The sequence below is a fragment of the Lolium rigidum genome, chromosome 5 (assembly GCF_022539505.1).
Source record: "Lolium rigidum isolate FL_2022 chromosome 5, APGP_CSIRO_Lrig_0.1, whole genome shotgun sequence".
Taxonomy (NCBI): domain Eukaryota; kingdom Viridiplantae; phylum Streptophyta; class Magnoliopsida; order Poales; family Poaceae; genus Lolium; species Lolium rigidum.
This window is the reverse complement of record NC_061512.1, coordinates 225437467-225508034: the sequence shown is the minus strand read 5'-3', so window position 1 is coordinate 225508034 and position 70568 is coordinate 225437467. Positions and strand designations below refer to the sequence as shown.

At 44.3% G+C, this 70568-nt stretch overlaps 6 protein-coding genes across 6 annotated transcripts; 4 read left to right on the top strand and 2 right to left on the bottom strand.

Annotated features, from left to right (window-relative positions):
• The first annotated feature begins 26695 nt into the window (after positions 1-26695).
• LOC124652478 (glutamyl-tRNA(Gln) amidotransferase subunit B, chloroplastic/mitochondrial) lies at positions 26696-31455 on the top strand. The gene is made up of 8 exons (XM_047191493.1): positions 26696-27407; positions 28163-28372; positions 29495-29635; positions 29725-29928; positions 30021-30218; positions 30684-30752; positions 31094-31210; positions 31311-31455. The coding sequence occupies exons 1-8, from the start codon at positions 26784-26786 to the stop codon at positions 31386-31388; spliced, it is 1641 nt and encodes a 546-aa protein (XP_047047449.1). The 5' UTR covers positions 26696-26783; the 3' UTR covers positions 31389-31455.
• A 3033-nt stretch (positions 31456-34488) lies between these two features.
• Positions 34489-37927, top strand: LOC124653883 (probable disease resistance RPP8-like protein 2). The gene is made up of 3 exons (XM_047192943.1): positions 34489-34635; positions 34969-37634; positions 37851-37927. The coding sequence occupies exons 2-3, from the start codon at positions 35011-35013 to the stop codon at positions 37864-37866; spliced, it is 2640 nt and encodes an 879-aa protein (XP_047048899.1). The 5' UTR covers positions 34489-34635; positions 34969-35010; the 3' UTR covers positions 37867-37927.
• A 3769-nt stretch (positions 37928-41696) lies between these two features.
• Positions 41697-46033, bottom strand: LOC124653656. The gene is made up of 12 exons (XM_047192726.1): positions 45853-46033; positions 45682-45743; positions 45103-45171; positions 44884-44965; positions 44377-44447; positions 43777-43878; positions 43599-43688; positions 42764-42838; positions 42643-42675; positions 42470-42550; positions 42242-42301; positions 41697-42168 (listed from the first exon to the last, which is right to left on the bottom strand). The coding sequence occupies exons 1-12, from the start codon at positions 45911-45913 to the stop codon at positions 41989-41991; spliced, it is 966 nt and encodes a 321-aa protein (XP_047048682.1). The 5' UTR covers positions 45914-46033; the 3' UTR covers positions 41697-41988.
• Positions 46034-48569: 2536 nt separating this feature from the next.
• LOC124653170 (putative BPI/LBP family protein At1g04970) lies at positions 48570-52813 on the top strand. The gene is made up of 6 exons (XM_047192236.1): positions 48570-49014; positions 49797-49936; positions 50242-50596; positions 51045-51293; positions 51792-51917; positions 52334-52813. The coding sequence occupies exons 1-6, from the start codon at positions 48616-48618 to the stop codon at positions 52568-52570; spliced, it is 1506 nt and encodes a 501-aa protein (XP_047048192.1). The 5' UTR covers positions 48570-48615; the 3' UTR covers positions 52571-52813.
• A 485-nt stretch (positions 52814-53298) lies between these two features.
• On the top strand, positions 53299-55693 carry LOC124653259 (tRNase Z TRZ2, chloroplastic-like). The gene is made up of 8 exons (XM_047192330.1): positions 53299-53733; positions 54206-54368; positions 54444-54514; positions 54619-54714; positions 54782-54895; positions 55043-55111; positions 55235-55309; positions 55379-55693. Exons 1-8 carry the CDS (start codon positions 53335-53337, stop codon positions 55466-55468), a joined length of 1077 nt encoding a protein of 358 aa, XP_047048286.1. The 5' UTR covers positions 53299-53334; the 3' UTR covers positions 55469-55693.
• Positions 55694-61199: 5506 nt separating this feature from the next.
• LOC124657173 (dehydrin DHN4-like) lies at positions 61200-62556 on the bottom strand. Its single transcript, XM_047195770.1, has 3 exons — positions 62372-62556; positions 61675-62290; positions 61200-61583 (listed from the first exon to the last, which is right to left on the bottom strand). The coding sequence occupies exons 1-3, from the start codon at positions 62554-62556 to the stop codon at positions 61200-61202; spliced, it is 1185 nt and encodes a 394-aa protein (XP_047051726.1).
• Between the last annotated feature and the right edge of the window lie 8012 nt (positions 62557-70568).

The window sequence follows — 70568 nt, the reverse complement described above, 5'->3', positions numbered from 1 at the left end:
CAAAAGAACTTTAAGACTCATACGCCAAACACCCAGAGAGGTAGGCAGAGCCAAAGTAAAAGAACCAAGTATGTATCGGATTGAACCCGAGAAATGAATCCGAAGTATTCACCATGCAAAATCAAAGCAGAACAAAACGAGCAAGTTAAAACATATAATACCGGAATGCATATGTGCTTAAGGAGTTTAGCATGCAAACCTAAAAAGTTACCGGTCTCAGCAGGACCAAAAGGACTTAAAGTATATATTACATTATCCTACCCCGGTATACCGGGGGAAAATTTGATGAGATTGTTTTTCACTAAGACAGGATCAGGGGGTCTGGTAAAGTGGGGTTGAGCTTTTAGGGAAAGCTGGAGCTTCCGGGACCTGCTCTGCGCTGCCAGCAGCCGGTTCCTCGGGGGCCTCAGCCTCGGCTTCGGCCTCGACGTCTCCGGCTTCTTCTTCCTCCTCGTCGTCGGTGGACGAAAGTTCTTCCACGACGCCGTCGGGGACGGGGATGAAGGTGCTGGTGGTGGCATAGCTGGCGAGCTGGTAGGCCCTGGCGCGACGCGTGGCATTTTTAGCCGGATCTGTGTTCGTGGGGGCGTCGCCGCGCATGCTATGCAGTGCATCCAGGTCCAGGCCGTCGTACCAGGAGCAGGCAAAGAGCAAGGCCATGCCACCTCCGGCACGGGCAGCAGAGCGGCGCCATTCGCTTAACCATCGGCCGGCACCTTGGAGGCGTTGAGCAAGCAGGTTGGTGTTGTCCGGAGCAGGCTCGCCGGGCCACAAGCTCTTGAACACCGAAAGCGCAGCTTCCGGCAGCAGGCCAAGAGTACGGTCCACCGCGCGCATATGAGAAATCCTGATGTACAGCGCCACGAGGTGGTCCTTAGTGGTCCACGGGAGGTCAGCATCAACCACCTCCTCGACCCGGCTCTTGGCAACAGAAGTCTCAGCGCGAGACTGAGAATCCGGAAAGAACTCTGAGAAAAAAGAGAAAAAGCAAGTATGAGAACAATCCGGCACACTGCTCAACAGATAGAAACCCAAAATCTTATAAGCAAAGGGAGAAAAACTTACGGAGAGCGCGGGCGTCAGTGTCCTTGACCATGTCCTCGATGCCCTTCAGGTATTCCTGAACGGCCGCGAGGTGCTCCTTCTCCGCCTGCAGCTGGTCCCGCTCCTCCTGCAGCTCTTGCTGCAGCTGCGCCTCAGCCTCAGCGAACCGCTGCCGGGTTTCCTCCACCTGGGCCTGGCCGGCGCTGATGGCCTCCTTCATGGCCCTGGCATGCTTTGACCCAGTCTGGATCAGTTGATCCTTGAGCTTGGCGGTTTCGGTCCGCTAAGCCTCGAGCTCTTGCCGGTGCCGGAGTGCAAGCTCCTCCTGGGCAGCTGGAATCCGGAAAGAACCAATATTGGTACAAAAGGTGGTAAGCAAAGAGCACAGATCAGGGAGCAAGCCTTACCCTTGAGAGCAGTAACCTGCGCTGCGAGGTCGTCGGTGGAGGTTTCCGGCAGGGCAGCTGCACGAAGAAGCTGGTTGTCAGAATTTGAAAGAGTATGGGTACCAGTATAAAAGAAGTCGGGGAGGTACGGGCGAACCGTGGCAGTGGCTGTGCTCCAGATGGAGGGCGGCAAACGCCTCCGCCAGGCCCTGGTGCTCCCACAACAGATCTTCGAAGACCTGCTTCCGGGTGTCCAACACGCTCTGCACAGACAAAAAAGAGTGTGAGCTATGCCGTTTTCTAACAAGTTTCGCGCCAAGTGCTGCGCGCTTAACCCAAAACTCGGGGACTGCCTATACCGGTTTTTTGAAACAAGTTTCGCGCCAAGTGCTGCGCGCTAAACCCGAAACTCGGGGACTGGCTATGCCGGTTTTTTGAAACAAGTTTCGCGCCAAGTGCTGCGCGCTTAACCCGAAACTCGGGGACTAGCTATACCGGTTTTTTGAAGTAAATTTCGAGCCAAGTGCTGCGCGCTTAGCCCGAAACTCGGGGACTGGGAGGATATATCTACAAGTTCTGAGTATGAAAGCTTTCGGTGTAAAGAAAAGATTCAAGTTTCGGAAAGAAATCTTACCAGCACATTGTCGTTGGCGTCGTGCCATGCGTTGTCGAACTCCCTCATAGCGGTCTTGAGCCGGTGCAGGTGCTGCGGGGGCCGCGCGGGTTCGGCTTCGCCTTGCCGTCCTTGCCGACACCAAGAATGGCGTCGCTAAGATCAGCTCGGTTCCACTGCTCCACGAGCGGCTGCAGCGCACCCAGAGAGGCGCCTCCACGGTTCAGCTCCAGCACCCGCCAAGTTGGGACGAGGTTTTATCTCCGGCGGCCACAGCAGCGCGCCCGATATGAAGAACCAAGGGCTGGGCCTGGGAGCCGGAGGCAGGCGCCGTCGCCGCCGTGACTGCGGCAGAGAGCTGCTCAGTGGTCACCGCGGCGCCCTCTGTCGGGCTTCGGTGCTTGGCAGGAGGTGGCTTGTTGGTAGCCGCCAGCGCGGCTAAGGCCTTGGCCGGGGAGGAGCTTGTTATTGTGTCCTTGGAGGGGGAGGCAGTAGTCTTCTTCTTTCTCTTTTCAGGGGCGACCGGAACCAAAGGTTCCGATCGCCCGACATCTTGAGAGCCGGCGCCCATGTTGCTGGCACCGGTGTCCATGTGTTATGGAGGGGAGGTGGTTTCCTCCTCCGCGCGGGAGTGTGTCGGTTTGGGGGCCGCGCACCCCGAACTTGTTTTACCTCCCTGAGGGGAGGATGGAGCTTTGCCGGCACCAGATGGTGCCGGACTTTGTTGAGGAGGAGGGGAAGACCTTCCGGTCTCTTCAGCAGTTTCCGGCCTCATGCCGGGTGCGCTTCTGGTAAGAACCAGAGCGGGCCTGAAAAGAGGGAAGTACAAAAGTTAGCCAGGCAAGATGGCAGATACAGAAGCTTAAACCAAAAAGATAGCGGGGTGAGTCTTACCCAGAGGAGACCGGGATCTTGGGCTGGCGCTTGCGACCGCCAGGCCCGGTGCTGCCCTTCTTGTAGCGCTTGGCGGGGGGGGGGGATTTGCCAGAACCGGCATCAGAAGCCGGAGCCTTGCTGACCTTAGAAGTCTCGCTGGGGCCAGCATCCGAAGCCGGGGCCTTGTCCTTCCGGGTTCTGGGAGCCAGAGCTCTTTCGAACTCCGGACCCACTTCCGCTGCAATGGGAGCAACATGCTCCAGAACCTGGGGGCTGGGTCAGCTTCCTCTGGCCTCAGAAAAGAGAGGATATAAGTCAAAAGAAGCGGAGGAAATACCTCAAGGCAAACAACATCGTCGTCAGAGTCGGAAACTCGGTCCATGTTCGGGGCAGAAGAGTTACCGGGGCGCGGGGTGTGCGTCTGTCCCATTTTGTGCCGGTTCCCAACTACAAAAGGATCTGGATCCTCGTCGTCCCAGAATTGGCGCGAGGGCTCGAAAGATTCCGGAACCTCAGTTGCAATGTGGGGGAAGCATGCTTGTACCTGAGGAGGATTAAGTCAGTTTACAGTTCAAAAGTATACCAGAAATAACATCTCGGATTCCCTAAGCTCTTCATTGAGGAGAAATGAAATGATTGCGGCTGAGAGGCTGGAGGCCCCACTTCCAGTTGGCCGGCAGCTCTGTTCTGCATATCTGCTTGGCCTTGAGGGCCACCTCAGATCTGCTCAGGCCAAAAGTGGTGATCCTCGTCGGATCCCTCCGGCCGCGCATATGGCCTATCTTGTGGGCACGACGCTGAAGGGGCAGCACCCGGCGCGAGATGGGTGTGCACACGATATCATCGGCGGTGATATCGGTGTTCTTGTTGAGGCTCCCCATGAACCGGATAATCCGGTTGGTTTCAACATGGGTGTCCTTCGGGTTGAACTTCCTGTTCGCCCGGGATGGTGCGCCGGGAGCGTACGCCGGAAGGTTGATGAAATCGTGGGAAGTGACATTCCTAACGTAGAAAAAAGTCTGCTGCCACGCGCGGCAAGATTTCAGACCAGACAATTTGTAGAAAGGGCTGCCCTGGCGGGGCGTAAGGATGCACGCCCCGCACTGTACAACGGGCTTGGGGTTCGGAAGGTTTTTACCTTGGACCGAATTGATCTGAAGGTTGTAGAAGCGAGCGAAAGTTTGGATGGTGGGAAGGAGGCATACGAAGGCCTCCATAAAAGTAACATAAGAGGAGAGGTAGAAAATGGCATTGCCAGGAAGGTGGTGAGATTGGAGTTCGTAGAAGTCCAAGAACTCCCGAAAAAAGTTCGAGGCCGGGAGGCCAAAGCCGTGCTCAAAATGAGCGGCAAAGACCACGTATTCACCGGGCCGAGGCGCAGGCTCTAGCTCCTTGCCGAGGATCCGGTACATAACCTCCTCCGAAATCCTCCGGGATCGGTAGAGCCAGTCGATCTCGGCTTGGTTGACGTCGGAGCCCTTCCAGGCCCCGCGGGAGTACACCGTCACGTTGGCGCCGGAAGCTTGGCCACAGCTGCTGGCTTCCTGGTCCTGCCCGGTACCTTCTTCCGTCCGGGCGAGCTGCTCTTCAAGCCCGTAAGATTCCGGGGCGGCGGATCCTTCCTCCCCCAAGGAAATCTCGAGGGAGTTGCTAAGTTGGGTTGCACCGGAAGGCAGCCCTTCGCTCTCTTCGGAAGACATGTTCACTCTAAGTGTGAAGAGGCTACAAACAAGTTTCCCCGAATCTACTCCTTCCCGAAGATCTACGAGGGAGAGAAAATCGAAAAGAAAAGAGGGATAAATACCCCACTACGCCGAAGATTTGAACAGCTAGAGAAAGAGAATGCCAGATCTAAGAATGCCAACCTGAGGGCGGTGGCTGAAGTCCTGCGGGGCGATGGACTCGAGACCTCGCCGGAGTGCGCCGATGAGGTGGTTGATGGCGGAGAACGGAGAGGAAGATTCCTCCGCGGTGACGCTCCCCTGGCTTGAGGAAGGAGAGCGAGAGTGCTCAATCTTGACGAGGAGGAGCAGGCGTTCTCCGCAGGGTGTCACGCGGTGTTTCACCGGAGAAGCTCGAGCGCAGCGGCGGACGGCAGCGCGGAGAGCTCGAAAGCAGTGTGTCGTTGCCTAATCGACGGTACCTCGGAGGAGGGATCCTCACGAGGGGGAGAAGAAGTAGGGGCCATAGGGCGGAGAGCACTCGGGACGGTGGTGCGCGATTTACCCAGCTTCGGAACACCTGCTCGATGACAGGGCCTACTGCTGCTTGTCTGGAATTATCTGGGCGCTTTCGCGTTGTTACAATGAGTTGTTGTCTTGTCTCGTCTCTAGCTCGAGATCTCCCCTCAGGGCTCCCGGGATCCGGCTTATATAGGCGCCCGGATCTAGGGTTTCTACGGAGAGTCCTACCCGGAATACAAGTTGCCTAACTACAGAATAATATCTTGCCGTGTACGTTAAGGATCCACCTATTCCTAACTTGTCGTCATGGATCCGGCCTCCTTCATGGGTCTTCACGGATCTGACTCCTGACATAGACCTCTTCGGATCCGGGTACCTCTGTAGGTCGGTTCGGATCCGGGTACCTCTGCAGGTTGGTTCGGATCCGGGTTCCTCTGTAGGGCGGTTCGGATCCGGCTACCTTCGTAGGGCGGTTCGGATCCGGCTACCTTCGTAGGGCGGTTCGGATCCGGCTACCTTCGTAGGGCGTTTCGGATCCGGCTACCTTCGTAGGGCGGTTCGGATCCGGCTCCTTGTTCCTGGGTTGGACATCTTCCATCTTGATCAACAATAACTGGGCCGCCCGGTGGGCCATATGCCATCACCACCATCTGTGGGCCACCCGGGCTTGCCGGAATCGGACCATGTCGATGGTATACCTATGAAGTATATCCACAACAATAGCCCCCGGAGTTCTCCAAGATTCACCGTTCTTCCATCCAGCTCAGCTTGCGCATGTATCTTCATCCTTTGGTCGGAACGAATAATAGAGAATATTGAAGGACTCCAAACTTCATATCTCCAACCAAGTATTGGTCGGAAACTTCATGATCCAATGGTCGATTCTTCGGAGACACCATCCAACGTAATCTTCGGTATGGATCCGACTAGCCAAATGTAGGTTCGGATCTGACTAGCCAAAATATAGGTGTGGATCCGACTAACCAAAATATAGGTGCGGATCCGACTACCAAAAAATTAGTTGCGGGTCCGGCTACCAAAAATTGAGGTGCGGATCCGGCTACCAAAATATTAGGTGCGGATCCGACTACCAAAAATTAGTTGCGGATCCGGCTACCAAAAATTGAGGTGCGGATCCGGCTACCAAAAAATTAGGTGCGGATCCGACTAGTTAGCCAGATTTTCGCCATCTTTGAAAATTTTCTTGACATAGCCATATGTATGTAGCCCCCGAGCGTTGAGTCGGCTTGCTCCAAGGAGACTCGATGCTCAGAAACTTAGCCCCCAAGCGTCATTTCCGGCTTGTTGCTCCAAAGAGAACTTCATCGATGTAGCCCCCGAACGCCAAGGTGAATTTACTTGAAAATCCGGCTTGGTGCTCTTAGAGTAGCTTTATCTTTATATGTGACTTAGGAATAGTGTAAACCCCAAGCATCTAGGCGGAAAATTCCAGCACTGATACCCGAAAGGAAACACACTTTTCACCTAAGATCAAACCGCAGCCCCCGAGGGTTGGTTCCGGCTAAGCATAGCGGAATCAAGACTCAAGTTGCTTTTCCAGTCGTGCACGCCATGGATCCGCCTAACCTCGGGGGACTGTTGTACGTCCAAGTGTCATGTACCTGATACATAAACATAAAAACATATTTGTATTAAATTGTTTCTTTGATCATGTTCAACGAACAAATGTAAGGCGGAACAAAAACGGCCTTTGAACAAATGTTTTAAAGCTGAAACTATGCAGCAGTTGAACAACATAAAACTGTCAAGGCGGAAAAAACTCGACTATCTTGAACAGTTAATGTAATTTATATGTTTTAAGCAAGTGCTGGTTTATCCATTCTTCTGATTTATATGCTTGACTTTTCGCGAGACGGCGAACTTTAAACACAGAACATCTCGTCGAGGCGATAGCGCTTAATAGCGAAACAATCAAGAACCTCGAAACAGAGGCCGGCTTTAAGTACCGAGATGTCACTACTAAGGAATCCACACATAAACAACGAAAAACGTGTAGGCCGGAAAACTTAAGCTAACGTCCGAAAGCGGAATTTTTGCAGCAGTACTTGGAGCCTCAAGCGGCAAAAACAGTACAAAGTTTTTCACGAGCGCGAGGCAAATCGTGGGAAAGATATGACCAACAGTGAAAGCGGTAAAAGACTCAGGATATGAGTGAACCAATCTTAATCTCATGATCATAAAATTTTAAATATAAATAGGGACTTAGCTGTTTGGAGCGGAGTCAACGTCGGTCATGGCGGTTTTTCTTCGGCGTTCCGTCGAGCCGGTGCGAGATTGATTGTCGCAGTGGTTCTGTAGGTGCGGATCCACCTACCAAAATTTAGGTGTGGATCCGACTTCCAAAAATTTAGGTGCGGATCCACCTACCAAAATTTTGGCATGGATCCGGCTACAAAAATATAGGTGCGGATCCACCTACCAAAATTTTGGTATGGATCCGGCTACAAAAAACATAGGTGCGGATCCGAGTACCAAAAATGTACGCACGGATATGGCAACCAAAAACATAGGTGCGGATCCGACTACCAAAAACGTAGGCGCGGATCCGGCAACCAAAAAGATAGGTACGGATCCGACTACCAAAAACGTAGGCGCGGATCCGGCAACCAAAAACATAGGTGCGGATCCGACTACTAAAAACGTAGGCGCGGATCCAGCAACCAAAAACATAGGTGCGGATCCGACTACCAAAAACGTAGGCGCGGATCCGGCTACCAAAACCAGAATTTGAAATTTCCGGGTCTAAGGCGGATTCTTCCGTGGAAAGCTCCAGCGACTCGGATCGGATCTTTGCAGCTGCGTCCTGCTAGGCGGCGGTCGTAGCTACATTACTTACCAGTGCGTTTCCGTCGAAATCAACGGTCTCGCAGATGAAGATGTGGAACCCGCCCGGTTCCGGCCTCCAGACGCCGCAGGCCCCACGGTGGGCGCCAACTGTCGTTGCCTAATCGACGGTACCTCGAAGGAGGGATCCTCACGAGGGGGAGAAGAAGTAGGGGCCATAGGGCGGAGAGCACTCGGGGCGGTGGTGCGCGATTTACCCAGCTTCGGAACACCTGCTCGATGACAGGGCCTACTACTGCTTGTCTGGAATTATCTGGGCGCTTTCGCGTTGTTACAATGAGTTGTTGTCTTGTCTCGTCTCTAGCTCGAGATCTCCCCTCAGGGCTCCCGGGATCCGGCTTATATAGGCGCCCGGATCTAGGGTTTCTACGGAGAGTCCTACCCGGAATACAAGTTGCCTAACTACGGAATAATATCTTGCCGTGTACGTTAAGGATCCACTTATTCCTAACTTGTCGTCATGGATCCGGCCTCCTTCATGGGTCTTCACGGATCTGACTCCTGACATAGACCTCTTCGGATCCGGGTACCTCTGTAGGTCGGTTCGGATCCGGGTACCTCTGCAGGTTGGTTCGGATCTGGGTTCCTCTGTAGGGCGGTTCGGATCCGGCTACCTTCGTAGGGCGGTTCGGATCCGGCTACCTTCGTAGGGCGGTTCGGATCCGGCTCCTTGTTCCTGGGTTGGACATCTTCCATCTTGATCAACAATAACTGGGCCGCCCGGTGGGCCATATGCCATCACCACCATCTGTGGGCCACCCGGGCTTGCCGAAATCGGACCATGTCGATGGTATACCTATGAAGTATATCCACAACACAGTGGGCGCGCAAGAATTGTAAGATGAAGTGAGAGGGTGGAGAACGACAAGGAACCGTCGCCCCCTTTATAAGAGAAGAGGAGGCCGTTGGCCGAAAACCGTTCGGCCTGCACCGTTTCGACTTGTGGGCCGCCACGTGTCATGGAGATACACGCGCGCCCCGAAGGTTGCCACACGGGAGACCACAGGGATCCAGTGCAGCGCCTTAAGTATGCACGGGAGTCGAAGGATTGGACGTCTGACATTGGCGCGACGGGTACAGTGCGCATGTCTCTGACAGGCACAGACTTCGCGATATTCTCGACTTCGTCGAGGCAAGCATTTAAGACAAAGAAACCGGCAGAAAGAAGCCGGAAGTGTTCCATGGAAGCTGTTTAGCTATGTGGATTCGGCAAGATGCCGGATAGGTTTAAATGGAAACCAGAAGGATTAATCCGGTACTCTGTACAAAGGAACCTGGAATGGACCGTCAGATAGGATCCACCGGACCATACCAGCTTCGGGGACTAATGTCGGGGGATGGCCCCGGTATACCAAGAATGTGGCAAATATGCCATGTTTTATCCTTCTAGTACCGGATTAAAGGTTAATCCGGTTTGTTTCTAAGAGAATGCTAAAGTAAACCGGTATCCCAAGAAGGGGGTATGCCAGAGTGCTGGAGTCCAGAGGGTTTTAGCACTAAGGCAAAGGTTCCGGAACCCACGGTAAGATACCGGGGGTCCGGCAAGCTCTTCACTGTAGCACGTCAACATTCAGTCAAAGATTCCTTCAAGGACTAGAAGACAAAGATGAGCAAAGCACTTCAGCTTTAAACGAAGCCCTGGAGCCAAAGCAGACGATGACGTTAAAGATATCGGCGGATGTCATCAGCCCCTGATTAAAGACGAAGCCAGCGTCATCAGGCCAAAGTAGCTTTATAAAGTAGCTTTAATCATAGAATATGCTTTAGGGTTTCTTGCCTTGTAAGCTACCCTCTCCCCTATATAAGGAGAGGGGGCACACCCCTGCGCGAGACGATTCGACCTAGAAGGAAATTAGGCTGTTTGTCAGCAAACAAGAGAGACTTGTATTGTACATCTTCAACCTCTAGCCAGAGGCCAAGTTAAGGAATACATACCGGTTTCTTTCCAACCCTTTCCTTGTTAACCAAACCCTCCCCCGGATCCTCTAGCGCACATTCGGCCCCAACTTAAGCCATCCCATGGCATCTGTCTGTTCACCACGACGACAAGTAATGGCTACAACAAATCGGTGATGGTTTATAATTTAGCTCGTGAAAAATAATGCAGAAAACCAAACTTTAGCGTATTGGGTAACCGCCCTAGCATACATAGAGGGTGGAAGCTAACCGCCGACAGAGAGAGAGAGGGTGGTTGCCCCGACTAGAGAGAGACGTAGGGGTTATCCTGCCCGTTAGATCATACGATCAACGGTCGGCGGGCACGATCCATGTGCCATGGGCTAGACCAATCAGGGCAATGTTGGGCGTCTGTGAGAATTTGTGAAGGGAGAGGGCAAAACTGAGTAGTATCAAGAAACCAAGGGCAAGTGAGTAGTAAACAGACTAAGGGATTCAAATATGAGATTTAAAAAATGGAAAATGCGTGTTTTGTACAATGAAACCCATCTTGGCCTACCTCAAACTATTTGCAATACAAATATACATGAGTGTGAAAATTATGGCCTCATTCAGACAAAGTATGTTTTGGGGAAAGCTGTTTTGGATAGGGCTTATTGTGGAAAACCATGCACCTTCATAGCTACTAGGTGATTTGATAAGTGGCAATTTGTGGTACAACTTGATTTATCTATGATTGTTATGGTTCCCAACGTGGCAGGTCGCGTAAGAAGACTCCATGAGTAAGTGCCACTCTTTTTTGGAATTTTTTGCACACTAAATGACTCATTTAACTAGTTAATCTCATTTGTTGACTCTCTGTTGACCAGCCACTTGAGGGTAAAGCCGAGTATACTTGCACTAGCCGGTATTAGCACTCAAGGGGAAAAGCTGAGCACACAAAAAATGCTAGTATATGACTCGAGGGTATACCTGAGTATATCTAAATTTCCAGGGTTAGACTCGAGGACGCGTGTTGCGGTGCAGAAGTGGAAGACGTGCAATTGTTGACGCGTGTCGCGGTGCAGACGTGCAATAGTGCACGCGTAGGACGCGGGTCGCATTTAGGACGCGTAAGCCCCTCTCTCCCTCCCTCTGCACACAATACGTCTCATTCTCGCTCACGCGCGAAACCACGCCTCTCACGTCCCATCAACTTCTCCAAATCGAAGGAAAAAAACCCAACCGCCGTACGCGCGCTCCCCTGCCGGCGATGGAGAAGAAGAATGCGCCGGCAGCCATCGCTTCCGAGCCCGTCGCCTCCAAGCCCGTCGCATCCGAGGCCGTCGCCGCCGAGCCCGTCGCCTCCGAGGGCGGTGCATCCAAGCGCGGCGCCTCCGTGAACTGGGCCTCTCTCATGGCCGACGGACCAGCTCACAAGATCGGTGAATGCTTACTGGCGAACGAGGAGTATGTGGACACCTACTATGCTATGAGGCAAGTCTGTAGAAATTGGCGCTCAGGTTTACCTGAGCCCGACGTGCACCTGCACGAATGGATCATGGTAGACCACGCCCTTCCACGCGCCGCTGAGTTCACCTTCCTCCAACTCGGCACATCCCGCTACGTCACCATAGATCTATCAGAAGTTCATGCAAGGTTCAAATTCCTCCATATCTATAGGGTTAATCTATTTTTATTTTCAATCGCAAACATCTTAGTGCTGAATGTTATCTTTATCAATATATTTTAGATACTACTTTGTCAGCTTTTGTCGTGGCGTCATCGTGCTTGCCCAGAAGAACCATCCGCACAAGATACAGCTTCTGAACCCACTCACAAAGACATCGAACACTATGTTTGAGGCGCAGATGCCATCTGTTTTTCTGGATTCAGTCGCTGTAATGAAATCCCTGACTATGGTCTTCGTTTCCGCACAGAAAATGGAAATTCGTGATAGTTTATCATTTTACCCTGAAAAGTAATGCCTAAATAGATCGTGGAAAATAATGCATAACTAGAGGGAATATAGTACGTGGCAAACTCGTTATTGTACATAAATAGAGGGGTGTCACTGTCCACCGATAAGAGAGAGAAAGGGGTGGCCACAAAGAGAGTGAGAGGGGTGGCAACAAAGAGACGAAGAGGGGTATACTGCCCGTTAGATCAGTGGATCAACGGTTGGTGGAGTCAATCCGTGTGAAGACGGCTCAACCAATCATGATAAGTTTGGGCTTCTGTGAGCATTTGTGACAGTACTTGAGGGCAAAACTGAGTAGTACTAAGAAACCAAGGGCACGACACGTAAATAGTAAATAGACTAAGGGATTCAAACAAAAGAATTACAAAATGAAAAATGCGTGTTTTGTACAATATAATTCATATTGTGCTACATAAAATTATTTGCAATTCAAATATACATGAGTGTGACAATTATGGCCTCATTTAGACAAACTATGTTTTGGGGAAGATGTTTTGCAAAGAGTTTTGAGTGGAAAACCATGCATCTTCATAGCTACTAGTGATTTTGAGAAGTGGAAATTTGTGGTAAAATTTGATTTATCTATGTTTGTTAAGGTTTCCTAGGGGCCAGGTTGCGTATGAAGACTCCATGAGTAGGTGCCACTATGTTTTTATTTTTTTGGATTTTTTTGCGCATGAAATGACTCAATTAGCTATGTTAATCTCACTTGTTGACTCTCTGTTGACCAGCTACTTGAGGGTAAAACTGAGTATATTGCACTTGCCAGTCTAAGTACTCGAGGGAAAAGCGAGTACAGATAAAATTTATGTATAAGGCCGGAGGTTATAACTGAGTACACCAAACGTCCCAGGGTTAGACTCGTGTCGCGGTGCACGTTGCAGCCGTGCATAGCAGACGCGTGTTGCGGTACACACCACCTTCGTCTTTATAGAGTCCCTCTTTCTCTCCCTCGACGCTCGCCCACTCTCTCATTTTCACTACAACCACCTCTCCTATCCCATCATCTTCTCCACAACCGAAGAAAAAATCCCGAAGAAAACCGCCGGCGATGGAGAAGAATGAGATTCCCATTGTCGGTGCATCAGCCGCCGCCGCCCCAGTCCAGGCCACCGTCGCTGCTTCCAACGTAGTCGCCGGCGCATCAGCCGCCGGTGCATCGGCCGGCGCACCCGTTCAGGCCTCCATCGCTGCTTCCAACGTAGCCGCCGCCCCCGTCCAGGCCCCCGTCGCTGCTTCCAACGTAGCCGCCGCCATCGTCCAGGCCCCCGTCGCTGCCTCCAACGTAGCCGCCGGCGCATCATCCGCGGGCGCATCGGCCGCCACCCCCCCATCACTTGGGACCCGTACGCACCAGTGTCGTACGTCGCGCCGGAGAACCCCTACGACACCAGCATCGTCGACGACGAGCCGGAGGTAACCCTTTGTTCCCTTGTTCTTTCCCATTTCAATCCTTTTGTGTTAGATCTAGCGTTATTAGGGTTCGGCTGTTCCCATTTAATTCCTTTTGTGTTAGATCTTGCGTTATTAGGGTTCGTCTGTTCCTAGTTCTAGATCTTTGCGTTATTAGTGTTTGTGATTTGCTTTTGTTCAAGATTCGGTTAACTTATGTGAGTAATCAATCCCATCCGGTTAATTTCTGCCGATGATGATGCATATTTGGGCACAAATTGATTCAGGGTTTGGTCAGTGAACAATTGGTGTGTATAAATTTGTTGTGCATGATCTTTGGTTCACTTACTCAAATCCTGGATACAAGTGTGTCCAATGTAACTGAGGCTACCTCTTTTTTTCGTGCCCATATTATCATGCATGTTCACTCTCTGTTCCATCATCGTTGCAATTGACTCCGTGTTTTTTGCATGATCTTTGGTGCTACGTGATAGGTGCAGAGCAGCGATGTTGACAGCGACGACGAGTCCTTCCACGCCAAGACTCGTCACGTCCTCAAGAGGCTGTAGTCCGGCCATTACGATCACCACTTTGCTCGAGGCGTTTACAGCTACCCCTTCTACAAAAGGAAGCTCCGCGTCAACGACTTCAACTGCCTGGTGAACCATGCTGAATCCATTGGCAGAAGCGGCCGTAGAGTTGGAACGATCGTGAACGTGCATGCGTTCATGGCCCAACACAAAGCACTTGGGATTCACCTGCGCAACCTCCAAGCTTAAATTGTGGGGCAAATTATGTAGTATGTGACTGCTCTTTCTGTAGAGCAGCTTAAATTCATGTAAAATGTAGCTTATGTTGGATCTATGGTAGTACTGTTGGACCTTTCGTGAATATATCTATGCTATGTTGGCTGATGTATGCAGCTTATCCTATATTTTCTCTGGATTTGTGCCCTAGATTTCCCACCTGATTGGGTAAAAACGAAAGCATAAAGAAATGAATGGCATTAAAAAATAGAAGGAGAAGCTTCTCTAGATTTGCTACCAATTTGGGAAATCAAGAATGAATGAGATCGAGTGAGAGAGAGAGAGGGAAAATGTGCATTGAAAACTGCTAATCTGGGCGAAAGAGACATAAACCACTCGTGCCCACGTCCCAGACCCACACGGCTCCACACGCTACGGCCCCCGCTTCGCTCGTATGACCACGCGGTCCCTTTCTACCAGCCCCACACGACGCGGCCACACTCGTCAACACGTAATGGTCAACTTAACGGGATTCCTCCCGTCCGAGCTCCTTGTGAGGGTTTCATACAAGGGCTTGGGGAAAACCGAGGAAAAACTAAGGAGGCTGGGGAAAACTGAGTACAACTAAGGACCCGATGGCACGAAAATAGAAAGCCCAATAAGCTTTGTGCATATTACAAGCCTAGAAAATATGAACATTTGAGGTTGTGTCACATAGAATTGATATTGTAAATTATCTCTCTCCTATGTGGCATGTTTGCTCAAAGAAGTTCCAATTTGCTTAAATGGCTTCATTGCTAATATATTAGTGAATCTTATTTGTGAAAGTTTTTCTTGGCATGGTTTTTCACAACGTGTCCCTCAATACACTTTTGGGAAACCATGTTCTTCAAGTCATGCTATTAATTGCTTTGCATGTTGGTATGACTAATTGAAGCTATCAAGAAACTCTCTTTGCATGATGGTTAACTCTTATCTTTTACCATATGCTTTGTTTGTTGTAAATATGATCTTAGTATACTTATAAACTACCACCGAAAAATATTTCCTAATACCTCTTGTCCTTGGATAATTGGCATTCTATTATGAGGTAGATATTTATTGATCATATTTACATTGGCTCTTGTGTTTAAAATGCCTTATTTATTGCCATTAATTTGTTGTGCTTTGACTCTTATGTGTCTTCCTTGCATCTTATGAATCTAATTTGTCTATTTAAACTTTCTGAGCTTTTTAGGAGATATAGCTAGCGTGATGATCCTAGTTTTGCACATTTTGTATTCATATGAAAAATCCTAGACAATGCACTAATCTTGGGGGAGCTCTCCTATATTTGTTAGAATGCTTGACATCTCTTGATCTTTATCAATAATTTGGTTTTGGGAGACAGACCTCTTCTTATTGGTACTTTGTGCCATCATAAAAAGTGTTGAGGTTTGGTTTATTGGTGGGAACATTGATCTATTGGGAGTTGGTTATCTCATTCCTTTGTTTTTGAGTTTAATTAGCTTCTTACAATGAGATAAGTCTTTGGAGTCAATCTTGTGTTGATTTGATTCTTTGATATAATTTGGACAACCATTGTTTCTTGATTTACTTGGTGTTTTGTCCAAATTGTATCTTCCTTTGGTTTTTGAAAGTATTGTGCACGCATATTTAATATATGTATATCTTATGGCATGTGCTACTTTCTTTGATCCAATATATAGGGTAAACTCCATCAAATCCTAATTTGGCTAAGATGTGCATGAAAGTCAATTTCATATCTATACGCACATAGTTTTGTGGAGTTTGTCCCATATGTTGTAGTGTATCTAACTACTTTGGACCCAATTAGTTTGGAAACCATTTTGTACTTAATTTTGTTTTAGGTATAAGGAGATACATTGGATGCTTGTCTCACACTTAGAAAGGTGTGGTGACTCAATGGTAATTTTAGGCAAGCAAGGATGGTCAACGAGCTCATATCTACTACATCCACACCAATGCTATCTCGGTAACAAGTATCTTCTCATGCATTTTTTTACATTCAACCTTGCGGTTGCATCTTGGCATGAAACTCTTTATTTGCAAATGTTGTGCCTCTTGGAAAGGTCTTTGTTGCAAATGTGAGTAAATTGAGATGATTGCATATCTTGGGAAGTATATAAAATCATGCTCATGATTCATCCATCCCAACTATGCCTATGTAGCAATTTTATTGCATATCAATTCCTCAAGCCTCTCACATGTGCAATATCGATGAAATTGCAAATTGAGTTATTTCTTTTGGTATCCTCTTTTGTGATACTTGTTGCCTTTCTCAAAGCATCCCAAGCGTCTTCTATCCCTTGTTGATATTTGTGATGTATTTTATGTGTTTATGGTTGAAGTTCATGAATGTACAATATGATAAAATTGAGCCTTTGGCCATGATATTAAGCAAAAAAAATTATTGGTATATTGCATAACTTCGTCTTGGATATCATGCTATATTTCTTGTGTATCTATTTTTTGTGTGCATTTTCTTTGTGGATAAACATCTTAGTTATTTTGCCCATTTAGAGAAACTTATACACATAAGAGATGATACATATCCATTTGATATCTTATTTCTTTGTTGTGTGTTGATTGGTCATGCTAAGCAATATAATTTATTGAAGACTATGATGATGCTATTTTCTCATCCTTGTAATAGTCCTATATAATATGCTTTGGCATGCCTTTCACATATCCTCTTGGTTGAGCCTTTTATTATGGTGCCTCATACTTGTTGCTCAACCATTTCTTTGTTGCAAGTGTTAAGCTTAATTTTTTATCTATGATCTATTGCAAATGTTTGTGTTTTAAATGGTATTTGAGGGAGTGAGGATTCCATGCTATGCATATTGTATTCAAATGCAACATTTTAATTTACGCATGTAACTTGGGGAGCTTCCTCATTTCATTTAAAGCACAATTTTGTGGTAATTTAATTCACTTGGTATCTTTTGTTTTGAATGATATTATGGGAGTGATGATTCCATGTTTGTGCACTTTATGTAGGGATTCGTTGCATAGAAAACAAAATTTTCCTACCGCGAGAACGCAATCCAAGCCAAGATGCAATCTAGAAGACGGGAGCAACGAGGGGATGATCAAGACTCACCCTTGAAGATTTCCAAAGCCTATAAGAGTAGGCTCTTATTGCTGCGGTAGACGATCACTTGCCGCTTGCAAAAGCGCGTAGAAGATCTTGATCACGGTGCCACGATCGGGCAGCACCTCCGTACTCGGTCACACGTTCGATGTTGATGACGACGTCCTTCTCCCCGTTCCAGCGGGCAGCGGAAGTAGTAGATCCTCCTTGGAATCCCGACAGCACGACGGCGTGGTGGCGGTGTCGATGGAGAACTCCGGCAGGGCTTCGCCTAAGCTTATGCGGGAGAGAGAGGTAGGAGGGAACCGCTAGGGTTTGGGAGAGGGGGCGCCGACTAGGGCAGCCTTGAGGGGTGCGGCCATGGTGGTGTTGTTGTGGCCGTCCAGCCCCTCTCCTCCCCTCTTTATATAGGTGGAAGCCCCAAGGTTTAGGTCAAAGTGTCCGAATAAGACCCCAACAAAAACCTTCCATGTGACCAAACCTAGGGGGAGTGGGACTCCCCCCTTTCCTTGGTGGGGTGGCCGACCACCATGGTGGGGAGTCCACTTGGGACTCCTCCTCCCTTAGGCTGGCCGGCCAAGGTGGGTGGAGTCCCTCTGGGACTCCACCTTCCATCCTTATTTCTTCCGGACTCTTCTAGAACCTTCTAGAACCTTCCGGAGAAAATACCGGATCATTTTCAAACCTAGAAAATGACTTCCTATATATGAATCTTATTCTCCGGACCATTCGGAACTCCTCGTGATGTCCTCGGATCCTATCCGAGACTCCGAACAAAACTTCGAACTCCATTCCATATTCCATATCTACTTAAACGACATCAAACCTTAAGTGTGTCACCCTACGGTTCGTGAACTATGTAGACATGGTTGAGACTTCTCTCCGACCAATAACCAATAGCGGGATCTGGAGATCCATAATGGCTCCCACGTATTCAACGATGACTTAGTGATCGAATGAACCATTCACATACGATACCAATTCCCTTTGTCACGCGATATTTTACTTGTCCGAGGTTTGATCATCGGTATCACTCTATACCTTGTTCAACCTCGTCTCCCGACAAGTACTCTTTACTCGTACCGTGGTATGTGGTCTCTTATGAACTTATTCATATGCTTGCAAGACATTAGACGACATTCCACCGAGAGGGCCCGAGTATATCTATCCGTCATCGGGATGGACAAATCCCACTGTTGATCCATATGCCTCAACTCATACTTTCCGGATACTTAATCCCACCTTTATAACCACCAATTTACGCGATGGCGTTTGATGTAATCAAAGTACCTTTCCGGTATAAGTGATTTACATGATCTCATGGTCGAAAGGACTAGGTAACTATGTATCGAAAGCTTATAGCAAATAACTTAATGACGTGATCTTATGCTACGCTTAATTGGGTGTGTCCATTACATCATTCATATAATGACATAACCTTGTTATTAATAACATCCAATGTTCATGATCACGAAACCATGATCATCTATTAATCAACAAGCTAGTTATACAAGAGGCTTACTAGGGACTCCTTGTTGTTCACATAACACACATGTATCAATGTTTCGGTTAATACAATTATAGCATGGTATGTAAACATTATCATAAACACAAAGATATATTATAATAACCATTTTATTATTGCCTCTTGGGCATATCTCCAACAGTCTCCCACTTGCACTAGAGTCAATAATCTAGTTTACATATGTAAAGATATAACACCTTGGCCTTCCGGTGCTTTATCATGTTTTGCTCACGGGAGAAGTTTTTGTCAACGGATCTGACATGCTCAGAAACGTATGTATTTTGCAATTCATTTGCGTCTCAACGCATCACTCATTTTCTAAATGAGTCGGCATTAAATATGTTTGGTTTTCTGGTGGAACCTTAATTCCGCGGTTTGAAATATGTCACTAATATTGTCATACACAATATAGTTTCAAAGTTCTGACACTATCGGAACTACATTAAGTTCTCAAAGAACCTCTTGACTTAACATCCTCAGTCATTGTCAAAACAATGACATATTCTGCCTTCGTTTGTAGAATCCGTCACAACATTTAGAACTCTTCTAAATCTAGCACTGTGCTACCTTTTAAACAACACTTAGCCTAATTGAGATTTGAATTTCATTTTTATATGTGACCAAACAAATATCTGTGCAACACCTTACAGCGATTTGTTTGTCATTACTCCATATAAAAATATATATGTATCCTTGGTTCTTCTAAAGCACACAGGGATATTCTTACTGTTTGTCCAATGGTCATCACATGAATCATTCTGGTATATGCTCCTAACTTTTTATAACACAGGACATCTGATTGTGTACATATTATTCGTGATCTATAATCACTCATGTGTTTTTACTCATTGAGTGTCAGATACACTCAAGTCTTGTTAAACCTTCACATGACAAGAACATTTTCTTAATATTTCTATATTGAACTACTTCAATATTCATTCTATGTACTTTGACTTAAACTTATTATGTGTCTCAATCTATCTTCATAGATCTTGACACTAAATATGTTTCAGTCCATATCCTTTCATTGAAGTTCATTCTCAATGAAATCTTTTATAATCAAGTATATAATTACATCATTTATAACCAACTATATGTATCTACATAAAGTATTATAAATATGTCTCAGACGCTCCCACTTAATTTCTTGCAAATGCAAGCATCTTCATTGTTTCGATGAAATCAAAAATTCTTTGACTATTTCATCCGAGTGAAGATTCCAACTCCGCGATACTCACTTCATCCAATTGAAGTTCGTATACCTATCTAGTATTCCACGGACTAGCAAAACAATTGATTGTATCTTGTATACACCTTTAATACATACTTCTGTTAAGTAATGTATTTTGCCATCCTACTATCATATCTCATGAAAAAATATGTAGCGATTACTAGAATAATCCACATAGACTATAAGCATTGCTACGGAAGATCTAATCTTATCGTAGTCAACTCTTTGAACTTTGTCGTAAACAATTTTTCGACAAGTCGAGCTTATTCAAGGATATTCCATCCAAGTCCATCAATTTATAGATCCGTTTACTTTCAAAAAGTATTCATCTATCTTGGATTTCATGACGTATAGCCATTTTAACGGAGTCAGGACCCATCATAACTTCTTTGTATGTAGTTGGTTTATCATTGTTCAAAAACAATCCTTTGTTCACAAATCATTTATTTGATCACAAAGTAAACCATACCCACAAGGTTCAATAAGTACTTCGATCTCCATGACTATAACATTTTGTAGACATGGGAGCCATGATCGTCGTGGCCGTTTCCGGAACCAATTCCGATGCTGCGCTACTCTGATCATTATGCTCAGGTTCATAAACCTTATCAAGTTTTATTGTCCTCCCACTCAAATACTTCGCTAAAAACAATTTCTTGGAAATAATTAAGAAACATCGACAAACACTTTTGTCTTTGTCTCCATAGTGGAAAGAATTCCCAATCAATTCTTTGGGATAACCAACAAAGACATTCATCCGATTTTGGTTGTAAACTCTTAGACCAAAATTTAAAGAAAGGACTATTAGGGTTCATACCCATGCCATAACTCGTATGGTGTCATTTCAACGGATCATGATGATGCTCTATTCAGTGTAAAAGCGGTAGTCACTAAAGCATAATCCACAAAAATATAATAGCATCAATATTTTATCTCATCATTGACCCAACAAGGTTTGGATACATTTCTCGGATACTCCATCATCACTATGATACTCCAAGAAACGTGAGTTGTAGAACAATTTCATAACTCTCTTAGATGTTCGCTAAAACTCGTAATTCAAATATTTCCACTATGATCCAATCATAAATATTTGACTTTTCTATTACGATGATTTCCACCTCATGCTGAAATTTATTTGAATCCATTCAAATGTTTCAAACTTCTTCCTTATCGAATATATCCACATATATACTCAATTCATTGTTGGAAGTTTTCATGAAGTAGAAGAATCTCCCGCACAACCTATACCCAGTGAACCACATACATCATCATGTATTTTTCACTAAGTTAGTTGCCCGTTCAACTCTTGGCCTATGAACGGTATTTCAGTCATTCTCTTTAGAAAAGATTTGCAAGCGCCAAACGATTCAAAAATCGAATGACTCCAAAAAAAACCATTTGCATGGAGTTCCTTCATGCGTTCCTTTCTAATATGACCTAAATTGCGGTTCCACAAATAAGTGGAATTCAAATCATTTGCCTTATAGCATTTTAGCGTCAGTATTATGTATGTGTGTTTTACCATTAAGATTTATAATAACTTATCCATCGTACATGGAGTAATGTCATAATTTGAACAACTCATTGTTTTCATTTGACCAGAGCAAAATAACAATTATTAAGTTCTTTATTATAAATTCTAAGGGCTAGATAGGATGCCAATGACGAACATAATAACACTTTATTTTTGTTCCGTAAGTGCATTCCTATCATATTCCTTGTCGATCACTTAGGCCATTGTATTCTTGTATTGCGTTGTTTTGTATGACATTTCATACCAACCAATATGGTACTAATACCCAAGAATTTCATTGTGTGAGCAAACAAGGAATACAACCATAACATGTATATCATGTATATACACCTGAGCTAGACTTTCTAGTCTTCTCTTTTCTTTCTGCCAAAATATCTTTTGTAGTTTTTCTTTTAGCTTTCCTCATTATTCAGAAAATACTTCACCTTCAATAACTTCTAGGTTTGTTGGTCAAATACCAATAACCTTGAGGTTCTTACTTTGAAGTTGATCATCATATGACAAGTGTTTCAGATTTCACTATTAGTAACTTTGTAATATGATGAACAATTTCACTCATAATTTTGTCCATCATATCATGACGACTTTTCCGAGACCATGTCTGTACATGCTAGGCTCGTAAAGTTTAACCTCAGTATTCGCATGTGCAAATCTGGCTTGCACCCGTCGTATGCACACGTAGAATCTATAACACCCGATCATCACATGATGCTACGAAACGACGAGTCTTAGCAACGGTGCATACTAAGGACGATCACTTCATGGATATGCGAATATCGTTAGTGCCCCAATAGTTGGAGGATTGGGACGCCTTGCGTCTTCAACCTTCCTACATTCCCATAAAACTTATGAGTTTATGTAGTCTCACCAAATTATATTCTATCATCTTGCAATAAGGTCTTATATATCACATATATCTCATACCTTGATTATTTCTGAAAACAAATTTTCAGCTCCTTACTTTTCAAACAGATTTGAACTTCAAGTTTCACGGAGACAAGATAACTTTAGGTACTAATTGAAACCATAGCTCTTTGAATCAACAATGTGAGGTTTTCTAAAAGTTTGCAATAGGACTTAATCATTTCTTGATTCTTTAACAATACGGTACCAGTCCGTAAAATTTCTTGTCAGATTTTAACATTATTTCTATCTCAATTATAAGACTAGCGCTTGGTAGAAAACGGATGCCAATACTACAAATTAATTCAAAATACTACTCAGACTATGTTTATGATAATTAGTTCATGTTTTAATCTAATTACTAATGAACTCCCACTTAATACAACATCCCTCATAGTTGTTAAGTGGTACACGATCCACATCCACTACACCAAAACCGATCATCACGTGAGATGATGTAGCTTCAATGGTGAACATCAACATGTTGATCATATCATCCATATGACTCGTGTTCAACCTTTCGGTTTCCGTTGTCCCGAGGCCATGTCCGTACATGCTAGGCTCGTCAAGCAAACCCAAGTATTCCGTGTGTGCAACATGGCTTACACCCGTTGTATGTGAACGTTGAGTCTATCACATCCGATCATCACGAGATGCTTCGAAACGACGAACTCGTGCAATGGTGCATACGAGGGAGAACACTTTATTATCTTGATATTAATGTGAGGGATCATCTTATAATGCTACCGTCACGTTCTAAGCAAAATAAGATGCATAAAGGATTAACATCACATGCAATTCATATGTGATATGATATGGCCATTTAGTCTTTGCGCCTTCGATCTTCATCTCCAAAGCACGGACATGATCTCCATCATCAACGGGCATGATCTCCATCATCGTCGGCGTAGCGTCAAGGTCCATGGCGCCGTCTTCATGATTGTTCACCTCATGTAGCAACTATTACAACTACTTTGAAATACTACTCAACATGAAATTTAAAGACAATCATAAGGCTCCTGCCGTTGCCACAATACAATAATGATCATCTCATACATATTCATCATCACATCATGGCCATATCACATCACCAAACCCCTGCAAAAACAAGTTAGACGCCTCTAATTTGGTTTGCATATTTTACGTGGTTTAGGGTTTTCGAGTAAGATCTAATCTACCTACGAACATGAACCACAACGGTGATACTAGTGTTGTCAATAGAAAGAGTAAATTGAATCTTCACTATGGTGGGAGAGACAGACACCCGCAAAGCCACTTATGCAATACAAGTTGCATGTCGAACGTGGAGCAAGTCTCATGAACGCGGTCATGTAAAGTTAGCCCGAGCCGCTTCATCCCACCATGCCACAAAGATGCAAAGTACTCGAACTAAAGACAACAAAGCATCAACGCCCACAAAACAATTGTGTTCTACTCGTGCAACCATCTATGCATAGACACGGCTCTGATACCACTGTAGGGATTCGTTGCATAGAAAACAAAAAATTTCCTACCGCGAGAACACAATCCAAGCCAAGATGCAATCTAGAAGACGGGAGCAACGAGGGGATGATCAAGACTCACCCTTGAAGATTTCCAAAGCCTATAAGAGTAGGCTCTTATTGCTGCGGTAGACGATCACTTGCCGCTTGCAAAAGCGCGTAGAAGATCTTGATCACGGTGCCACGATCGGGCAGCACCTCCGTACTCGGTCACACGTTCGGTGTTGATGACGATGTCCTTCTCCCCGTTCCAGCGGGCAGCGGAAGTAGTAGATCCTCCTTGGAATCCCGACAGCACGACGGCGTGGTGGCGGTGTCGATGGAGAACTCCGGCAGGGCTTCGCCTAAGCTTATGCGGGAGAGAGAGGTAGGAGGGAACCGCTAGGGTTTGGGAGAGGGGGCGCCGGCTAGGGCAGCCTTGAGGGGTGCGGCCATGGTGGTGTTGTTGTGGCCGGCCAGCCCCTCTCCTCCCCTCTTTATATAGGTGGAAGCCCCAAGGTTTAGGTCAAAGTGTCCGAATAAGACCCCAACAAAAACCTTCCATGTGACCAAACCTAGGGGAGTGGGACTCCCCTTTCCTTGGTGGGGTGGCCGGCCACCATGGTGGGGAGTCCACTTGGGACTCCTCCTCCCTTAGGCTGGCCGGCCAAGGTGAGTGGAGTCCCTCTGGGACTCCACCTTCCATCCTTATTTCTTCCGGACTCTTCTAGAACCTTCTAGAACCTTCCAGAGAAAATACCGGATCATTTTCAAACATAGAAAATGACTTCCTATATATGAATCTTATTCTCCGGACCATTCCGGAACTCCTCGTGATGTCCTGGATCCTATCCGAGACTCCGAACAAAACTTCGAACTCCATTCCATATTCCATATCTACTTAAACGACATCAAACCTTAAGTGTGTCACCCTACGGTTCGTGAACTATGTAGACATGGTTGAGACTTCTCTCCGACCAATAACCAATAGCGGGATCCGGAGATCCATAATGGCTCCCACATATTCAACGATGACTTAGTGATCGAATGAACCATTCACATACGATACCAATTCCCTTTGTCACGCGATATTTTACTTGTCCGAGGTTTGATCATCGGTATCACTCTATACCTTGTTCAACCTCGTCTCCCGACAAGTACTCTTTACTCGTACCGTGGTATGTGGTCTCTTATGAACTTATTCATATGCTTGCAAGACATTAGACGACATTCCACCGAGAGGGCCCGAGTATATCTATCCGTCATCGGGATGGACAAATCCCACCGTTGATCCATATGCCTCAACTCATACTTTCCGGATACTTAATCCCACCTTTATAACCACCCATTTACGCGAGTGGCGTTTGATGTAATCAAAGTACCTTTCCGGTATAAGTGATTTACATGATCTCATGGTCGAAAGGACTAGGTAACTATGTATCGAAAGCTTATAGCAAATAACTTAATGACGTGATCTTTATGCTACGCTTAATTGGGTGTGTCCATTACATCATTCATATAATGACATAACCTTGTTATTAATAACATCCAATGTTCATGATCACGAAACCATGATCATCTATTAATCAACAAGCTAGTTATACAAGAGGCTTACTAGGGACTCCTTGTTGTTCACATAACACACATGTATCAATGTTTCGGTTAATACAATTATAGCATGGTATGTAAACATTATCATAAACATAAAGATATATTATAATAACCATTTTATTATTGCCCGGAAATTCTGGTCTGGCAGAAACAGCAAAACGAGAAAGACTATAATTTGAGCATCCAGATTCCGATTTTGATGACACAATTTCTCGTTTTGCTGTTTCTGCCCCGAGCCCTTGTATTCACACGCCCAGGAGCGTTTTTTTTTGCGCGTCGAGTCACCTCGTTTATAGGATCTACTCGTTGGTTTTCTAACCAAAACCCGCAAATTAGCGGTTATTTTAAATTTTCGCACACGCTCTTATAATTCGAATTTGCGGCACAAACGTACAGGCTTTTTGAAGTGTAAACAGACCACAAATGCCATTGGAAATTTGGAACCATATACCACCACGCGGGCACCAGACCGATCCGATCCGACCCGACCCAACCCGAGCCCATCCACGGATCCACCCAACCCAACCCAACCCGTCTGAGCTGAGCTGAGCTGGTTCCTTCTCCCAATCCACCCGTCCCACTCCCCAACCTCGCCGGCCGCATCCCAACCCCGCCCGCCGCGCGCCGCTCTCCTCCCGTTCGTCCCGACTCTGGAGGCGGCGAGCTCCGTCCGCCCCGCATCCTCGACGAACCTCCGGAGATTTCGCTTCGATCCCAATTCGAACCCAACTCGCGGGAGGTAATTTCGAGTCCCCCCTCCCCTTGGCGCACACATCCACACCCGGTTCATGGTTTTGATCCTTGGACGATTTCGTTAATAGGGTTTGGGGTTCTGGAATGGGGATCCTTCTACTTGGTTAGGGTTAGGTGTTCCATTTATTTCCTTATCATGTTCTACCACTATTTTGCAGGACATTTGAGAGAGGGTTTGGCGCACACATCCACGGCTCCCGTCCCCACCACTCCTGCTTTCCCTCCCCCCGCTGCCCTTCTCTCCTCTAGTAACATTGCATTTTCTCCCAACTTCGTAATTGCTCGTTGGCTACGGGCCTACTCGTTTGTTAGCTTCATAGTTTTTCTTCCAATCAAGTATGGTAGAAACTACTTCACTGTAGGATTGATTATTCTGATTGCCGTGTCATCTGGAGAACAAACATGACTTGATCCATCTTTGGTGTGGTTTGGTTCTGTAAGCAACAAAAAAGATATCACTGGACTGATTTATCATTTCTGTAGCCACCTGAACTAATCAAAGTATGCTGGCTATACTGTAACCGTACTACTTTTTTTTTAATGCTATTACAGGTTTGTTTTGTCACCCTGAAAATCCAGGCTATTCAAGATTTAAGTTCTCTTCCTCTTGCAGGTTGTGCCTCACCTAGTAGACTGTGAATCGCAGTAGGCACACTGGCCACAATGGCTCTAACGCTTCTCAGAGGGATCAGTACACAAGCCTTATTTAGAGCGAATGCAGGCCTCTTCTGTACCACTCGACTTTCTCCACTAGCCCGCTTCACAACTAGGGTGGAGAGCGTGCAGACTACTAACCCCAAGACAGCGCCCAAATCAATTCAACAGGCCGCCAAGGAGGCGGCGGAGCAGAAGATGCAAGGTTTCGAAGCGGTTATCGGCATCGAGACCCATGTCCAGCTATCGACCATCACAAAGGCATTTTGCTCCTGCCCGTACGACTATGGCTCCCAGCCCAACAGCACTGTTTGCCCCACCTGTATGGGCCACCCGGGGACATTGCCGGTTCTGAATGCAAAGGTTGTTGAATGCGCAGTCAAGCTAGCCCTCGCTCTCAACTGCGAGATCTCCATGACATCCAAGTTTGATCGGAAGCAATACTTCTACCCAGACCTGCCCAAGGGCTACCAGATTTCGCAGTTTGACATCCCCATTGCCGACAAGGGTTACATTGATTTGGATCTTCCAGTGGAGTTTGGTGGTGGTCACAGGCGTTTTGGGGTCACGAGGGTTCATATGGAAGAAGATGCTGGCAAACTGCTTCACTCTGAATCCGGGAATTACTCTCAGGTTTGCCTTGCTGTTCCTAGCTAAGTACATGTTTTCTGTATTCTCGTGCTATTCTGCTATAATATGCTAATATGGCTCTGGAATCATGGAAAGTGACATTCACCACAGTGCATCATCATATTTTCTAGACCAGTACATTCATAAATGCTATAGATGGTGAGTCATTGAATTTACTTTAGAGACAAATTCTTCTAAACATGTTGCCTAGAACTTAAAACATAAGTAGTACAGGGGATTAGGTTTCTTATACATTTGATGATAGATGGGGCATATAATGAGGCTGTGTGCATCTATTGATGCAGAGGCTGGGGATACCTCCTTTCTTTTCTTAAACAATGGGGACTTGTACTTACTTATATATATGCGGCCCCTGGTCTAGAAGCTTTCTGTTCAACTGAAATTCAGAATCTGACAAGGGCAGCTTTACTGCATTTAATGCAAGATCAATATTTTTATGTATTCGCCTTTCATCAAACCTAAGATGCCTTCTCAAATCTGATACAAGAAGACAGGTTATGACAATCTACAAGAAGGTGTCAATACATTTGTGGTTATGTAAAAGCAAACCACGTACTTGTGTACACTTACATCTCCAATCTTGACAGAAAATCACAGGTAGACATGAGAATTAAACCGAGCTAATTCATCATCATGCAATTATGTACTGGATCATCTCACGATTATGTACTGGATCATCACACTAGTAGGTACAAATTTAAAGTTATTAATCAGTGGCTGCTATTCTGGTTGGCTAGGTTGACCTGAATAGAGCCGGTGTTCCTTTGCTAGAGATTGTCTCAGAGCCAGATATGAGGACAGGGATAGAGGCTGCTGAGTATGGTGCTGAGGTGCAAAGGCTTGTTAGATACCTGGGAGTGGGCAACGGTAACATGCAGGAAGGTTCCCTCCGCTGTGATGTGAATGTATCTGTCCGGCCTATTGGACAATCAGAATTTGGTACCAAGGTAATTATCAAGACTTTACTTTCCCAGCTGTTTTTTGTTTGAGGAACTCCCAGCTGATTCTATATTAATATGTTCGACGTCGACAACATTTGCATCGAGGTGTTATTATATGATAATTCATCAATACACAAACTTATGTCAGAGGCACACATTAGTCCATTAAAGCCTAAATTCGTTTTACAAATTTATAAGTTTACATAATAAATTCCCTTTATCCATAGGAACATGATACATTGTCTTTGATATTTTCAGTATTGCATACAAACATGACATCACATGCTATAATAGGGAGCATACATAAGGAAGTTATTTGGTTAGCCATTTTTAGTGAATGGCAGAAATATCTCAAACTTATAAGGCCTCTTCAGTTAAAGGATTTCATATAATTTTTTCTCAAACTGACATTGGAGGATTCTCTTGGAAATTCTTTATGCGGAGCTTATTTGGATTGTAGGATTAGAAAGCATAGAAATTGTTCCTACGAGCTTGCATGCACTTCCAAAGGAAAATTTTCAAGCTCATGGAAATTTCTTTTGTTTCAGTAATCGCGATGGCAAAACCTAATCCTTCTAAAAAATCCCTGCGTTTCTCCTGTGGCACAACTAAACAACATGGATTGCTCATTCCTGTGTTTTAAATTCCTGTTGGATTCAACATGCATGACATCCAACTCCCATGTTTTCTGTATTCCTGCATTTTAAAAAACCTACGAACTAACGATGCCCCAGAGGTTTGCTTCTTTGTATGGAGGTTCGAAATAAAAATCATTCATTTATGCTTGTGATAATTTTTTATGTTTTCCGTTATATCTTTGCTTCTTTCTGTGCCCTGTATGTGTTACATTTCTCGCTATTTTGGCGGTCTTCTTCTATTGCAATAGAAAACATGTTCAGACGCGTGCTTGAGGAGAAAAAAGTTGTCTTAAAAAAGTTCCCATCATGAATTTCAAAAAAATTATGCTGTTAAGACGATTGGGACTGAACCATGAAATCTTAGCAACAATGGGCATTACAACGGCACCATTATATTAAGCAGATAAATTCTCTGAGTTTTGTCTACTCACTGCTACAGTAAGATGGAAATGTGGTGTCACATGCTTCTTTCAATTCTAATTTATGACAGGTTGAAATAAAGAATATGAACTCATTTAATGAAATAAGTAGGGCGATAGATTATGAGATATCCCGACAGATTCATCTTCACAAAGAAAGCCAAGCTGATCAAATTGTACAAGAAACCCGTCTGTGGGATGAATCTTCTCAGGTTTGCCCCATCTTGTTGTCTAATTTGTGTTTTCACCTATTGGCCTTTTTCTACCAGCTGTAAATTCATTTCACTCTCCGCATCCTCAGAAAACTTTTACAATGCGAAAAAAGGAGGGACTTGCCGACTACAGATATTTTCCTGAGCCTGATCTTGCTGAAGTTGTTCTCACTAGTGAGTACATTGATGAAATTCGTAATTCATTGCCGGAGCTTCCAGAGGCAAAGCGTAGGCGTTATGAGAACATGGGTCTCAGCATGCAAGATGTTATTTTCCTGGCTAATGATGATAATGTAATCATCTTTGACATTGCTTTCAATACACTTCATGGATGTGCTGTTATCCAAGTATATTTTGAAGTGTGACCTGTGTATGATCGTCCCAGGTTGCTCATTTCTTTGATTCTACACTTGAGCATGGCGCTGATGCAAAGCTGGCTGCCAATTGGATCATGGGTGACATGACGGCTTATCTGAAGGATGAAAAACTCTCTATCCATGAAAGTAAATTAACACCTCTGGAGCTTTCTGAAATGATTGCATCCATTAAGAATGGAACTATCAGCGGGAAGATTGCAAAGGAGGTAACATTTAACTATTTTTTTGGTGTATTTTACGCCTTTTGGACCTGTAATTTAGTTAAAGCCTGTTGTGTACGCACAACACTTCTTGGCTATATGCAGTATCTTCCATTTGATGGTGCTGTGCTGCTGCTGCACTGGTTATGATGGCCAAACCTTGAGTTTGACAAAACATAATTGTACTATTTTGGTCTGAAGATTTGCATGGTTTTCAGTTCAAAAAATGATTTTAATAATCGGTTAGCGATGGTAAAAGCAAGTGTTTGAGGAAAGGAAACAATTTCTCTCTTTCCACTGCTGCCTACTAGTGAAATATTTTCAGATTGCATGCACAAGAATGAACTTCAGTTATTCTGAAATAATTTGCCTTCCTGATGTGTTATTTCATGAACTTACAATCTTTAAAGTATTGCCACTAGTCGTATTGTTATAATCTTATAATACCATTTTTCGGTTCTGCCCTTGCAGATTCTGGTTGAGCTCATTGCCAAAGGTGGAACTGTTAAGTCTGTGATAGAGGAAAAAGATTTGATTCAGGTAATATGGTCATACTGAAACCGTTTTGAACCAAAATCGTTTGATGTCTCAAAAAAATAGGATCACTGCACCTCTGCCACCAGTGTCACCTGCGCTTTGGTATTTTCCTTTCATTGAGGAACAACCAAACAGCTATTGTAGTGTCAATGCTGAAAGCAAAGCAAAATAAAATGATGTGCTCTTTCTGATTTATATTGTTATGAGATAGTTAATAGTTGTTTCATGGTCTACTGATGTGATCGGCAGTGTGCTCATCATCTACTGTAGATGACGAGATTGCAGTGCATGTAGTTTTTTGCTTGGGTTATCTCAGTGGAAAATTGTATTGCTGAAAATGGCAGATAGCAGATCCAGGAGCGATTGGTGCCATGGTAGATAAAGTACTCGCGGACAATCCGAAGCAACTCGAGCAGTATCGGGCTGGGAAAACCAAGTTGCAGGGATATTTTGCTGGCCAGGTTTGCCGATTCTTGAACGTGGAGCTATGTTCCCCTCGCTAATTGTTTGTTTGCCCCCTGCAGTCATGAGAGCTGATCATATTCTTAAAATTGTTTCCAGGTGATGAAAGCATCTAAGGGTAAGGCGAGTCCTGTTCTACTGAACAAAATCCTGGGGGAGAAATTGAAGGGCAATTAATTGCCGATGGAGGCTTCGGCACACTGGAATTATCTATGAGTGTGGACCATCAAATGAAAGTGAAAGCCCACAGGCTCATCTACAGGCAACTTATAGCTAGCATGTACAATAGCAAGCTATAAAAATGTAGTACTTTTACAATACATGGTCCACTTTTTAGTCTCACATAGTGCTAGAAGGACGTGATAGAGCTGGCTAGTACTACCTCCGTCCCAAGGACTAAGGCGCACGCGTATTCCAAGACGAACTTTAACCATAAAAATTAAGCAACGAAATCTTGGTTATATTACATGTAATTAGTATCGTTGGATTCATATTGAAAAATACTTTCTAATGATATTAATTTCATATAAACAATCTTTATATATTTGAAATAATTATTAGTCAAACGAAAATCGCGTAAAACGAAGACGCCTTATTCCTTGAATCGGAGGTAGTATTAGATAAGAGTCCACTTCTCTTCTCTCTCCTAACCTCTCTCCTCCAACTAAGCAAATTTATAATATTTTATCTCTTATAGTCAGCTGACTGTACTTATTGTACTTGCTCTAAGCGGCCATTTTACGGCCACCAGAGATGCTTCGATGCTTTTTTTTTAAATGGTAATATATTAAGCAAGCAAGCCGTCTTATTAAAAACTTTCCAGTCCCTTTCGGTACCCTGGTAAGAAAAAGAGATGCTCCGATGCCTAACCCAGTGGCGCAGAGGAGTATTTTTTTTTACCCCGTGGTGTTGTGTGTCAGATGGCGTGGTCGTCTGCTCCCGTTCGATCGGGATTGGAGCTTCTTGAGACGGGTCTCGGTTTAAACCGGGCAGCCGATCGATGCCTCCAAATTTTCGCGATGCACGCCGCATTGACTTCCTGCCTCCTCCGATGATCTGGCGTGCACGCAGCAGCCATAGCTCAGCGTGCAGCAGGGGATCCGTGCAGGCACAGGCACAGCTCGGTCGGGAGTCGTGACGCCGTTCTGCTGCATTTTTTCGGAGGCAGTGTTTCCGTACGAAAAACAATAATCTCGTGTAACAACGGCTCCAGCTACTACAGTCGATCGTCGGAATGTGTTGCGCATTTTCTTGCCGGATAACGGCGCCCTGGACCAGGTTATCTGGATCCAGCCGTCCCTTTTTTTTTTCTCTCAAACAAGGGAGTAAATCGATCTCGTACGTACGTGACGCGATCGATCCTGGCTGGCCTCTGGACCACCGGTAAGGTGTTGACGTGGGATTTCAAATACATGATTTTTTTGTGAGAAATTCACCAGAAATTCGATCTATTAATAATCATCAACAGTAGTACAAATTACTTAAAAAGTAAAAAAAATTACAAATTGGTACTCGAACCACCTAACGACGACTACGGACACTAGCACGAGCTGAAGGCGCGCCGCTGTCCTCGCCCTCCATCGTCGAAGTCAAAAAACATTTGTTTATGAAATACATACAAAAAAATATGTTTACCAAATTTTGTTTAGTGAATATTTTGCACTAGTAGCATGAACATTTGTTTAGTGTATACACACAAATCTTACAAGCCGTAGAAACCAAAATTAGGTGTCACATGAAACTATATTTTATCTATTTAAGTTAGCACCAGAATCTTTTATTTTGTTTAGTGTATACAGAAAAAAAAAAACTACTACCACAACAGGATAGGCCAATGGGCGAGCCCATTAAGATTTGTGTGCTGCTAAAGTAAATGAAGAAGCTGGGCAATACTCTTTCTGTCAAAAATATGTTGCATATAATTTTTAATCAAAGTCAAAGAAGGTTGGCTATAATAAAGACATGCACATTAATTATTGCATATCTAATGCATACATTATGAAAATATATTTCATGGTGGTTCTCAACTTCTCATAATATAAGTTCGATATTTTAGGTGTTTATACTTTTTCATATGTATTTGGTCAAGCTTTTAGAATATTGACTATGACTACAATTATATGCAACATAAGTTAGAACAGAGAGAATATATTCCTTATTTTCCTATAATACGTCATCAGGACATATCATATTCATAAAAAAGATAAAAGCCAGGACAGCCAAGAAGGCCAATACAAATTACAATGCCAAAAATGGCCACAAAGACACGCAGACGCACACCATGCCACACGGCTTACAACTTAAACTCACAAACAACCACATGACGAAACTCATTTTTATAGACACAAGACCGAGTCACGAAGATGTCGGATAGTTAAATAGCTTGACTCTGATTCTAGGATGGCACATATCAACATACTGCCTGCTCAAAAGCGGCTAGAAGAGTTGGGAGTGGACAACGGGACGCGATAAATGTAGCCTCTCACTTCTAAGGAAAACTTGAAATGGATGCCGAGCTACACGTAGCCTTTTATTTGAAAACTTTCAGAACTCATATTTCAATATTTGAAGAACATTGAAACAAAATTCTAGAGATATCCAATGATGTATACTACAATGGTGTAAAATCTCAATACAAACTACTTCATATTTTAGGCTACACAAAAAGATAAATTCTGACAAATTTTATAGTGAATAGTGCACATTTCAAGACTATAAAATTTGTCAGATTTTGTCAATTTCGTGTAGCCTAGAATATACATCTGTTTACTTTGAGATTTTACACCATTGTAGTATAAAAATAAAGAGCTACATGTAGCTCGGTCTCCAAATTTTTTTGTTTCAATTTTTAAAAAAACTTTAAATATGAATTCTGAAAGTTTAAAAATAAAGAGCTACATGTAGCTCGGTCTCCAAAACGCGACACTCCTCACTTCTAGACTCTTTCAAACCTTAGACGAGGGATCGATGTGGGGTTCACCTAAAAGTCCAAACTAAAGAGAAAAGTGGACAATCAACAAATAGTTCACTTGTGTTGATCCTGGCCAGGAACGGAGAGTCTTCTCTGAAGACCGGCGTCACTACAAGTAAATAAAAGCCCCGCCAGCAATCCACCAAAAAGAAAAGGAAAAAAGTACTCTACACCTTCCATACAAATCGTTTGCTGAGTATAATACCTTCCGTGATAGGTGACTGGATGGACAAACTGATGCAATGATGCAGCGCACTAAGTCGGGAACCCGTCAGGACAGCCACCCGGAGTCAACGTCCACGCTGCTGTCCAGAGTATTGAAACAACATCTCTCTGCCAGGGACATGGCCTGAGACGACTTCGGATGGTTATCCAACACGCCCGCTGCTCTAGGCAACCAGATCCACAATCCAGGATGGCAGAATCCATTGTCTCACTTGGCGGATAGCAGAGGTACGATTCCTAGTTCAGACTCTCTTGAGAGGTTGCATCTTGTCTTCTGGCTCTGGAACTCTAATAAACAGGAAAAAGAATTTATGGTCACCTTCTAATTTTTGCCTCATTTAATTGAAAATCACACCGTAGGGGAAAAAGTTTCATGGTCAAAAAAAAGGAAAAAGAATTTAGCTATCCACTGTCTCTTTCCAGAACACATTGATAGTACGGAACAGAGTCAGATCATTACGGGAATAAATGATAGATCACTTTTTATTTGACAAGTACGTGTTTCAACTTTCAGTACATGAATCAGGCGTTCATACCTCGTTTATGATCATCTGTATGTAGGTTGCATAATTCCCTGCTTCCAGAACGCGAAATTTGAGAGAGATGGCCGAGCAAGCAGTTGCCACAGTGTTGCACAGGGTAGGAGCCACTGTGATTCAGGAGGCTGCTTCTCTGAGCGAGGTTCCTGGCAAGGTGGAGGCCCTCAAGTCCGAGCTCAAGCGCATGCAGTGCTTCCTCAGAGATACCGATACGAGGATGGAGAGAGGCGAAATGGTGAACCACCTGGTGTCCGAGGTCAGGGATGTAGCTTACAGGGTTGAGATCATAATTGACATGGCGAATATCTTGGCGAGGGAGAGCAACAGAAAACGGTCCTTCATGGGTGCCATATCAAAGGGTGCTCAGTACCCCTTCCACTGGATGCATCTGTACATTATAGGAAAAAGGATTGATAAAGTTATGGCAAGAGTGCGTACAATCTTCCAAGATTTCACAAAATATAGCATTGTTAGTACTAGCCTGAATGAGACGAGGTATAGTATGGATGAGAACGAAAGTTTGCGCGCTAGGAGGCTGACACTTCCTGACTTCGAGGATGAGGTCGATGTCATTGGCTTTGATAGTCAAATTGACCAAATCAAGGATCAACTGCTTGACTTGGAGAATAAGGATCTCACCGTCATCTCACTTGTTGGTCCAGGAGGAGCAGGAAAATCAACCATTGCCAAGAAGGTCTACAATCTCGTCTCAAAAAAACATTTCAACTCGTCTGTATGGATATGTATCTCACAGCAATTTACAGCCTATGGTGCACTAAAGGATATCGCTAAAGGGGCCATGGGTACTCAAGATTTCGAAGAAATAGGAGAAATGAAAGAGATAGAAATTATAAAGAAGATATCCAGTTTTCTAAAGGATAAAAGATACCTTGTAGTTTTAGATGACGTATGGAGAAAAGAAGATTGGGATATTATCCAAGCCACCTTTCCAAATGTAAAAAATGGAAGCAGAATAGTTATAACAACTCGCAATTCAGCAATTTCCAATCATCCCAATACAAGAAAAATAATCCATGAGGTAAAGCTCCTCAACAACGAGGAAAGTATCGAGTTGTTCAACAGGAAGGCATTCCCTTACTATGCTGCCGATGGAAGAAATGATCTGGATAGCTTCAGAGAACTAGGCAAGACACTTGCGTTCAAGTGTAATGGATTGCCTCTTGCAATTGTAGTGATAGGAGGCTTCCTTTCAAAGAACCTCAAAATTACCGAGTGGAAAAGAATGGTTACTAGCATAAATTGGGATGCAATGAAGAATGAAGGTGACATCAGAGCCATACTGGACCTAAGTTACTATGATCTGTCAAGTAATCTGAAGGCATGCTTTTTGTACATCACATCATTCCCGGAAGACTATGCAGTCCCGGTTGGCCTACTTACAAAGTTATGGATTTCAGAGGGTTTTATACCAAATGTTCGTGGATGCTCCCTTGAAGAAACAGCAATCAGTTATGTGGAAGAACTGGCACAGCGCTGTATGATCCTAATTGAAAAGAGGAGCTCCAAGTGCATCAAGACCATAAAAGTGCATGATGTGTTGCGTGACTGGGGAATTGGGCGAGCTCGAAGAGAAGGGTTCTTTAAAGACTGCAGTTCCAGCAATGAAGTGGATACCTCATATTCTGATGAAATGAGAGCTTACAGAGTGGTTCTCCATGACTCTGTTTGCGTAAGAGTTGGTGTTGTAATACCAAATCTGCACACCTTGCTGATCCACAATGCAGCTCGATTAGAATGGAAAGTCTTCCCTTCTAAGGGATTACATTACTTGAGGGTGCTCTACTTTGATGGCATGAGAGCAAGATGGCATCTTCCTAGAGAGATCGGCCATATGGTACATCTGAGGTATCTTGGCTTGAAAGGTGGCACATATGTACTTCCTGCTTCTGTTAGTAATCTCGCAAACCTGCATACTTTTGATGCGAGAGATGCCACAATGGAAGCACTTCCTATTTCTCTCTTGAGCATTTTGACATTGAAGTATGTCCATATCTACAAAGTTGAGTCATGGTCCATGCAGAACATCACCATGCAAAGCAACCTGAAATGTCTTTTCATATTCCTGTCGTCCAACATGCCAAAGCAATGGGAAGCAGTGATTGGTAGAATGGAAGGAAATCCGTCCCAGTGTTTTGGGAAGCACTACCAGATTATCAAACAGTTGGAAATGGTTGGGGCATGTGAGGACAGGTTTGGTGTGCCCAACGACCTACAACTTCCTGATCTGTTTCTCCTCCCGCGCAACCTGAGACGGCTAAAAATTAGCTGTCCTAATTTGCTGAATGATGAAGACCCCATGCCAACACTTGGGAGCTGGCTAACGTTCCTGAATGTGTTAGAAATAGGGGTCAAGTCCTATACTGGTGCAACCATGACCTGCCCTTCTGGTGGATTTCCAGATCTCTACAATTTGGTACTCCACGATCTAGATATCGAGGAGTGGATATTGGAGGATGGTGCAATGCCGAAGCTCAGAATACTAACTCTCTGCAAGTGCACCAAGCTGAAGGCACTTCCACAAGGATTGCAGCAACTGAAGGAACTTAAGAAGGTGAAAGTGATAGCGATGCCCGAGTTGGATCAAGTACAATGCTACCTACTCCATAGGGCAGGACGCGAGGTCATCATCAGGTCAAGTGAGGAGGATTTTGAGCATGTACAGATCCCGTAAGTACACATTGTGCTATCTTTCCATTGTCAGCTGGTAGAACATTGTCATGGAATCCACTCATATTGCAGTTTTCACCTGACAATGAAAACCCTCAAAAGTAACATAACATCTATAGTTCACTGGAAGACAGACTATTCAGTTTCAACATTTAACATGCTATCTTGAACACTTATGAGTTATGAATAAACTACTCTGATATGTCCCTCCTGCAGAAAGGATGACAGGTAACAAGCTGGCATGCATGAAAAATAGGGGGCTGGAGTAATTTAACTTTGCTCCTATCTTAGACGCTGCGAAGAATAAATATCCTTCCAGAAGGTGCAGAGGTTTCTCCCATGAGCTACTGGCCTGATACCGGCAAATTGTGAACTGTGCTTAAGAATTTGTTTCACTACTATTTGTTACATACTTATATAAGCGTGAACACAATATTTCATATGTAAATTTTACTAAATGTGTATACCGGGGAACTCTGATGTACATGGCACATGGTTTGTAATTTGAAAAAGAAAGTGAAGAGCCAGGTGAGATAAGCCCCTCGGCATATTTGATGAAGAAGATGGGACATCCAGAATTGTGGCCACGGTTGCATCAAACCATGGTGGGGTGGCACGCACAACGGGCATGCTAGCCACCAGAACTTTAGTCGGTTCACACAATTTGTAATCTGAGCTTGTGCTGACTAGCTATGTTGAACTACAGGAACAATTGAGTCAAAGTTTATGAACTGTCTCATGTTTGTTGACCTTCATAAAATGCACTAGAGTAGATGATCCTATTCGCAAATGCTCTAGAGTTGATGACTATCTCCATGATTTCCCCATACAGGAACTTTTTACAGAATGAAATAACTTGGCTCGCTATTCAATGGAAATGGAACTCCGCCCTTGCTTGCTTTCCCCACCGAAGACCAGCTCACCATAGAAGGGCGTGTGCTGGGGGCTCCCTTGGAGCTAAGCTGTTCTCATATTTCTCTCTCATTCTTTAATCTCACAAAAATCCGCAAAATAGATTACTCCATACTAGGAAAATGGATTTTCCAGAAGAAAAAAAAAAAACGAAAATGACACATGATCACATATGCAATGCAGTATGACAATGGTATCAGGTACATAGTGCCTCTTCTCCTCAACACACCGCTATGGCTCTATTTCACCCCAAATCCATCTCTTTTCTTTTATTGAGAACTCCCCTAAATCTATCTCTGAGAACTAGGGTTTACATTGCGCCAAATCAAAACCTAGGATTCAGAATGAGGAACAAAAAGAAGGCGGAAAATGGAATCGAGAAGCTCACCGCGCTGCCGGTGCCGGGAGGGGTCGCTGACCGATGTGGATTCACTGACCGCCGGGGGACCGTCGCCGGGCGCACGGGCAGAGAGCGGCTCATTCCTAGAGGCAAAGGGGTATGTGCAGCACTCCAGGGTAGAGTGCTCGAGCAGAGATTACCAGCTGCCAGGTGCATTCAGAATCCACAATGGTTCGCCCGTCCTTTCCCGACGCCACCTCCATGGCAACGGGTCGCGACTCGCGAGAACTTCTTTCTTCAGAGTTTCAGAGGGCTATGGAGTTTGGACCTATGGTTCAGAGGAAGTTCACCAAGATGATATCCGCTGAACATCTATCACTGGCACGATCTAAATTCGACTCACACGACACACGGCAGAAGAAACAACCCAGTTAGGGCATCTCCAGCCGCGCGACGCAAAAGGTCACTGAGTGTCCGCCGTGACCGGAAATGCGTCTAGGACCTGTTCCAGCGGGGCGACGCAAAGTGACCGGGCCGTCCGCGGAGACGCAAACCTGGCCCAAATATGCGTCAGGTTTGCGTCTCCGCGGACGCTCGACGGTCGCTTGGAGCATCCTCCATTTCTTACCCGGTCCTGCACGTCAGGAAATCGACCGCTTTGATTTGCTTCTTGTTCCCCTTCTTTCCTGCCCTAGTGCGACGCCACCACCCCCACCCCTAGCGCCGTCGTCCGGCCGTAGCGCCGCAGTAGTCGACGTCGGCTCCGTTCTTGCCGCGCGGGAGAGCAGGAGCGTGCTCCGCCGCGTACCTGCCGGCTGTTTTCGGGCGAAACACTCCCGGTTGCGCCGCCCTTCCGCGCCGCCCACGACCTGTTCGGTCAATTGCGTCGGTAGGTTTCTTACTCGTGTTTTCTGCGCTATCGTGCGCGGCCATTGATCCGCAGTTTGTACCCACGCAGATGGACATGTGGCAGATGTTGGACAAGTTTCGCACGAAGGTCGTCGACTCCTCTTCCGACGAGGAGTCCGATCAGTCGACGCAGACTTTGGCAACAACTGCGGCCTCCATGATCCACGAGTTCACCTCTAACCCGGGGCCGCAGCACCGGGGCTCTGTGAAGGGCCGCTCCAAAAACCTGCCGCGCAACAGAGTGGAAGGGCAGGCCCGCCTCCACAAGGACTACTTCCACCTCACCGATCCGATCTTCCCGGAAAAAAATTTCCGGTGCCGATACAGGATGTCAAGGGACCTGTTCTTGGTCATTCTACGGGGCGTCAGAAACTACGACCCCTACTTCCAATGCAGGCGCGATGCAATAGGTGCGTTAGGCTTCACCTCCTACCAAAAATGCTCCGCGGCTATTCACATGCTCTCATATGGAATGGCTGCGGATATATTCGATGAGTATCTTTGAATGGGTGAGAGCACCTGTCTTGAGGCCATGTACAGGTTTTGCCGAGCCGTGATTGCCGTGTTCGGAGAGTATTACTGTAGGGAGCCAACTGTTGAGGATACAAGGCGCCTCATGTCTATCAACGAGTCTAGAGGCTTCCCAGGAATAATTGGCAGCATAGATTGCATGCACTGGCAGTGGAAAAACTGTCCATTTGGATGGCAGGGTGCGTACAGCGGGCATGAGGAGGAAAAAACTGTCATTCTTGAAGCTGTCATATCTCAAGATTTATGGATTTGGCATTCATTCTTTGGCATGGCCGGTTCCAACAATGACATCAATATGTTGCACCGATCACCGGTTTTCAACCGGCTCATGCAAGGAAAAGCTCCCCGGGTGAGCTATGAGATCAATGGAAATGCATATGACAAGCCATATTATCTTGCTGATGGCATCTACCCTGACTGGGCCACATTGGTGAAGACTGTCCGTAATCCAAACTCCGAGAAGACGAGGAGGTTTGCCAAGATGCAAGAGGCTTGTAGGAAAGATGTGGAGCGCGGATTTGGTGTGCTCCAAGCTCGGTGGGCAATTGTCCGTCACCCGGCAAGAACATGGTCGCTGAAGACCATGCATGAGGTGATGACATGCTGCGTAATCATGCACAACATGATCGTTGAGAACGAGCGTCCTGATGGCCGCAATAAGAACCAATGAGATTTCCAAGGTGAGCTGGTTGCGCCACTTCCTGGAGCTTCATCTTGGCAGGACTATCTACATAGGAATGTAGAAGTCACTGACGAGAACGTCTCCAAACAGCTGCAAACGAATCTGATTGAGCATCAGTGGACATTGGCTGGCCATGAAGATCATGCCTAGAGAAATACTACTCCCTCCGTTCCTTTTTAATTGACTCGGATTTAGTACAAATTTGTACTAAATCCGAGTCAATTAAAAAGGAACGGAGGGAGTATCTTATTTTCATGTCAACTTTTAAATGTAATAACTATGACTTTGTTGATTTCCTTATTTTGTTGTTTGAAAACTTCATAAATTGATGCAAACGCGAAAATGCGTCGGCCCGCTGGAGCCACCCCTAGGTACAAACGGACGCGTGGACAAAAACGGTTTGTCGAGCGTCCGCCGCGCGACGCAAACGGACATTTTGGACGTCCGAAATGCGTCGCGCCGCTGGAGATGCCCTTAAGCTATGAACAGTATCAACTCTGAAGCAAACAAACGGTACATGATGCTCATGTTTTAGTCGATTTTTTGACATGGATTTGTACAGTTTGGTACATGCACGATATGTTAATGTTGTATCTCGAAAATTCAATATTTTTTAGTGGTAAACTAGATACTTCGTTAACGGCTGCACACCTATTATTACTCTATGTTGTGCCAGTATCAAGAAAAATGAAAGAATGCTGCCTGCAGGCTCTCCACCCAATACAACAGGAAAGCAAAACGTATTACATTTATTGTTTTCTCCCTCACTTTCTTTACAAGTGAACAATATCAAATCAAAACATGTAACTGAATCAAAATACAAATAAAAAAGATACAAGTTGCTTTCGACAGATAAAAACCCCACACCTGTCTATCCTGGAAAATCATCGCTCCGGATGCAGGTTTATTCTTCTATATTTTCTATCAAACAAAGCAATCAAGAATGCAATGTACAGAGCAAGCGATGAGGCAAGCGTTGATCACAATGCGAGGCCTTCCTTCCGAAACAAGACCCTGTTTGATCTGTGCACCGCAGCGCTCTTAAGGGGCACGTCAAACGTTTTCATGGGTTTCTTGGCATCGTTCTGTGCAATGGTGTTAGGCTTGGAGTCGATTGCCTTCACTTCCTTGGTGCTGCTCTCCAGAAATAGCTCAAGACCCTATAATATGCATTGCTCAAAAATTGAGATCACCTGGGTAGGAGGGCAAGTATCTGAGGAAAGGGTCATTTACCTTCACCGACTTCTTTTCAGTTTGAGCCACGTCTAAGAGCTTGAGTTTTTCATCAGCTTCCTGTGGAATGAAGAACAGATATGGATCATCAGAAAGATAGCTAAACCATCTCGATAACATCGATAATCATGACACGATAGTCAAATCTACATGATGAGATCTCTTAACAAATACGCCTTAAAAAGGACACTGCACACAATCATAACCATGTACAAATGATCAGCTTACCTGGAAAAACTTGGTGTTTAATCCCTCTTTGATACCTCCTGCCATTCGGCAAAGGTACCATATACCAGCATTAGCCGCATCCTGTCATTAAACATAAGTGGTTAGAACAAACAGAATTTCAGGAAGTTCCATAAGTCATTGACACTCATGAAGTCATGAGTACGTTTAGTCACCTGTTTATTGTCAAGCAACTCGATCTTCTCTTCCTGACAATGGTAAATAAACAATGTCAGAACAATAATATGGTCTTGGACAAAGGCTTATGCACAATGGTTCCAGGACACTCAAACTCACCAATCCGGCTACCATCTGTTGAATTGCTTCAACGTCAAAGCCAATTTGAGATAGGTCGGTTTTAACATCAATGACCTGTGAACATTGAACAGAACTACATGAATTTATTGAACTGAGAAGAAAACTGAATTTTCATAGCATAATAGCATCACAAGTGTACAACATTGAGTACATACGAAGAAAATTACCAAAACAGCCATTGTAATGTTGGGAAGAACAAAAAAAACTGAGTATGTGTTTGGCGCTCTTACAGAAGAAAGTGAAGAACAAAAAAGTCCTAAACTATATCTGCTCCATGCATGCAAGTCAAACACTAGCAATAGCTTACCAAAAAGCTATATATAAAAACGATCGGTCTACAAAGACTATTAATTACAAAGAGGGTCACCTTGCTTATGCTTGTGCTAGTGTTGTTCGTACTTTTTGCTCCGTGATTATATCCTACTGGTATATGGAGAAAAAAGTACTTGGGATGCCCTACATTCTTTTTACAGAGTTGTGCTTACTAAATTGTGTAGTGCACAGTTCCTGGTTTTGAGCCCCTCTTGATCATGAACATTCCCAGCAAAGAATGATCACAAGTAAGCAACAACTACTTCTATGTTCTTATGTGATGACACGTGTTCTAAACAAAAATCCTGACACGTTTTTCCAGATGAACTACTGTATGACTGAATCGCCCACTCGTAGAAAACAATTTAGTTTTGCTGATGTAAATTAGTGAATCATTATGGAATCCCATGTGTAGAAAACAAAATTATTGAGTCCCATGTGTGAATCATACAATATGTCATCATGTCACTGCTAAGGACTAACATCATCCAAAGCAACAAACCTCAGTCCGGATATGTTTGGACATCTCCACTTGCTCATCCATTTTGCCATCCAAATTCTCGAGGCGCTTAGTTAGATGTCTTTTTGTTGCCTGAAATTAATCGAATCCCACAGTCTCTAGTCAGTAGATATTAAAGGGAAGATAATACTGAACTGAAACAATATTGTCTAAAACATACTGCTAGTGCTGATGAAACTTGCTCCAATTGCTTTGACATGCTGTCAACAGCACTGGCCATATTGCGTTTAGTGACAAACATGACATCTGAGAGGGACCATCCCTGTATAAGGATATTAACATATAAGAAACTAAAAGCATGATAGATTAAATTTACACACATACTTTATGTATGTCTCTGCATAGCAAGTTTCATACAGTATTAAAAAACAACTCGGAGCCATCATTAACATAAAAATTATCTGAGGATTTGACATAAACCCTAGTGGCCATGGGAAACAATGCACCAGTCAATTTAAAACTCTTGACAGTATGGAGATGCACCAGTTATCTGTGTAGTTGGATCCACGTAGAAAAAGCATGCTTCCCAAGAGATTTCAGATATATGCAAGAAACAACGCAGAAAAGAAAATAACAACAACAAATGAAAAAGAAAGTCCTATTTTCTCTTCAGTTAGACAGTTACTGATGTATATAAATGTTGTAAGAGGAACACTTGTGGAGAAGAAAACCAGGTAAAATATCATGACCCTTGGTGAAAAGAATCGCAAATAGAGAATTTGTGACTTAAAACACATTTTTGTGCGTATATCTATCTTACCTTACACCACATATAGCAATAACCTAATGCTCCAACTGCAGCAGCTGGCAGTATGTAGGATGATAAACTGCCTGAAGAGAAATGAACATGCCGGTAAAGAAATGATACAAGAAGTAAATGCAATAAAATGCATGGGGATAGAAAGCTCTTGTTGTAGGCTCATAGACGTTGTATCAAAACAATAGCAGCAGTATTGTTTCATAAACCAGTCTACTTGTTCTAAATTGTAAGCTTTGAAGAACGTCAAACTCATTAATCATTCATTATCAGATTGTGGATGCACATACTTCATGAGTTCTACAGAAAACATCAATACAGCCTCCTTTAAGTTATAGATATAAGAGTACAGTCTTAAGTAACTGTCTGTCTGAATTTTTCAACCGTTCTTGGATAATACAAGTAAATCTGTAATGGAATTTTTATTTGGAGTATGATCAAGTTGTTTTGCATAGCTTGCCAAGACAGCAAAAGATAAAACACAGAGGGGATGGTCAGACAGGTACGTACCTCCAGAGTCAGATTTGCCACTCAAAATGGTAATGGGCTTTGATAGAGTCAAATCTCTGACTTCTTGGGCTAAATTTCGAATCTAGCAACAAATACCGGCACACGGAATACACAAACAAAACAAAACAAAAAGTACAAGTTAGTTACTGAAAGTGAAGGACGCTGGTGCAATTTTATGTAACGGCTGATGCTAAGATCTAAGTATAAAAAGCTGCATACCTGCGCTTGGATAAGGGCCATGTCAAGGGCACCCGGACCTTCTCCTTGATTCACGCCCTTCATTAGCTCCTGAGAATAGAGAAAAAAAAACGAAATGTTCCTCCTAAGACTTTGAAGGCCAACATAACTTACTACAGGATGAAGAATTAAAGATCTAAACCATTTCCACATGTGTGGCAGACACTACGAAATGGCTGGGCAATAGTAAGTTGGGTGATTTGGAGAGCCCATTGGTGCATTCACTTGTTACGCGGGAAATGAGATCATCAAAACCTTTGCACCATATATTTCATACATACATGAGTGTCACAGAGCGGAAACAATTGTGAAATTCGGTATCGAAATATACTTTCTCCCTGTGTTCGTCCTGCGTCTTCTAATTTTATAGTTGTAAAATCCAAGTACGCAACGTACTTAAGAGGGTACAGATCATTAATCATGCGCCAAACAGAAAGGGCAGAGGTATCCTATTGACCTATTTGCAAACTCATCAGATAAGCATGTTGGATTTTATTCCCTGATATGATGGATAAAGCGAGAAAATTAACAAGGCATCATCAGCTGAAAATGTCCACGGACCTGGAGCTCCGCCAACACATCGGACAAGCGACCATTCCGCAGCACGATCGATCCCGTCAGGCCTGCGGCGACGCCAAACCACCATTTCAGGATCGAAATCAGCAGCCGAATCGAATTCCGACGCAAAAATCGCTAGATTAGGGCGGGGAGGGGAGGGGAGGGGGTTAGGACCTGCGCCGACGAGGATGAGGACCTTGGAGGCGGCGACCCCCGTGTGCGTCGCCATCGCCATGCCCGACGGGCTCTCGCGTTGGCTTCTGGAAGGTTCTAGAATGGATCAGTGGGTGGGGGAGGAGGCGGGTAGGGTAAAAGCGTGGAGGAGGGGAAAGCGTGCGGGATGGGCGGGTTGGACAGCTGGTGCTGGAGTTGAACAATTGGACCCGGCTCGGCTCGGCTCGGCTCGGCTCGGTTTGGAGGCCACATCCGCTCGTCGGCTCATGGGTCTAGTCAGCGAGAACGAGCAAACTTTTTTTTGAGGGAGCTTGCCACACGCTACTTCTTACTGGAAGACTTGTTCATTAGGTGAGACAATAGAATCAGCTCATAAAATTTGCAAAAAAGATTGAAACTTGTATACATCGTACCTATGGGCTGGCTGTATCTACAACTTCAAAAAAAAAAAAAATCAGCTCAAAAGTCCATTTACTGATAGAGAAACAAAAAAGTAAAACTCTAGTGTCAATAGTGTTAGCTTTAGGGGTGAACGGGGTTTCACACTATTCGATTTATATTTTTTTGTTCTCTAACTTTAGGTCGAATTTGAATCTACGGTTTTTAGAGGTTGCATATGCTATGTAGCACAGATGTTTGCTGTCAATTTCTTTTTAGAATATTTAAACATATTTTGTCTATTTAAAAAAATTAATCCCAGATTCTATACAAAGTTAGATCCTACATAAGTTGCCCCTCTACTTCTTATCTTTGCGGTGCAAGGTGGGATCGTGTTTTTACTTAAATAAAAAAAAAATACCAGATTTTAAAAATGAAGGGAAAATCCCTCAAAAAATGAGCGGAAAATAAGGTGAGATGTATATAGAACATGCTTCGCTGAACAAAGAACAAGCCAGAAGGCCAAATCTGAAACATCGTCGGCCACTCCAGTGAACAAAGTCACCGAAGAACTCCTACACGGAACAAAGACAGATCTAAGACTCTAGATCGCACAATCACCGATACTTCACACACTTGTCACGCCACGAGACTGGGCCTACGAGAATGATAGTCACCGCAAGCCTATGGACCGAAATGCATATACACACGCAAGGCCTAAAGGAACGATAAACCCGCACAATGAAAATTCAGTTGTGTTGGGGGGGTCGACCCCGAGAGATAGAGAGAGGTTAGCAATATGGTCGAGGCAATGATGTCACCAACAATGGTTATTAATGGGTGAAGGAAGGCACATTATAGTAGTACCATCCGTTGGCAAAATAGACATCTGGTTGGACTGGGTAGGAGCATAGTGTATGTCAAAGACGAATGAAACTAGTTGAATTGATTTTCCAACTCTTGATGGAAATTCTAGAGTCGGCCCTAAATAATTTCTAACAATTAGAGTCTATATCGGTTTTATTTTAGCAATAACACTTATGATAACTAATAAGTTTTTTTTGCGAATAGGACATTGGCATTAAAAGAAACAGCGAACAGTACAAAGCATTCCAAGAAAAACGAAAATTACAACAAGATCCTTGAGATGCCCTTCATCTTCAACCTCCAGACCGTGTCGACGGCGCGTCGCCGCTGCCGCTCCTCCCGGAGTCGGCTTGACGTTGTTGGTTACGAACGGGAAGTCTTCGAACGAGTCAAGAAGACCACATCCGTTCCAAAGACGAAGAAGAATGAACTGCCGCTGAAGCTTCTTGACGATCCTAAAATCCCCACAGTTAGACGAAACCTCGAAGATAACACCACTCCCACAAGCCTCTCGATGTTGCCGCCGAGATGGAGTTGAAGCCGCGGAGACCTTATTGCACGAGGCGGCGTCACCACCACTTGAGTGTCGCCCCTACAAACTTTGACACTACAAAGGAGAACGGAGCCCACAAAATAGTGGGTGGAGCCCTCCCGCCGACGAGGGTCGCGATGCACTGCACCTGCATGGCCGAAGGCCACAGAGGCGAGGCATCGGCGGCGGCGGCAGAAAGTGAGGAAGACCTAGATCGCATATGTCGCGAGAGCCTCACGTACCAGTTAGTTGAGAGACGGGGAAAAAGAGGTTTACCTTATTTTAGCTAAGAGAGGACTTCTTAGTAATAATACGATAAAACAAGACATTTTGACCATTAGGTACGAGTTGCCTTCTTTTACTCACATTTTTCCTCATTTGATTTTAACAACTTCATATAATTTAGAAACATGCAAACAACAATTACTAGCTCAGAGTATTTTTTTTTCGAGAACCAACCTCTGATTGGGTAGTTAGGAGGACAGTGGCACCTCCAGCCTACCAGAGTTCAAACCCGGGTTTGAACTTTGGTGTCTCATTAAATGCGGAATATTCTTTAGTGGGAGGCGATGTTCTGTCGACAGCGAGACACCTATGGTGACTTCGTCAATCTCAAGATTCGTCGGATGAAAGTTTTTTGAACGCACTCTCGGGTGCTCATAGGAGTAAGGTGTGCGTGCGTGGTGTTTATAGATGTGAGTGTATATGTGAGGCGTCTAAATCTGTACTGTGTTTCCAAAAAAAAATGTTTTCTCATCTTGTTAAGATAAAGTGAATTTATGAGGTACGGAACGGAGTACTACAGTAGTTGTTTCGTATGTTCTCCCATCTAGCCACGTTTCCGCCACGTCAGCACTTGCAGTCTATGAGCAGTCGGTCGGTCAAAGCCATCGCGAGCTCGCAAGCTTCCCCTCCACCGCGCATGTCTTCTTCCCCCTGACGCCACCACCACCACCACGACGGCGAACACTAGCCCCCTCGCCGCCATGGGAGCCCGTCCCCTCCTCATCCTCCTCCTCGTCGCCCTCCTATTCTCCACTCCCTCCCCCGCCGCCGCCTCGCCGCACATCTCCGCCGTCATCTCGCAGTCGGGCCTCGACTTCGGCAAGGACCTGCTCGTGCCGCGAGCCACGGAGACCCTCGCGCAGCTGAGCGTCCCCGACATCGCGCAGTCCGTGTACATCCCGCTCATCGGCACCGTCCACATGGTCGCCTCCCACATCGTGCTACAAGGCCTGGCCGTCGCCGACTCCACCGTCGCCGCCGGGGACACCGGGGTCGTCGTGGCCGCCTCCTTCTCCAGCGTCAACCTCACCATGGAGTGGAGCTACTCGTACGACTCCTGGTTCGTCACCATCTCTGACAGTGGGAACGCTTCGATTCAGGTACATCTCATCTCACGGGCTTCAGTCACTAGATTGGTTGTGCTGTTCCTGAGAGGTTAATGATTGAAGTGTTAATGATAAGAAGTAAAATTAATTGCATTCTCATCAAGAAAAAGGTGAAATTAGTTAACTAAGGAATTCATACTCGTCAAATAATTAACTCGGAACTTAATCATACTTATCAACATGTTCTGCACGAGACATATATACATAGGTTATAAAGAAGTTTCATCTCTTCAGTGCATGGGTACCTATGTACAAAATTATTTGACAGAATACTGATATTTTAGCTACCTATTGGTAGCAGCATGGTTGTTTTACTTAACCGTAGAAATTAGATGTTGCTAAACACCTTGAAAGAAGAAAACAAGCAAACAGCATTTCGGTAACTTAGATTTGCCACATGTGCCGTAAGTGAAGCATGGTCAGAAATCCTCTTTCACATTGCGATGTGATGATAAGCTGGTTGTTCATTTCGACAAGGGGAGGAGTATCATAATTATTTTTCTTAAAATATTTACATTGAAAGCATGCACAAGCAGCCAGTTAAATGGATTCATGTTACACGCCTTTTTTGCAAACGGTTACAGATTCATTGGAAATTCTCGATTTTTTTTTCTTAGAAGTGTTCTTTCCATGTTGTTAAATCTTCGCTTTATCCAGTATGGTGCTTGCATATGTGATAGCTACACATATGTTACATGTTCACTTTTAGTAGTACACACCCTTGACTTTTATATGGAAAAAGGTACAAGGAATATTCATGAATCCTTTTCACTAAGGTTGAAGGAATGGATGTTGGGGTTTCCATGGGGATGAAGAGTGAAAATGGATCGCTCAAGCTGTTCGTCACGGAGTGTGGCTGCTATATGAAAGACTTGGACATAACTCTGAATGGTGGATCATCTTGGTTCTATCAAGTGTACGTGGTTCACAGTTCTCCATATGTAAATACTTAATCAATTCCTCTGAATAGCACAGCAAAATGGTTTTTCCTATATTAGCTATAAATTAATTTTACATTTCAGAAGTTATGTGAAATATATAAACTTAACTTTTTTCATGACAGGGTATCATAGTTTATGGAGAGATTTCTGTGTTTGTATATTACGATATGTTTCTGAACTCTGAAGTGCACTAGGCGGCTTCTGTTAAACGAAATTTACTATTTTAGTAATCAATGCCATTTAACCCGCATAAATTGATTTTCCTTCTTATTGTTTGTAGCTTCATAGATGGTTTTAGCAATCATATCCGATCATCAGTGGAAAATGCAATTACGAACAAAATAACAGAGGGTGCGTCGAAGCTTGACTTGTTCCTGGAAAGTATTCCAAAGGAGATTTATGTTGATAAAGTCGCTACTGTGAATGTGACATTTGTTAATGATCCGCTCTTCAAAAGTTCCTCCGTTCAGTTTGATATAGATGGGCTATTTATTCCATCTGATAAAACTGCTCTTTCAAAACCCATGCATTTTGGTGATACCAAATATGCACAGCCTCTTGGCAGCTCTTCAAACATGCTATGGATTTCATTGGATGAAGAAGTTTTCAACTCTGTGTCAGCTCTTTACTTCAAGGTATAATACTCTCCAGTCCACAGATAATTTTGGTTAATATTTGAAAACTTCTACCATTTTTTTACCAGATTGTCAAATCATATGTACAGATTGTCTTGAAATATACTTTCATCCTATAACAGTTGTATTAGATTTTATATTGTTGTGGAAATTAATGTTCAAAGTTATGTTTTGGAGACCATGTCAATGTCCAAAAGTCATCTCTTTGAAGACTAGCGGGAGTATCATTCATTAGGTTTAATCCAGAGGGCAACATTTGTTATCATGGTAAAAACAAATCTTTCTTTCAAAAGAAGAATATGTTTATTCAGTATGTCACTGTCAGTGCAAAATTGCTAACTCAAACCTAGATGTTTTGATTTTTTAGACAATGTTTTCGATGTTCCAACTGTACTATACTAAGCATTAAGTAGTGTATTCTGATTGAAATGATACTTCGATCATGCAGGCTGGTTCACTACAACACATAGTGGACAAGGTTCCTGATCAGTTTCTTTTGAACACTGCTAGCTGGAGGCTTTTGATTCCTAAGTTGTACCGTAAATATCCAAACGAAGATATGCTATTGAATATTTCTGCTGTATCACCTCCCTCCGTGAGGATTAATGTGGGTGGAGTTGATGCCACAGTCGACTTAGATGTCATAGTTAACGTTTTGGATTCTGGTGACATAGTTCCAGTTGCATGCATATCACTGGTGAGTTTTTTATCTTCACTGATTTTGTGTGCTTCAGCGAAAGATGTTCAGTTCATAGAACATAATCTTTTGAACTGAAATGACAACACATATGCATCATCTGATAGTATAAAATGGGCGTTTTTCTTTGTGTTGCTTCAGGCTTTCAATATTTAAACTCCTACGTAATGAGAGCTTCAAGAAACGGAAACTAAAACTAAAATATAATATGTGATACTCCTTTAATCTATTGAACTCCACCCAATGAGAGCTTCAAGAAACCCAAACTCCTTTTTTTTAGAACTCCTACCCAATGAGAGCTTCAAGAACTCCTTTTTAGACCTTTTCTTTGTGTTGCTTCAGGCTCAATATTTAACTCCTACCCAATGAGAGCTTCAAGAAACCAAAATTAAACTATGCTATTTGATATTTCAACATTTCATACAACAATTTACAAGTGATGTCTCAGTATCATCTTGTTTAATCTATTATCGTCGTCCTTACTACATGCTTCTGCAGTCAGTTGCTGTTTCTGGAGGTGCAAGTGTTTCCGGGAATAATCTTGTTGGGAAAGTTGAATTGGATTATTTCTCATTCGACTTGAAGTGGAGCGACATTGGCAAACTCCATACTAGTATAGTGCAGGTAATTTGGCCTCTATTATATGTGCTTTTCTTGTCTTTCAGCTGTTCTAGTTTTTTGTCTCCTCATGGTAGGGCCTTAAACCTGCATGCAAATGCACCCTTTAGTAAAATTCAGCACGGGAAATTCATAACCCAGATGATAGGAATGAGATGAGCTGGGAATTTGCCACCTCATGTTTAGGAAGATATCTGGTCTTCTACTGAAGAAGAACATATGGTGCTAACTAATCAAAGAATAGCCATTTTATAATTGAAAATGCCTTCTTCACCAAGGTATTAAACCTGATGTCAGAAGAAACACCGATGGTTACTAATGTAGCTGCACATATGTTTGATTATACGTAATATTACCTATTATCAACATCTTTTGTTTCCTTCTGAATGTCTGATCTGATGCTAATCCTGTTACACTGTCAGAGAGTGATGCAGATCGTCCTGAAAAAATTGTTTGTACCCTATGTGAACTCGTATCTCGGACAAGGTTTCCCACTGCCTATCATCAAGGGCTTCCTCATCAAAGATGCATATATCCTCATTTCCGAGTCAAGAATTATTGTTAGCTCTGATGTTGCCTTTGTCGAACCAATGAAGACATTTAGAGTAAAGCAGTTTGTAAGATCACTCAGCGAAGGTGTGCCAGTCACCACTATGTAGCACTGTTATTTCGTTGTATTGTATACCGTATCAGTTGTAACCTGTAAATAGCCATCCCTCGAAAGGAAGTCTGCAAGTAACCGCAGTTGTAACTTGTAAATATATACTTCCACGAATCTTAACATATGATGACAGCTGGTCTTATTTGCTCTACCACCAGGTTTATATTGGAGAATTGGCAGATTTGCGATTTTATGATGTACCTGCTGTTCTTCCAGATGAACATGAATTATACTTTGTAAACGTGGCTGTTGCTACGTTCTGAATTTTACTTCGTTTTTGTTATCATAATGGCATCAGTCAGCAGTTTGCTGTGGTTTGCTCAGTCAATGTTATTTTCCATGCATCGGTTCTTGGCTCGATGCAGTTTTAAGGTTCTTTGACTTGCTAATAGTTATCCAATGCAATACCTTTTGATATTTAGACTCTTTGATTCGACTTTAGGTCCAACCTCTGCTAGTGTTCTGTTGTTGGAATTTCAGTGTTCAAATACTGTACATATTTTGAAAATCATGAGGAAATGTTAGATTTTGTTTTCAAAAAGTCTCAGGTTCCCCATCTTACTTCTTTCTCTCTCGTATTTTTGCATGAATCACCTTCTAAAATCAGTAGCTACTGCCTACGCCGTGGGATCGATAATATCGCAATAATGCAGGGGCTCCGGCTCGAAAAACGTCTTCGTTATCCTCGACCGAGCACAGCAAAAACCCAGAACCCCCAACGCCGTCGCCACCGTTCGTCTCCACCTGCATCCAGACGCCGAAATGGCGGCCACCGCCTCCATCTTCTCCCTCCCCCCGCTCCGCCTCGGCCACCGCCGCCTCCTCTCCCCAGCCTCCGGCCCGGACTCCCGATTCCAGACGCTCGCCGCGAAGAAGGCGGCCGCCTCCACCGACGCCGGCGGGGCCGGCGGAGGGAGCGGGCTGCTGTCGGTGCTGGACCGGAAGCTGACGGACGAGGAGGAGTACCGCCGCGCGCGCGCCCAGGTGCAGCGCAAGGGCGTGGAGGCGGAGGGGTACGGCGTGGAGGGGATCTCGGTGGGCGGGCACGAGACCTGCGTCACGGTGCCGTCCCTCAACGTCGCCTTCGACATCGGCCGCGGCCCGCTCTTCGCCGTGCGCCACGACAACCTCTTCATCACCCACGCCCACCTCGACCACATCGTGAGCTCCGGGACCCTTCTCTGATTTGCCTCGTCTCTGTTCTGCGCCTGGTTAATTGGTTTGGTTGTGCGTCTCTAGATAAGCTTGGATGCGTCATTGTGAGGTGGAGCCCTTAAATTGTGTGTAGAAACAGCATTGTAACGAAAATGTTTGTCTAAAAAGATGTACCGTGCGGTGCATTTAAGTAGCAATGTGAAATGATTAGATAGCTCATGTAATCTTTCTGCTATCACACTTGCATTTAGGAGGGTTAGCAGTATCTTCTAGATTATGACATCTTATTGCTCTGCTGGTAAGGTGCAATGTTCTGTCCTTTGATATTCAGTGTCCCATATGCTCTAGTGCCAGTGTTATGGTGCAGGTTACAGTTGCCGCTATAACGTGATAACATCATATATTGTGTATCCACGTTCACATCCACTTGCACTATAAAAAGGTCACTAACAAATCAGTCAAATTTGCAATTGTTCAGGGTGGTCTTCCAATGTATATAGCAACCCGTGGCCTCTACAATTTGAAGCCTCCAACTGTATTTGTACCTCCGTGCATAAAGGATGATGTTGAGGAGATGCTTCAGATCCATCGTAGAATGAGTCGAATTGACCTGGAAGTTGAATTAGTTGCTCTTGATCTGGGTATGGAGATTATGCCACCATTGTCTTTTCGCTTTTCTCCTTGGTCACTTCTTATAGTGCAACGATTTCTTTCAGGGGAGACATATGAAATACGCAATGACCTTGTTGCCAGACCATTTCAGACTCACCATACTGTACCCAGCCAGGTACTGCTCCTTAAACCAGTTAAATAATAGACTTACTCATGGTGCAGTTACTGAACCTAAGTTAATGCTTATTATCCCTTCTTTTCGTTCTGAATATCGCGAAGGGTTATGTCATATATTCTGTTCGAAGAAAGTTGAAGAAACAATATGCTCACTTGAAGGGAAGTCAAATAGTGAAATTAAAGGAATCAGGCTCTGAGGTAAGATTTTGTTGTACTCTCTACGAGAAGTGCTTCTTATGTTGTAATTCACTGTATGTTTTATTAGGTCACAGATACCATACTGTACCCAGAAGTGGCCTTTACCGGAGATACAACATCCGATTTTATTCTTGATCCACGGAATGCCGATGCCCTGAGAGCAAAGGTTCTTATAACTGAGGTATTGACTTCAGTATTCCTGTTTATAGAATTTTTGTTTCCCTGGAAACATCTTTGCAGTGTCACTTCCCTTTTACTGCCAAAGGCAATCTTAACTTCCTCCACTACTTCCATCATTTGGTACTAACACCTTTTGATAATTTGGCAGGCGACCTTCCTAGATGACCAAGTCGATGTTGATCATGCTCGAGAGCATGGCCACATGCATCTGTCTGAGGTAACCCATACTGACACTCCCTTGCCACACTAATGATCTTTAGGACAATTCTACTGAGTAGAGGAGAAAGTTGTGTATACTGTACTATCAGTCAGTAATTTCCCTCCATTTTGTGGTGCATAGATAATGGAGCATTCCCAATGGTTCAGAAACGAGACAATCATACTCACCCATTTCTCAAATCGGTATAGTCTTGAGGTACGTAGCCAATGAACTATCAAACCGTTTCCAAAACCAAGTTATCTGACCAAAACTATCATTCTGTAGGATATTCGACAAGCAGTTAACAGGCTACAACCAAAGTTACTTTCGAAGATTGTTGCTCTGACAGAAGGCTTTAAATCTGAATATAGTTAATTGCATAGAAGTAGAACACTGAAGACCTGGTGTTTCTCGTCCTGATTCACTGAATGTATGTTCACATTAGGAACTACTACCATTTTGTTGTAGAACATATCTTAAAGATATAGTTGTTTTATGAAGTCATATATGTCTGTCTCTTATCTTTTTCCCTTAGTCTTAGAAAATAAACCTTGTACAGCTTAATGACTATTTTGAAGAGAGTACTTATGTACTTGCATATGTGGTAGTATTATTTTGTATAGTACATAACCTTTCGCTGGATATTCTCCAGTACAGAACAGCAAGGTGAAAAAATACAGTACTTTTAAAACGGGAAGGAAGGAAACACACAAGTACATATACTCCTGCATAAGTCTTAAAGTGACAATTTTATATTCCTTGGTAAACCATCTATACAGGCACATACTTCTATAACTGTAAGCCTTAAAGTGAATTTCGTATTCCTTGGTAAACCATCTATACTGGCACATACTTCTATTACTGTAGTACCATAAGTATCTTCTCTGAAGAAATAGCCTGAGCAATGAGCTTGTTCTTTGTGAACCCCTTTTCTTGCAACCTGTTAGTTTCGATATTGCATTTGATAGCATGCCTATCAGTATCTGGTTATAGCACAACGAGTTCTCCTTGAACCAATGCCTTCTTCACTTACACACTCTGGGGATTCATCATCAGTGGAGGAGTAACCATCAGGATCTTTGCGTGCTGGAATGATGAATATATCAGACTCGTCAGGAGACCTGAAGCTGACCCTTCTGGCGTTTTGGCTCCTCATGGACATTCTATCGATGGAGAAACCATCGCGGACATCAGGGGAGTTGTTCGCATAAGCTTCAAATCTGAATATAGCTAATCGTATAGAAGTAGAGCACTGAATGCCTGGTGTTTCTCGTCCTGATTCACTAAATGTATGTTCACATTAGGAACTACTGTTTTGTTGTAGAAGATACCTTAAAGATATGACTGTTTTATGAGGTCATATATGTTTGCCTCTCATCTTTTGCTCGTAGTCTTAGAAAATAAACCTTGTACAGCTTAATGACTATTTTGATAAGAGACGTACTTCTGTACTTGCATACATAGTAGTATATTCTGTACAGTACATAACCTTTCCTTGGATATTCTCCACTACAGAACAGCATGGTGGAAAAATACAATTGAAAGCTGGTGGGCAGGAAACATAAAAGTACATAGATTCCTGCGGGAAATATATTAAGCCTTGAAGTGGCAAGTTTTATATTCCTTGGGAAACCATCTATCCAGGCACATACTTCTGTTGATGCAGTACCATAAGTACCTTCTCTGAAGAAATAGCCTGAGCAATGAGCTTGTTCTTCGTGAGCCCCTTCTCTTCCAGCCTGCTAGTTTGGACATTACACGAGATAGCAAGCCTATCAGTATCTGGTTATAACACAACGAGTTCCCCTTGAACCAATAACTTCTTCACTTCCACACTCTGGGGATTCATCATCAGTGGAGGAGTAACCATCAGGATCTTTGCGTGCTGGAATGATGAATATGTCGGACTCTTCTGGAGATCTGAAGCTGACTCTTCTGGCGTTTTGGCTTCTCATGGACATTCTATCGATGGAGAAGCCATCCCGGACATCAGGGGTGTTGTTCTCATAAGAGCAATCCAGGTTAAGCGGGCGGACCTTTGGCGATTGCCTCCTAGAAGATGGTGCCCCAGTTTCGTCCGCCTCGAAGCTCTGCGGAGAGCTCAGAATGTCTTGAAGAGTGTCTTGCCTGACTTCTTCCTTCTTGACTGTTTTGGTCTCATAACATGGTTTCTTCCCTTCAAGGCATCTGATCTTTATTCTGCTGAAAATTGCTTTGACAGAGCAAGAGCTGCAGCTCTGTGAGCCCATTTCAGCCACTCTTGGTGATCAAATGAAACAGCATATGGTTTGTGTTCGCTAAAATGAAATACAATATGGCCTGAGCAGGTCATGTTAGTACCATATACACATGTATTTATAGATATGACATGTGAATCTGCTTTGTATTATTGGACTCGACTAGTTCAAACCTTGGTCATGCCAAAGTAGGACAAATCATGGTGATAGGATCAAAGAATGTTCAGAAAGGGACATAGAACACTTAGTCTAGATAAGTTCAGGCAATGCTATATACATTTTGAAAACAACTTTAGAGACCGTCTATGTGCTATTATTGTTGTCATCGAATCCATTGAAGGATGTAAATCACAATAACCATTTTGAATTTAATATAGACACTAGCGGAGTATATTAAGACCTATTTGGAATCCTGCCAAGAGAAGTGTGGATGGTAGTGTGTAATAACTAGGCAATTTTGTCATCGCCTGTGTTTGTTGCATTGCGACTTCTCGAGCTCTAAGTGGACACACAGGATATCCACTGCTGCCACTGTATACGACGTATACATATACAAAGTCCAAATTATAGGTTTCTTCACTGTCCTATCCTAACACCGTTGTTTTTTACTCCTCTTGATGTTCTTTGCCTTTTGATGTTATAAAATGCGGGGGGTAGGGAAGCCTCCTAAGTGGCTAAACCTGTAGTTAATTCTTCTTATTCAACTGTAGCAACTCTAAAATCATTGTTTTTTGCTCCCTGCATCTTGGAATTATAATTTTGATTCGGAGGAGGGAAATGCGTGGAAATTACTGAAGCTTAATAGTATCCTGGGCATGTATTATGATGCAATAATTTTCACGCATATGCACCATACTTTGAACTTACTATTTTGTATCACAAAGTGAACTTCTCAGGGTACTGAAGATCATCTTGTTAAGATTTGGATGCCCACAAGGTGTGTTAACTAGGAGCAACTCTGGAAACAAATGTTACTAAATTCATATTTTTCACCCTTATTGCAGTGAATGCATATGTAAGTTCCACGTTTTATCCACTTGCAAAATCCCTAAATTCCTGTCAAAATTCCACAGTTTATCCACTTGTAGAATCCCTAAAGTTCAAATACCAGTCTTCATGATTCCCATGATCATACTTTGGATGGAAAATCTGGTGCCATGCTGACATCCGTTCGTTCGCTGAACCCATCGATGCCGAGGGAAAAACTATAGTGCAATGCATTATGAAAATCAGCTACGCATGAGAAATGAAAAACAAAAAGGCCAGGAAATTAATAGGTGTTAGGACAAAAAAGAAGTTTCCACCACGTTGTGTAAACATAAGTATCCAGGACGAACCCGTTGACTTGCAGCATCGGCGTTGACCGGCTGTTTAACCGTGAAGGTGACGTGCACGGCTCCCTTGAGCTGTTGTGTGATGGACGGTGGGCGTGCACATGGGCGCCGTGGCGACTGCTGAAGAAGTCGCAGAGTAGGTCCTCGAGGACAGCCTGGGTAGAGATTTGGGTCATCATTACTCATTAGGAATTTAGGATACCCCCTATCCTATTTAGTTTAATATAAAATAAATGAAATTTAAAGTCACACCATTTTTTGTGAAAAAACTAGTTCACCTGTTTTATTAAAATGATGCACTAGCCACTGCAACAAAAGTCCTAGCATATCTAAGATGTCACAACACTCTTATATATATTACACATAACACTTGCTTTCTAACAACGTCGCCTCGCTTCCCTCCCTCCATTAAGCTAACCCTAGATCTCGCATAACTCCCCTCTCTATGAAACCAAAATCTCGCACTACTACATTGTCCACTATGAACCATAGACTCCATCCCCATATCTTTCGCTTTATATCAAAAGTTGTTGGTTGACCTAGATCTCGCATCACTACACTATCCACTATAAACCATAGAGCACATCCCCATCTCTCCCAAGCTATGCTTTATATCAAAATTATTGGTTGACCTTGGTCGATATGCTCATAGCGCACCGGCCCCCGAGTCTTCCACCGGCATGCCAGTTCTGGAAGTATCTTCTTCGTTCTTATACAATGAATTATCTCTTCGTGTTATCTTCTAAAATTATGGGATGCATGCTTCTTGAATTATGACATGATAAAAAACAAACTTGAAAATAGGAATGTGAATGAGTCAGTTAAAGCGAGTTGGATTAACTTAGCTCAGCTTATATTCAAATTTAAGTGAGTATATAGCGAGCCAAGTTAACAGCCAAGCTTTGAAAATTTGTTAATATTTAGCTTATAGTGATCTTGAATCGATCCCGAGCTAACTTTAAGTTTATTTTAGCAGACTAGCCAGTTTCAAGCTCATCACAACAATGAAAATCTAAAGAACTTTCTTCATCAAAACAACGAGAAATCCTACATTTTAAGATTTTTTTAAATCCGATTACACTATAGGAAAATCACATTATCAGAATATTATTTCAATTAAAACATCAATAATATAAATTTATCATAGAAGGAAGAAAAAACCATCCACATAATATACAATAAAAAATTATTCTACTAATTATTTTGATATGTAACATATATTACACAATCATATTATTTAGAGTCACCGAGTGAGCTAAGTGTTAGATCAAGATCAACTCATCGAGCTCTATGTAGAGCTACTCACCTTCCAATCATATCCATAAACATCTAACATAACAAGGGCCCAAAATGCCTTGTTGAGGATGACCTCTTGTGTGAATTTGAGAAATTTCATTCCATTTATAGAGAATTCTTGTGTGAAATTTGAGATTTTTATTTATAGAGAAGTGCCGATAAAGTCTCGAACTTCTTTTACAAATAGGACATTTCAAATAATGGAGGAACATATTTTATATCCTTTCTGCTATGAGGTGATCACTTACTTAAAAAAGGAGACATTTTTTGGATATGGTGTTTTGGCTCATATATCCAAATAACCTATTATAAAAACATTTTAAATATTTTTAAAAATTTAAAAATAAAAAAATCTGGGGTACATCCAGATATACTATGTTCACACATCATATTTGTGAGTAAAAATTGTGGATTGTGAAAAAGAAGAAAGAAAATCCCGTGAGAAGTTATGTAGGAGCACCTAACATTGTCTTTCTTGCATAAGTCACAGAAATGTCAATTTTTGCGATATTTTCGCGATATTTTGTTTGCTCTATGTCCGGATGTACACCTCAATATTTTTGATTTGTAATAAGTGCACTCTCGATAAAGTAATAAAGGGCCATATGTTATTTTGATGCAGAGGCTGGGACGACCTTTTATCTAAAAAAAAAACCTCAATATTTTTGTCAGATTTTTTTAATATTTGGTTTCTTTTTTGCAGTGGGTGCATCTACCTATGAGGCAAAGGGGATTTGCGGACATTTTTATCCTTTCTCTCCCCTAACTCCAACTCAGCAATTCAGAGGCCGCGATAAGTAGTAATATCATTGTACATGCCAACACAGATAGATTAGTAACCCCTAAAAAAAAAAAGATAGATTAGTAAATGATACAAAGCTGAAGAATAACGAATAGTCCTTGCAATCGTCTGAATTTATACAACATAACCGTAGGATGATTCTATAATTGTTTTTGCGCTGAGAAGTCTGTGGCTCGATCGACGGTGTGTGGAGTGACTGAAGTCATTTTGTCTTAATAAGAAAATAAAAGTACAAACCAACCACAGAAACATATGCATGTTCTACAAAAGAAACGAAATCATGTCTCAAACATTACAACATCGATCACACAGGAAAAAAGAAAACTAAAAGAGAAACGTACAAGACACAGCTTAATACTTATGCTCTTGCACATAGCAGGGCGACTTCTTGAGTCGCTTTTATTCTTCCTTACTCCGGTCCCAAGGACAGCACATGCTCAGTGGTGGCCGCCGGGGAGCTTCTCCTTGATCTTCTCCATCATCCCCTTCTTCTCGTGCGTCCCCTCAGTCGTGCCGTACGTCCCGGTGGTGCCAGTAGTGGTACCAGGTCCATAGCCGCCGGTCGCCGTGGTTTGTGGGTGGTCGTCCTTGTGGCCGCCAGGGAGCTTCTCCTTGATCTTCTCCATGACGCCCTTCTTCTCGTGTGTTCCCTCGGTGTACCCATGGGTCCCGGCAGTGCCAGTGGTTCCTGTATACCCCGGCCCATAGCCGCCGGTAGCCGTGGTCTGGTCCTTGTGGCCGCCGGGCATCTTCTCCTTGATCTTCTCCTTCATGCCTTTCTTCCTCCTGCCGCCCATCCCGTCGTCTTCAGACGATGACGACTGCACAATTGATCAGAGAGAGCAGGTAAATACACCCAAGAATAAATAAGATCGGACACGTATAGAAAGCAAGGAATGTTTAATTTTCTACCGAGCTGGAGCTGCCAGAGCGGTGCAGGATGCCGCCGGTGCCGCCGGTCTTGTGCTCGGCTAGCCCACCATGAGGGTGCGTGCCAACGGCGCCATGGGTTCCGGTGCCCGTGCCGGCGCCGTAGCCAGCGGTGTGGCCTGTGCCATGGGTCCCGGTGATTCCGGTGCCAGTGCCGTACCCAGCAGTGTGGCCTGTGCCATGGGTCCCCGTGATTCCGGTGCCATGGCCAGTGCCGGTGCCGTGCCCAGTTGTGTGGCCTGTGCCATGGGTGCCCGTGATTCCGGTACCGTCGCCGGTGCCGTGCCCAGTCGTCTTGCCTGTGCCATGGGTGCCGGTAGCGCCATACCCGGCTGTGTGCTCCGTGGTTCCAAAACCGCCGGCGTCGTGCCCAGCCCTACGCCCCGTGCCCAAACCGCCGGCGTCGTGAATCCCAGTGCCGGTGGCGCCGTACCCAGCTGCCTGGCCAGATCCTCCATAGCCCCCAGCGTCGTGGGTGCCCGTGCCAGTGGCACCGTACCCCACCTGGCGGCCGTGGCCGGCGGTGTCGTAGCTGCCAGTGCCGGTAGAACCGTACCCAGCCTGCCCAGCACCGTGGGCACCTGTGCCGGTTGTACCGTGGCCCGCCATCACAGGGTTACCGTACTCATCGAGGCGGCCGGTGGTTTGATGGCCATGCTGCTGGCCCTGGAGATGACCCAGGCCCTCGCCGTGGCCGGCCGTCACGGGGTTGCCGTACTCGTCGAGACGGCCGGTGGTTGCATGGCCGTGCTGCTGGCCCTGGAGATGACCCAGGCCCTCGCCGTAGCCGGCCGTCACAGGGTTGCCGTACTCGTCGAGGCGGGTGGTCGGGTGGCCGTGCTGCTGACCCTGGAAATGCGCCATCTCTCCTCACTAGCTAGCTTGATATAACTGTGTTTTTGGCTGTGGCTCACTCTGAAGTCTGAACTGTATCGTCAACTCGATGCCGATGGATGGACTCAAGTGTGATGGCCTGACCGGGGATGGATTTGGCATTTTATAAACCGTTTTGGGCATGGCGGTGCTGTCCAACGAGCTGCCACGTCGCAGGGTACGTGTACATGCATGGCAGTGCATGCATGTGAGGCGGGCGTCGGTTCTTGCGCTGGGCGACGCGTGTGACGGGTGGCCGGTGATCTGTGCAACGCCTTCAATGCTGATCTCCAGCTAGAAGTGATCGACGTGGGGGCTTGGGCTTTGTGATCGTGGAATCCGGCGAAATAGCTCCGCCCCCATGTATATCCGCTGCTTGCTGTCACAGATTTGTAATCTTGCCGTAGTGCGAGACTTTCGACCGTGCCCGTCCATGCACTTTAAGGTTGCTTTGAGATTGGTGAATGCGTGTAATCTTTAGAGCATCTCTAGTAGAGCCTAAAAAACCCGAAAACTAGAAAAGTCGAGTTCAGCACCGAAAACGTCAATTCTGTCGAATTTCGCAGTGGCGCGGAATAGAAATCGTAAAATGGAAATGAAAAGCGGAATTCGAAATGGCGCGGGTAAATTTAGACGACGATCACAGTTCTAGATGATATAGATGCTCCGACTGAGCATCGACATTTACATAGTTTGTGAAATTGAAGCTAATCGATAGTTACACTGGCAAGCGCGGCCCAGTTAGAAGCAAAATGCGGTCTAATGACCTATGGCGCGCGGCGGTGCTGGTTGTGGCGGAGAAGGTCGGCGGCGTGGAAGATCTTCACGCGTCGTCCTTGTCAAGCTCGACTATTTCGAGCTTGACGTGGCGAACGCGGGCCTCCCGGCGGGCCGCCTCGTACTCCCTGACCTGGCGGACGGCGTCGTCCTCCTCCCGGTGGAAGCGCGCCAGAGCCTCCGCCACGCTGACCGCCTTCGTCTGCGCAAGGACGGCCTCCTCCTCGATGACCGCCTTCGTCTGCGCGAGGACGACCTCCTCCTTGTCCCTGTCGTGGACGTAGTCCCCAGCGGAGATGGTCGGCGACCGCGCGGGGACGAGGTCGTCCTCCTCGCTGCTCTCCGCCACGGGCAGCCGCGGTGCGCGGCTAGACTGGCCAGAGGAGGAGCCCTCGCCAGCGTTGTCGTAGCGCGCGAGCTTCCCTGGAGGCTTGAGCCCCCAGTTCGTCCACCGGCGAGCGCTCCGCTTGCGCGCGCCCTTGCTCTTGTGCCACTTGCGCCGCTCCGCGTCGGTGCGGAAGACAGGCGGACGCGGCGGCGAGTCGCCGCCACCTGATGACCCACAAGTATAGGGGATCGCAACAGTCTTCGAGGGAAGTAAAACCCAATTTATTGATTCGACACAAGGGGAGCCAAAGAATATTTGTAAGCCTTAACAGCGGAGTTGTCAATTCAGCTGCACCTGGAAACAGACTTACTCGCAATAGTTTATCAGTAGCAATAGTTTTATAGCAGTAGTAGTAGTGAAATGTAAGCAGCAGTGTAATAAAGACAGCAGTAGTGATTTTAGTAAACAACAGGATTAAAATACTGTAGGCATAGGGATGGATGAACGGGCGTTGCATGGATAAGATAACTCATGTAATAATCAAGACTAGGCATTTGCAGATAATAATAAAACAGTATCCAAGTACTAAACAACCATAGGCATGTGTTCCGTATATAGTCGTATGTGCTCGCAATGAGAAACTTGCACAACATCTTTTGTCCTACCAGCCGGTGGCAGCCGGGCCTCTAGGGAAACTACTCGGTAATTAAGGTACTCCTTTTAATAGAGTACCGGAGCAAAGCATTAACACTCCGTGAACACATGTGATCCTCATATCACAGCCTTCCCCTCCGGTTGTTCCAATTTCTGTCACTTTGGGGCCTCGGGTTCCGGACAGCAATATGTGTATACAACTTGCAGGTAAGATCATAAAGCAATGAATATCATCATGAATAGATAACATGTTCAGATCTGAAATCATGGCACTCGGGCCCTAGTGACAAGCATTAAGCATAACAAGTTGCAACAATATCATAAAAGTACCAACAACGGATACTAGGCACTATGCCCTAACAATCTTATGGCTATTACATGAACAATCTCATCCAATCCTGTAACATCCCAAGTTTTCAACAATATTAAACAAGAAAGATAATTTCCCCAAACCCAAAATTTGCAATTAACAAAAACTTTTTATATGCATATAGTGCCACATATAGTTTCTTGCATTTGAGTGATTTCTTTTGTGCAATTGCCATGATGAGTGTTAGTATGAGTAACCATTGCTATGTGAACCCTAACCAAGATCACCAAACCCTAATTTGAGGTGAATTGAAGAAAATGGGAAAAACCCATAATTCACTTACATACACATTATGCCAAATTGCAAATCCTCAACCAAGGCCATAATTGCTCGCTCCCTTGCTTGTAGAATACTTCAAGGTGATAAACTAACACAATTGCATCTTTGGATCAAGAATCAAACACAAGGAAATCAAAAATCTTACATACATATGATATTGGTCACTTGTCCCAAAAATATTTTCTTCACTACTTTACCCCTCTGGTTTTCTCTTTTCTTGAACTAAACTTGGTCAACCAAAGCCATGTCATCCAAGACCATGTCAAGGTGAGTAACTTTGATGTTGACCATCATGGCTAGAGTTGACTAGGTTGACCAGAATAAAAGTGACAAGAAGGGATGCTGAAATAAAGTGAAGATCATGTCACTTTTGACATTTTGCAAAACAACTCCAAATTGAGTGCCACCACCACCAATACTTCACTTTAATTATATAAATGAGATTCACCAAAAAGAATTTCAAAATTCAAATAAAAACTTCATGCGGCCATATGATCGAACAGGTGGCAGGCATGATTCCAGATTTGAGCTACACCCTATTATCCTCTGGTTTCTTCACTAAACCCCTTTAATCTTTGATCATTGCACTCTCTTACAGCCCCTGCATCATCCCAGTACTTGCCTTTATCGATTAAAGTGAGAGGAGAGGGAAAAGAAACCCTAGACTAATGCATACCGTGGCCATGCCGGCCACCTTTGGCATCTCCACCTCTGGCCACCATTTCAACCCATTCCCTTGTCCTGGAGCATCTACACAGCACAAGGACGACGATGGTACAAGCCCCTGCAACGCCAATGCTCGGCATTGGCCAGAACGCGCGCGCCCAAAGCATGCCAGGGCATGCCAGCCAACGCGGTGAGCGCGCACTGGCCGCGCCAGTACGTCGCCCACTCGAGCGCGACCGTCCTCCTCCTGCATCCCTACCGCGGCGTTGAGCAGCTACTCCCCGCCCTCTACACGCTAGACAAGCACCCAGGCCTGCCCCTGCTCCGTCGCCGTCGTCCTCGACCAAATGATGCCGCATGCCCCGTGACAGACTTTGCAAACGCTCGAGCTCTCCCGTCGCCCTTTTCTCTGCGCCAATGCACGTTGAGCATCGCCAGGACACCGCCTATCTCTAGCCGTCCTTCACTTGCCCCTTGGAGCGCCAGAAGCGCCGCGCCATGGCCGCTCCTCCACAGCACACTCGGCCACCTCCCTCCCTCTATAAATAGCGACGATCGGCGCCTCCTCTCTTCACACAATCCACTCCCCTCTCCTCACTGAGCCTCCTCCACCCATCAATTTCATCAGTCCTCGCCGGAGCTGCTCGAATCGTGAGCTCAATTCCGCCGGAGCCCGCGGAAGCCCTGCTTCGATTGGAGCTTCCCCGAGCGCCGCCGCTGCACCCAGGGCTTCCTCATCGACTACACCTTCTCCGCGCACCCTGCCAGACACCTGCAACGGCCTGGTACGCCCTCCGACCCCCTCGGCTCGCCGCCAGGGAGCTCGCCGCTCATCGGAGACGACGACGTTCACACGCCGTCGGATCTCATTCTAATCCAACGGTTTCTATTTCGCGTACCGCTTCGGCGTTTAAAGAGCCGCTGACAGGTGGCCCCCACCTCGTCAAGGCAGCCCACCCGCACCGGTTGCTTGTTGGGCTGCGAAGTGATTTTTAAACCGTTTCGGCCCGTTTAGCTTTCCCGCCTAGCCCAGCAATTCAAATTGGATTTAATCTTTATTCAAATTTGCCCTGCTGATGATTTAGTAAAATTTGAATAGTTTGAAATCTGCCAAACCAAATTTAGCAAACTTTATACCGTTGGAAATCCCATGAATTTATCTATCCAATGCCACTGGCCCCACCTCCAAATTCATAGTAGATTTAATTTGATAAAAAAGACAAGACAGGGACTTTTGAACATTCAAACTTTATTTAAAATTTAACCATAATAGATTTTGAATTGATTCCAATTCTAATAAATCACAAATGATGTCCTCTAATTGATTATGCAATAACATAGACATGTTGTTTGTATGATCATGGACTAGATCAAATAAATTGGCTATGTAGTCAATTCTAGAGCATTTGAAAGTGGAATTCAAACTCAACACTAATATGAGAGCTACCTCTCATTTAAATTTTGATCCTAAGTACTAATAACCAGGGGGAATGACTTAGGCTAATGAACCCTTGAGAAATTATTACTTAGAGATTTTAATTCATTTAAATGTTAAGTACTAAAACTATGTGAAGTGTAGCACTTCAATTAAATTGAACTCACATATAATAGATATGAAATGTTGACCTTAGGTCAACCTATATTTCATACCCTATTATTATATGAAGAGATTAAATCTTAATAAGAGGTAATGAGAAGAAATAAATTCCTCTAAAGATCTACATACCCAATTTAAGAAATAGGAATAATGAGAGGAAATTATTTTCTTTCAAATAAAGACTAAGCAAATAATCCACCATGCCATGTTTGATTGGTGATAGGACTAGTGTGTGAACTCTTTTGAGTGTTTCTAGTTTAGTATGTGAGCTTGGTTTAGTAATTATACCTCGTATTCATATATAGACGCTAGTAACGAGGAATACCAAGAGGAGGAGGGCTACTCCCAGGAAGAAGAAGAGAACTTCGATAACTACCCAGCTCAAGGCAAGCTAACCCTTGCTAAACGCAAGTGCTTAGCTCTACAAGAGCAAAGGCACCATCACACTTTACTTTTATGTATTACCTATCCCATGTTTTTACTTACATTTACTTTTGCTTATTTATTTCAAAGTACTTTTTGATTTATGATTCACTTGGTCTAGAGTAGAACAATACTTGAAGTTAGATTAGCACAACTCAAAGCTAGATAGCACCCCTCATTTAGTTGCTAGTGCTAATCAATTAAAATTAACTACTCTAGATGGGAACATGGTGAAGTGAAATGATTTTGAAAGAAAGTAAAATGGAGGTGGATTTGAACAAGAGAAGATGGTGATTTTTGATAAAATTGATAATTGGGTTTGAATGCGATACCCTTCCAATTATACAAGTACCCCCACAATACCTGATTATGGGTAGGGCTTAACTAGAAACTTGTGTATTTTAGTATGGGTTCCCTCCGAACAAACATCATAGGGGTTACTGCTGCGGCTGCCTCCGTTAAGTATGGATTGATGTTGAAATGAGGTGAATGTACGGCCCAAGCCTCTGTGCGGTTCCCGGTTAACTGCGGTTTCCACCGGGAGGCCAAGCTCATGGGGAGAGGTGCTCATACTAGCATGTATAAGTGAAAGGTTACGGTTGATGATCCGCGTACTGTGTTACGATGATTCGGGGTTATCCTCGACGGATGTAATCAAAAGTTGTGGCACAAGAGTACAACCTCTGCAGAGTGTTAAACCTATTCGAATAGCCGTGTCAATGGTTACGGACGATTGGAAAGGCCATACTATCTCCGTTATCATTAATATGTTTTGATCTTAAAAAGGAATGATGAATTGAAAGGTGATATTGAGGTGAATCAATATGAGTTGTGGGAATGACAATAATGTTCCCACTTGAGTTAGTCTAGCACATGATAAGGCTTTACTAAATGTTTATCAAACTAAAACTTGGCTTTATGCAAATAAACCTAGAGCTTAGCACCCCCTTGTTACACTTAATGAGTATTTATCTTAGAGTTAGTTTGCGAGTACTTTAAAAGTACTCATGGCTTTGCCCTGGCTATTCAAATGCCAGACTATGAAGGAGAGCACCAGTATCAGGATGACGGACAACAGGACGTCTACGATAACTAGGATCGTCTTCTAACGTCAAGCGTTGCCTGTGGAATAGATAGTCCACTACTACTTCGCTTCCGCTACTATTTGTGATGTTGAACAATATATTTGTGTAATATGGGATCATGTGATCTATGGTTGTAAGACAATATGTGTTGTAATAAATGATGACTCTATGCTACTTACTATTATGTCTCGCAAAAACATTATTCCTGGGATTGCGATGTACGGCATAATAGGCACCTGGACTTAAAAATCCGGGTGTTGACAAATCCCTACCATCCCCTTCAGCCTACAGCGGGGGAATTACTCACACATGGATGGGGAAAACATGGATGGTCGATGGAGAGGCATCGGTGGCGATGACGGTGATGATCTCCTCCAATTCCCCGTCCCGGCAGGGTGCCAGAACGGAGTTTCTGGTCCCGAGATGGAGTTTCGCGATGGCGGCGGAGTTCTGGATGTCTTCTGGAAAAGTGGTCGAACCCCCTCGCATTTTTAGGTCAAGGGATTTAAGTAGTCCAGAGGGGAGCGTCGGGGGCTGGCCGAGGCGGCCTCACCATATGGCGGCGCGCCCCCCCTCTTGGCCGCGCCGGCCTATGGTGTGGAGGCCGTGGGCCTCCCCCTGGCTTGCCCTTCTGGCTCCGTGTGTCTTCCGTAAAAATAGGCCCTTCGCAATTATTTCCGGGATTTTCCCGAAAGTTGATTTTCTGCACAAAAATAAGACACCAGGGCAATTCTGCTGAAAACAGCGTTAGTCCGTGTTAGTTGTATCCAAAATATACAAATTAGAGGCAAAACAATAGCAAAAGTATTCGGGAAAGTAGATACGTTTTGGACGTATCAATTCCCCCCAAGCTTAGCTTATTGCTTGTCCTCAAGCAATTCAGTTAACAACTGAGTGCGATAAAAGAATTTTCATGAACACATTTGCTCATATGATGTAAATATTCTCATTATATGGACAAATACTTAGGCAATTTATAATAAGATAAATGCAAATAAAGTCATCTAATAGTTATGTCAATCATGAAAAAGATACCAACAAACTAATAATAAGCATCATGAACACTTCTATAAGCAGGATTGCAATGCTCATAAAAAGATATGATAAAGTGGTATCTCGCTTGCCCGTATTTATACAGCAAAACATAAATGCCCAGGCACCTCTGAAATTCATGGAAAGACTAGAAGTAAAGATTATCAAAGATAAAAGCGTCAAAGTCATACCACAGTTAACCATATTCTGGGACAAACATATTACACTAAGAATGACAATTATGCTCTCAAGAAGGTGCTCAAAGAAAGGATGGTGACTCAACATAAAAGTAAAAGATTGACCCTTCGCAGAGGGAAGCAGGGGTTAACATGTGCTAGAGCTTTTCATTTTTCTAAAGACAGAAGTAAAATTGTTTTGAGAGGTGTTTGTTGTTGTCAACGAATGGTAGTGGGCACTCTAACTACCTTGTTAACCAGACTTTCAAGAGCGGCTCCCATGAAGGACGTTATCTCTACCAGCAAGGTAGATCATCCCTCTTCTCTTTTGTTTACACATGTATTTTAGTTTCATTATGGATGACACTCCCCCCAACCTTTGCTTAAACAAGCCATGGCTAACCGAATCCTCGGGTGCCTTCCAACATTCTCATACCATGGAGGAGTGTCTATTTGCAAATTAAGTTGGTTACTGATAAATCAGGGCAAAACTTGTGAAGAGAATTATTAATGAAAGTTGTAATTAATTGGGGTTGGGCACCCCGTTGCCAGCTCCTTTTGCAAAATTATTGGATAAACGGATGTGCCACTAGTCCATTGGTGAAAGTCTGTCAAG

Coding starts and splice junctions, on each gene's coding strand:
- LOC124652478 (XM_047191493.1), top strand. CDS start 26,784: ATGGCTCTAACGCTTCTCAGAGGGATCAGTACACAAGCCTTATTTAGA. Junction 29,636..29,724: donor TGTGGGATGAATCTTCTCAG/GTTTGCCCCATC, acceptor CCGCATCCTCAG/AAAACTTTTACAATGCGAAA. Junction 30,219..30,683: donor GCGGGAAGATTGCAAAGGAG/GTAACATTTAAC, acceptor CTGCCCTTGCAG/ATTCTGGTTGAGCTCATTGC.
- LOC124653883 (XM_047192943.1), top strand. CDS start 35,011: ATGGCCGAGCAAGCAGTTGCCACAGTGTTGCACAGGGTAGGAGCCACT.
- LOC124653656 (XM_047192726.1), bottom strand. CDS start 45,913: ATGGCGATGGCGACGCACACGGGGGTCGCCGCCTCCAAGGTCCTCATC. Junction 44,448..44,883: donor TGGCAAATCTGACTCTGGAG/GTACGTACCTGT, acceptor ATTTCTCTTCAG/GCAGTTTATCATCCTACATA. Junction 43,879..44,376: donor ATTGCTATATGTGGTGTAAG/GTAAGATAGATA, acceptor ATCCTTATACAG/GGATGGTCCCTCTCAGATGT.
- LOC124653170 (XM_047192236.1), top strand. CDS start 48,616: ATGGGAGCCCGTCCCCTCCTCATCCTCCTCCTCGTCGCCCTCCTATTC. Junction 50,597..51,044: donor TGTCAGCTCTTTACTTCAAG/GTATAATACTCT, acceptor TCGATCATGCAG/GCTGGTTCACTACAACACAT. Junction 51,918..52,333: donor TCCATACTAGTATAGTGCAG/GTAATTTGGCCT, acceptor TTACACTGTCAG/AGAGTGATGCAGATCGTCCT.
- LOC124653259 (XM_047192330.1), top strand. CDS start 53,335: ATGGCGGCCACCGCCTCCATCTTCTCCCTCCCCCCGCTCCGCCTCGGC. Junction 54,896..55,042: donor CAAAGGTTCTTATAACTGAG/GTATTGACTTCA, acceptor ATAATTTGGCAG/GCGACCTTCCTAGATGACCA. Junction 55,310..55,378: donor CAAATCGGTATAGTCTTGAG/GTACGTAGCCAA, acceptor ATCATTCTGTAG/GATATTCGACAAGCAGTTAA.
- LOC124657173 (XM_047195770.1), bottom strand. CDS start 62,556: ATGGCGCATTTCCAGGGTCAGCAGCACGGCCACCCGACCACCCGCCTC. Junction 62,291..62,371: donor GCCGGCCACGGCGAGGGCCT/GGGTCATCTCCA, acceptor GATGGCGGGCCA/CGGTACAACCGGCACAGGTG. Junction 61,584..61,674: donor GCTCTGGCAGCTCCAGCTCG/GTAGAAAATTAA, acceptor TCAATTGTGCAG/TCGTCATCGTCTGAAGACGA.